The 55,903-nt window shown below is 48.1% G+C and overlaps 2 protein-coding genes across 5 annotated transcripts in view; one reads left to right on the top strand and one right to left on the bottom strand.

Annotated features, from left to right (window-relative positions):
* Positions 1 to 3,811: 3,811 nt before the first annotated feature.
* LOC146198989 (uncharacterized) lies at positions 3,812 to 28,637 on the bottom strand. Of its 2 annotated transcripts, none has more exons than XM_084594456.1 (5): positions 28,544 to 28,637; positions 21,603 to 21,754; positions 21,078 to 21,145; positions 8,983 to 9,069; positions 3,812 to 4,025 (listed from the first exon to the last, which is right to left on the bottom strand). In XM_084594456.1, exons 2-5 carry the CDS (start codon positions 21,722 to 21,724, stop codon positions 3,889 to 3,891), a joined length of 414 nt encoding a protein of 137 aa, XP_084450582.1. In that variant the 5' UTR covers positions 21,725 to 21,754; positions 28,544 to 28,637; the 3' UTR covers positions 3,812 to 3,888. The 2 variants fall into 2 exon arrangements, with proteins under 2 accessions (XP_084450582.1, XP_084450581.1); XM_084594455.1 differs by lacking the exon at positions 28,544 to 28,637 and adding an exon at positions 24,085 to 24,231.
* Positions 28,638 to 40,276: 11,639 nt separating this feature from the next.
* The window catches only part of LOC146198988 (steroid 17-alpha-hydroxylase/17,20 lyase-like), a 36,701-nt gene continuing 21,074 nt past the window's right edge, over positions 40,277 to 55,903 (top strand). Inside the window, exon 1 of one of the 3 annotated variants that reach the window (XM_084594453.1) lies at positions 40,277 to 40,387. The gene's annotated coding sequence lies outside the window, so the exon portion shown is untranslated. Of the gene's footprint in view, positions 40,432 to 55,903 lie in introns of all 3 variants that reach the window. The other 2 variants (XM_084594450.1, XM_084594454.1) reach the window with 2 other exon arrangements.

Genomic DNA, 55,903 nt, shown 5'->3' with positions numbered 1-55,903 from the left:
TACCCCGTTGTTCTGTAGAACAGAAATCACTAGTGTGTTACCGCAATGGCTGTTCAGGGTGGAACAATCGACATACCATGAAGAATTCTAAAACCTCTGTGCCGGCCCACTTTTATTTGTTGCTTCGCAGTGTATTTTTGCAATAACTGTTGTTAAAAATTTGGTAGTAAAGAAAGGCACCAAATTCCACGTAAACTTATTCCTTTCAGCACGAGTTCTTCTTGCGAGTTTTCTACTTGTATGGACAAAATTACAGAAAAATATTTGCGTACAATAGATGTGAAAACGTGGCAGCTAAATGTACCCCTGCATTAAAATGAAAATTGTACCGGGAGCAACCGCTAGTGGGCCATCTGTCGGCTTCTGACTGGACGAGCACCCTGTCCAATTTTGTTGTCTCTTGCCTTCCCTTGCATTTTAAAAAATTCAAAATGCTGTGCGACGAAAAAACGTTTATTATATAGGTTCTGCATTGCTATTTTTGGTTTTGTTGGGTTGTAGGGTTTAACGTCCCAAAGGAACTCAGGCTATGAGAGACCTCTTCGTACCTCGTCACCTCTTTGCCCATAGGAACAAAAAACCTGGGAAGACAGCGTCATCAAGGCGGTAGTTTTGGGGCGCTAATCCCCACTTACCAGCATAGTCTTGAAAGCAATGAGGAAACACAAGGTCGTATCCATTGGCACGTTTATTCAAACGCACTATTTAGTGCGGCATCACTTCTAGCGCACGAACTTTATTTGCAGCTCCATCCGCTGGCATCTGAATGACGCCATCATACAAGCGCCAGCAAAGGACTACAAATGGGTTATACTGCCGGAAAGATCAACGCGCATCAAACGAAAGCTTTTCAGCATGAGGTGCTTACTTGCCTGTTTAAGACAATAAGGGCCGGTTTGTGACGTGCGAGGGGTCTTGAAAATGACGTCATGAACCGGATGAGAGCAGCGCGTTGCTCGCGAGCATGCAAATCGTAACTCGGTCGCTATTACGCTCTTGGAACTTTCCGACACACCTGTAGGAGGAGATTTCGGAACGCTGCCTCGAACGCGCGCGTTGACTGCTTGAACATCCAAAGCTGCACTGTCTGAAAGCGGAAAGAAAACTTCAACTACAAGGGGATATCCTTGCCATGGACCTTGTAACAATAAGGATGTGAGATTACGGCGCCAGAGTACTGTACGCAGACGTTTTATTCTGCCTCACCAAAATTAGCAGGCAGCGTTTTAATAAATTAGATCTGCATTAGGGCCGCTAAGACTTGCGGCCTATGTATGGTTTTCTCGTTTTCCTAACACCTGAAACAAAGATGGGCAAGATTATAGCCCACCGGAAGAGCGGCACATGACAGAGAATCACCGGGATCGATTCGTGCGCCACCTACGAGCAGTCGACAAATGCAGCGAAGGCAAGTGTTTGTGAAACTGACGTTTCACAAAGAAGGGATGTACTTCATTTGTTTTGTGACGCAGTCGTGTCCCGTTAATACGAACAATTTATTCCTGAAAAAAAAAAAAATATATATATATATATATATATATATATATATATATATATATATATATATATATATATATATATATATATATATATATATATATATATATATATATATATATATATATTGTGAGCCCTCCACGGTTCTTCTTTAATTTGTACATACCATGATCATCTTCTTCCTCTTGTACATACCATCATCATCGTCCCGCGGCGCCGGCTCCGGCACGTGCTTGGGTTTTGTCCATCGGAATAAACGCCAGACACGGCATCCCTTGCCTTGCCGTCTCGACCTTGCCGTCTCAACCTTGCCGTCTCAACCTTGCCGTCTCAACCTTGCCGTCTCGACCTGGCCTTCTTCCACAATATATATAGCTTTTAAGCGAGTCGTTCATGGTAGTGAATAGTGTGTAAATAAAACTTTTCAGAGGGAAATCAATTAACGTATACATAATAAAGGTAATAAAGGTATAACTCTCAGAAGGAAAGCAATACATATTAAAGGTATAATTAAGGAATGCCATTTGTCATAGCCAAGAGGCCAGTTAGCCATGTTGCCATGGACCAGCTTGTCATGGTACGCTTCTGTTTGTACTGGCTACCGGTGAAGTCAAAATTGGACAATTTTGGCAGCTGCAAGGGTAATATCTTCGTCCCTATGGGGCTTCAAATATTCTGGTTGAGCTACATGAACCCACTGGTCTGTGATGCGCTTTTTGACTTCCCATGGGTAAATTGATAACACGTACTACGACTGGTCACATACCACAGACCACTCCGAAATATTAGCACACTCAGTCGGCTGACAGCTACAAAGGCGGCTTTCTATGGGGCACGAGCTGCACAAAGAGGTTTCTTAACAACCATTGATGCAATATGGAAAACGTTGAAGCCCGTCGGACGGGAAAATGGGGACTGTAAAGCGCGAAACCACAAAAGAAAACGGCCATCACTCTGTGATTCGTAGTTTTACTGCCTTGCTCCGATGACCCGCATTCAAATGCAGAAAAATAAAACGTCTGGTTGGAATCATAAAACTTTTGCTCTCATCACAGTCTGCGTTACTGCTGGGCGAATATATTTACAGGTATGTACAAACTAACAAGGATGGTGGCAGTCAACATAAACGAAAGCAATGTCGTCGCACGTTCATTCTGATGATGCCATACGTTGTCTGTCGTCTTTCCCTTGCATGACCCCAGGTGTTACGTTGACGAAGTAAGAATGACGTATCAGGGTTTAAGGCAACTTAGATGGACGATGTCGGTGAGTTTGATTGGACGGCAAGAGAAACGTAAGACAAGCAACTTCATGGTTGACGTCGGTCATTTTCAACATCGCAGAATACAGGCCACTGTACCGGGAACGAAGCTTCTTGAGAGACCGAGGTGGCGAATAGCGGAATACAAGAGGGTGAGCTAACCTGGTTCCTTGTATGCTTGGTGACGCCGGTGGTCGTAGGCGACCTTCTGAGTAGTCTGAGAAGTACTGAGCTCACTGCCGGCTATTTGGCGCTCCTGAGTGTCTTGCTTGACCGACGGCGTCACGGGCATAAGAAGCCATGTGGATTGCAGGTGAGGACATGTGTCGAAGGTGTGCCTGCCAAACAAAGTGTAAATAAGAAAATAGCCCGCTGTGTCACGTCGTGGAGAATTACTGCCGCCGTCGACAATATTCAGAACTTCAGCCGCCTCACCACTCCCGTGTGCCTCAAAGTTGTCTCTTCGTTGCAATACTAATGCGACAACAAAAAAAATTCGAGGACACTTTGGCGACAAAAGTGATGAAAGGCGAAAGCTTAAGTGCTGCAATCTGCCACGCGACTGTTGCGCATGTAGCGATGAATGCTGCTACTGTGGTGCGAGCATACTGTGGTGGTGCTCTGTGATTGGTCGAGACCTCCATGACACCATCCCGTCTCGACCAATCAGAGTCGCCGCAAAAGTGCGGCACTTTTGCTGACGACAATGATGAGGCAATAATTGCTTTCGCCTTGATACGTGGACTACAAATTAGCTTTGGTGAATCTTCTCCCGGCCCAATGTCCGGAAAGCCAGTTTTCATATTTTTGAGGCGTAAGTACATTCAAAATTTGTTTCGTAGAAAAAAAAAAGGGTGTTCGTAGTTCGCGTTGTCCTTGTTAGCGAGGGTCGTCACTGTTAGGAAAGGATATTAACTCTTCACGTACCTTACTTGAAGCAGTCGCTGTTGTCGAGCGCACCTCGCGTAGCCACCCACAGCCACGTGCCCTCAGGTGGCATTCGTGCAGGTGCTCTGGAAAATACCAAGCTTGGAAGCAAGGTTTTATCTGTGAGAAAAATTTATTCTTTCTTTCGTTTTCAAAGCTGGGCCCCTTAAGATTTTGTTTACAGAGGAGGGCATGTCATGGCTTCAGGAGGAGTCTAGCACCTGGCTGCACGTGTTTTTATCGTACGCAATTTTTTTGCCATCGCAGTTGTCTTCATACTGGTCGACGCAGTACTGCGGATAATTATCTTTCGCCTCGTTGGAAACCCACAGCATACATTCTGCAATAAAACGAATGCAAATACAATTCTATATCAAGCCCATCCTCCCCCCCCCCCCCCCCCCCCAAATCACAATCTTGAAAAAAAAAAGATGTAAGTGTACATGAAACTCACTTTTATCTAACATCTCATATATTCTGAATGTCGCTGAGAATAAGTTGTACAAAAATATATTTCCTGGTCTATTTTATTTTGAGATCGGTTTCAGTGAGGACCACTCATATCATATGGATGCATAGAAAGGAGCGAATGCATGTCGCCTCCAGAAGGGAAAATTGTTCAGCTAGCCAATGTCAGAGGGCAGTAAGTATTGAGAGAATATATATTCACGGAAATCGGCCACTGCTTCGGTAATGTGTCATTTGTTGGAGGATGTGAAAAGAAAGCGTTCTTCCTTCTCTTCAGTTCATCGTGAAACAGATGGACGTTTTGCTTCAGAAACGTGAACCTCAATACTACGATAAGGTGAATGTTGAAAATGTCTCGCGCAGGCTGCTCTGAATAAGTGTCGTACAGATTTTTTTTTCTTTATGCAATATGTAGCTTGCAAAAAAAGTTAAGCCAATTATCCTTTTTTTTTTTTTTTGCGCCAGTTTTGTAGTCGAGATTAAATATATTTCCAAAATGCAGACATACAATTCATTTAAAGATTTCTTGGACATAAATTGTAATTATAACGCGACTGTGGCATATTATAAGATGCTGATACGGTACTTATTTATGTGAATGGTCCAAACTTCCAGTGCACGGCGAAATCATTAGTTTGAAGTTCTTGCTTCGCTCGCATCGAGTAATTAAGTCTCTCATAGAAAACCAATAAAGAACGCTCATGACTACAGCATAATCATTAGTAACAAAAACTCTAAGAGCCTCCTGAAAGGACCTCTGCGGATATGTCGATTGTTATCATAAGCTGTACAATACGCGCAAAAATCCTGTTCAGAAGTAACTTTCCGGCGAAGAATTCGCTTGTATACAATTTATGCGTGTATGTGATTTCCGTCACTGCTCTCTTTTGGCATAAGCGCATATACAGGCTCTCCCAAGTAACTTGAAACGTGACTTCAAGAACAAAAACCATTTCAGACCCGACGTGAACCAGAGTCAACATGTTGGCACTTGTCTACTGATACTCAGGTTATATTTTTATTATCTTCCAAACTGCATCCTTTTGTTTATTTGTTCACATCTTTAAATATTATTCGCTCTTAACACTAAGTAAGTTCCAGAAAACCTTCGGAAACAACTTATTAAATTGTTTTCTAGACGATATGTGCACCGTAGTCCTTTTTCTTCGCTTTCAAAAGAAAATCCCCTGATACGTGCGAAAATTAAAAAAGCTAGATGGGGAGGAATGTTCGGTTGTGCGCTTCTACTGTGCTTTTTCCCGGGCGTGCGATGTATTCACAAGGTCGGCTGCAGTGTAACTGTGGCAACGAGGAAGCGGCGTCGTGTTAAGCCGGTTGTAGATATCTGGGCCTCCGGCTTACGTTGTATGAGGGGGAAACTGCATGCTGGTGGCCAAGCGTTCCCTATGCGATAAAGCGTCCAAGTGTACGAAACAAAAAATTAACTCTGGTTAACCGCTGTTAAAACGAAGTTGACAAGCGATATCTCTGTATTGCTTTGTTTTGCTAACATCATGTATCAGATGACGTCAGTGTGTGCCTGTCACGTGATCTCAAACATCATTGAGAGTCAATCCTTTTGCAAATACATTAGTCATAGTCAAGCAGTCAGTCATGCGGTCATTCAACAATTTACCATAGTGTTACACTATATGGTCGAGACTTGTCGCTAGAAAGGCTGTCCCAGTATGACCTTGGCTAGCTTCGAGATAACCGCGACGAAACTGAGCTGTCACCGGGTTTTTACCTGGAGGAGTAAAGCGTTCATTCCAAAAAGAGGCAGCTTTCTAATTCTGCTTCAAAGAAGGAACGTTTGGCCAAAGCATGCGTTTACGCCTTCATAACACATGTGAGCCGCAGGTCAACGCCTGCAACTGGCATAACTGCCTCCTGCTTCGCCGTGGCCGCAGTCATGATGCCGAACTTGGTTATTTATTGCACGTTTGAAAGCAGCACAATAGCAGTGCGCGGGCTCCCTGTCGCAAGGTTTTCTATTTTTACTGCAGCACCACTACTACCAGCACTCTGAGCACAACTTGATCTGTGTGTGAAGCCTCCAAGCTCGCTGAGCAATGGCGCTCGCATCTGTGCGTTGTCTGTGTCGGTTGTTTGTGCGGCGTCACGAGACCCCCCCGTAAGGGACGAATAAACAAGTTAAAAACTTCTCCATCTCTGAGTTTCGGACCGAGGCTAGGAAGAAAAGGTTAGCTTGGTTGGCCACTGTGTTAGATTGCTAAGACAGGAATGGGTGATGCCTTGAATGTGTCGTTGTATTGAGACACTTGGCCTAGCCCATGGAGGCTAACCCGGGCCGGTCCCGATTGTTTGGCGCAATTCATCAGCGTGGTCAATGAAGAGAGCAGTAGCGGGCACCACGGTGGAGACGACGGGAGTCAACAGATCGTAAGGTCGTGGATCAGCCGGCCAAAGCAGTGCAAGATCGGAGCAAGCGGTGCCACTATATGACACAAAAGGCTAAGCTATGACAAACAATCCGCCCCTTTTTTTTTTTGTACTTTGCTTTGCCTTTTTATGGAACTCGGAAAAAACGACTGTGCGACATATCGTGTAGAAAACGATATAAAGATGTTAGCCATGGTTTTACCTCAGTTAAACTGTCAAATATGTGCCAGTACGTGTGGGCTGAAGGTGAAATGCAAATACAAAGATTAAAGTTCATTTCCACCATAGTGGTTTTATTTATTTATCTATTTATTTATTTATTTAGAATACACCTCAAAGGCCCCATGAGTGGTTTAATACATGAGAGATAGCGGCATAAAATCAAAGTTATACATTAGTTATCAGACATAAATTATTTACTCTATAAAATTATTTATGTCAATGTCCACATGGGTGATCTTAGATGGGCAGGGGGTGTAACATGGATTACTTGGCTATGGGTAGACTCTTTGTATGTAAGTTTCACAAATGACGCTATCACAATCAGGTGTCGCTCAAGAGTCGTGATCAGCCTTGACCGTCTGTAGTGTTTCCGCATTAAAATCAGTCGACCTTGTCGCCCCCAGTAGGTGGCGTGAAATGAACAGATGAACAGCGGGAAAGGTGTACCGCATTCAAGAGAGTCTTATTTCTTATTCGGCACGCATCCATCTGACTCCGTGTTCCTCTGTCATCTCGAAGTCAGAGTACCGGCTAATGACGAAGCCCTCTTCGCTGTTTCCCAGCACATCCCCAAAGAGCTTATTATAAGCCTCTTCGCTGAGCATACAGCCAATCAGCGCCGCGTATAGTCCGTGTTAAGCTGCTCCACTGACAGTAGGGCTCGGACTCCGAAGCCACACCAGTGTAAATCTCATGCACCGGCATAGGTGCCACGGTTGCCGCCGTAAACTCCTCCTTTTCCCCATTTTCGTGCTCTCTATTCACCCCAACCTCGCCTCCGAAGATTCTAAGGAAGCTGACATAGCTCTCGCCATTACGTATACAAAAGCAAATTACATTTTCGTCAACTTCAAAACTGCCATTCAAAATCTTACGCGAGGCTGAGTCCGCGGTCCTGCCTTTGGCGTTCTAAGCTCATCTGCGCAAATCCCGCCTCCTGAAGTGGAGCTTATCTGGGAACCGACGCACTCTGAGAATCCTGGAAAAGAGGCTGCCAACTCTTAAGTCCGAGATACCACAAACTGGGTAGATTGCGAGGGAACACATGCAGCTTTCAGCGAGCTGATCACGGCCTGCAGGGACTCGGCAGTTATACCCCCCCCCCCCCGCCTAATCCATGCACCGGCAATGGATGATGCCACTTTTTGGAGATGTCTCCAAACTCATTTGCTCTGCCTTAAATAATGATATCTACAGCTTTGTGTTGACGGAGTGTTTGAGGTGTGCATCGACTCAAGACTGTTGACAGTTTTCTTACCCGGTGTAAGATGGCTGTAACAAGTTGTTTCCGAAGATGGTCTTCAACTGCGAATCACACTTAGGGTCCGCAGCAAATATTTAAAAGTTGCTTAATTAAGCATGAATAAACAATTCTTTAAGGAGAAAATGAAAGTAGGGTGAGTTATTGTAGTCTTGTGCCAAAATCATGCATCCTATTCAATCAGTGTCCAAAATTCGTTGGATTTCTTTAACTAATGACTCAAGTTATCTGAAACACTCTTCATAATGCTTCGCTTGTTGCCGCGTTCTGTTATTAGTTACTTTATACGCTCCAGAGGTTGCGGTACACACCCTGTTCTCTCGAACGTTGTCTGAATTTAGGTTTTCTTTCTTTATTTTTCCAAGCAAACAGCACGAACTTGAAGAAACAGATGGAAGTAAATTATTGCGGCAGCCGCCATAGACGGCGTCATTTTGTTTTTTACATTTTTCGTGCCGGTTCCTGTCTTAAGCCCCAGTCTTTAGGCCATCGTACATTTCATCACGTAATGATCGTATGTTCAAAGTCGATGCTCTATATGATTAACTTCCGCCTCACTACGAATGAAGCCACTTTCCTGCTTTAGTCGCTGCAATAATCGATTATGATGGCTTGAATCGCACACGAAACGCGCACGCCACACTATGTATTCTTTCTCGTTACTAAATTCTTACAAGCAGCCCATGCCTAACACATTCTGTACATAACAATAACAGTGAGTCGTATGTGAAACGTAACCACATTTTCCATGCTGACGCCAAAGCCCGCAAGTTTTCTGGAGTCAGATATACTAATACAAGCTATAACCTATCATCCGGAAAATACATGTGCTCCAATTATTAAAATTTATATTCGTGTGATATGGAGCATTTTAGTTCCGGTGCAGATCTTGTCTAGAAGCATTTTACTTTTGTTTTGTTACCAGATCAAATTATTTGTTTACCTTGCCCGCCTCCGTACGGTAGTTGAACAACCATGCACGACTGGTAGTCCGCAAAGACGAAGTTCGCGATTTCTCCAGGGCCTCCCTCTGCAACATAATCCAAACAACTCAATGAAGTGCGCCGCGATTTTTAGATGTTTGCCGCGACTTTTCTTCGGTAAAAAAAAAAAAAAAAATAAAATAAAATAAAAAAAAATAAACGCAGGATGAAATTCGACCACGCACCTGTGAACCTCGCACCCTCGCACGTGCGCCCACTGCGCATAGAAAACGGGCTCGTTTTGCATTTATTTTCGAGTAAAAAGTTAGCGAACGCTTAAACAATGGCCCCGCCGGGGTGGCGCAGTGGTTTTGGCGCTCGACGACTGTTCCCGAGGACGCGGGATCAAATCCCGGCCTCGGCGGCCGCTTTTCGATGGAGGGGAAAAGCAAGGCGCCCGCGTACTGTGCGATGTCAGTGCACGTTAAAGAACCCCAGGTGGTCGAAATTTCCGGAGACCTCCACTACGGCGTCTCTCATAGTCTGAGTCGCTTTGGGACGTTAAACCCCACAAACCAAACCAAATCTTAAACGATGCCTAGACAATGACTAAGGTGTTTTAAGGGCACTTGTCAGCGCTTACAGATAATGTGTAGTTATATCCGCTTTATGTAACCTCATTTCCGGTCTCGAGGCGCCACTCCCGGTGCGGTTACATTTGACTATGAATCATGCGCCATTACTGAATGACTCATTCACACTACTCTAATATCCCCGGGTTTTTACAGAGAGGTCACCACAAAATAAATTTGTCATTAGTCATGACACAACACGCTTTTCATTCCAAGCAACGGTGCCACACGTAGTCATGCTCCTCACCATACCACATACGCGTGCTCATCGCCGTAACCGACGCACATCACGCCGAGCATCGACTAAATGTGATAAGCATAGAGTATCCCTATAACTACAGCCTGAGCTGGCGCCGACGTCTATGAGAATGTCTTAAATAACTACATCCGCCGCGGCAATGGCTGGAAGACGAGGCTTTGTGTTAATTTTACTATATTGGGCCGAAAACATGAAGTCATATACATAATTACGGGGTATTCAGCCCAACACGGACACACATAAGAAAGAAGACACCATGGGCGCCGTGGTGTCTTCTTTTTTGTGTGTGTCCATGTTGCGCTGAATACTCTGTAATTATGTCTGACAACCAACTAGCTCAGCAGTTAACTCTCTTAAAGTACATGAAGTCCGCCTATACGCATCGCTATAGATTCGCCGTGCTCCTGTCATCCGAGCGTATTAAATTAACACTTTTTTTTCTTCACTTCTGCAACAAATTTAACGCAATCGTTATGCCGGTATAGAGAATTTCATGGCCAGTTAGTAGTGCTACGACTGAATTCACGTTTTATGCCTAACAATAGACAAGCCAAATACGAAACATGTTCCCGCCATTCGTGCACCCATCATGTATGACGAAGAGCAGCGGCGCCAGCTTTTACCCTCCAAGTAATACTAAGAAAAATATATGGTGACTGCGACGCATCAGCGCAGGGAAAACGCCTCAACGGGCTATTTATGATATCTCATAAGCCACAGCCGCCGCGATACGTGTTGCGTTGCATCGCCGCTGAGGGCACAAATTACCCCGACACATCTTCTTCTACCAGCAAGCGACCCCGGTCCGGCTATACAGGAAAACCACACCGACGTGCCTGAAATGCGGCCAGGTAGGCCATCGCCAAGACGTCTGTCCTCATCCGGACGCGTCATGCTGCCCCTCCTGTGGTGTTCAGAACCCACCTTCTGGCCATGAGTGCACAGTTACCTGTTTCACCTGCGGAGGCGATCACCTCACCAACTCAAACAAATGCAAACTTAAATATCGGACACCAACCCCCCGAGGTCAGCGATCTGGCACCGATCAAACCAGCACCCGCTCATCCAGGGACAGACAACGCTTGCAGCACCATGAGCCACATAAACATCAGCGCCTGCGGTCGTCCAGCGGAGGCTGTGCAAACTCCCGGCGTTCCAGCACTTCACCTGGGCGGCGAGGTGGCAGTCAAAAAGAAGACAAGCGAGACGGCTCCGCACAAAAGGTGAGCTGGGCTAAGGTAGCCATTACTTCCCCTCAGTTGTTGGCACAAACCAAAATGCAAGATAAGCTCAACACGCTCGAAGCCGAAAACCGCCGGTTGAAACAGCTCCTATCTCAACCCCAAAACAACACATCACCCACGCAAACCAACCCCCTACCCTCCACTGACACTAGCGCCTCTCCACTCGCACCCAACCCCCCTACCATCCGATCTGAAGCCACAGGGGAACCCGAGCAGTATACCGAAATTAAAACGTGGGTAACCCAGGCTATAGATAACCTAAGGACAGAACTTTTTCAAAGTATGCGGCAGATGATTCAGGAGGCTATGCGACCAGTCGTGCCACAGATGAGGGAAGAAATTAAGCTCTTACTAGAACCTATGTTTCAAAACCAACGAGTTCACGACGCAAAGATAGCGCGCCTACAACAACAGGTGGCGGAACTCATGCGGTCTGCCTCCCCACGATTGAAAGGCTTCCGTCGCCGACACGCTGTCGCGGACGAAGACTTGGAATCCTGCCTCGAACCCACCCTCGAACCTATGCGTTCCATTACCGAAGAATCTTCTCCACCTGTACCATGCCTACCGCCCGGACAGCAACCACCCACAACTTAAGCGTCCTACAGTGGAACTGCCGCAGCTTCCGCCGTAAGAGAGCCTCACTCCAACAATACATTGATTCTCTCCCAAACCAACCAGATGTCATCGCTTTACAGGAGGTTAACAACTCCGCAAAACTCATTAATTACTCCACACACCAACGCACTCAGGCAACTTGCATTATGGTTCACAAGGATTATACTGCACTTGCTTTAGATCTAGAAGAAGAAGATGATGTAGTGTACGACTTTGTACAAATCCTACCTAGACACCGCAACGATACGGGCACCTACATTCTCAACATTTACAGTAAACCCACCCAAATTGCCTTTCCTTGCGCCAGGGTGTTCACAAAGGCACTCACTGTCGCCCGAGGAGCTCCGCTCCTTATTTTGGGCGATTTCAATGCGCAACACCCATCCTGGGGCTACCCGAAAGTAAACAAGAAAGGCCGCATCCTAGCAGACACCATATCAAACCTCATGCTTACCATGCTGAACGACCCGACCCAACCTACTCGACTTGGCAACAGTGTCACGCGTGACACCGGCCCCGATCTCACACTAACCCACGGATGTAAAGCTTGCCTATGGGAAAACACACTGGAAACTTTAGGCAGTGACCATTTCATTCTGATCATCCATCTTGCAAGCAAAACGCATCGACATATGCGCGGTACTGCCAAAATCACTGATTGGACCGCGTTTCGAAAAGAGCAAGCTGACCTTGATCACCCAGATATCACTGATTACGCTTCCTGGGCATCGGACCTTAGGCACCTGTCCTCTAAGTACACCCGAACCCTGAAAACATCTTCAGACCGCCCTGCTATTGACTCCCATCTCCTGCACCTGTGGGACGCCCGCAGAGGCCTGGTGAAACGTTGGCGCCACCAGCGCCACAACAGAACGCTCAAACGCCGCATCGCAACCCTAACGCAAGCTGCAGAGGACTATGCATGGAACCTTGCTCAATCAAATTGGCTGACAAGATGTGATTCCCTGAGTGGTAACCTTAGCTCGAAACAAACTTGGAGCTTACTCAGATGCCTCATTGACCCAAACAACTCCAAAAGCGACCAACGCAAGAACCTTGCTAGGGCTCTACATGGTTACCGCGGCTCCAATAGAGATCTCGTACAAACCATCAAACAAAAGTACTTCTGCACCACAGTCGACACGGACCCCCTCCCTCCATATAATGGGCAGCCCAACGAGAAACTAGATGCAGAATTCGCCGTCAAAGAAATACAGGCCGCCATCCTAGCCATGCGCAGAGGCACAGCTCCTGGGAAAGACAAGATCACGGTGGGACTCCTCGCCAATCTCCACGACGCAGCCCTCACGCAGCTCGCGAATTACATTAACAACTGTTGGCGCATGGGCCGGTTGCCAAACGAGTGGAAGACTGCGGAGGTGCACTTCATCCCCAAACCGGGCAAACCCATAAATATTGTCACGGACAACAGGGCTAGACTTGACTAAAACGCCGGGACGAAGCTGTACCAGCAGGCGAAGTTCGGCACACAGCACGCGAGAGTCAACTTCAGTGTCCTCTTCTTCCAGGCGCATGCAAGAACATGGGGACACCAGGTGGCATTACTCCCCCTCTTAAAAAAACGAAATAAGGGACGGAGCGCGAGCGATGGCCAATGTAAGCGAAACGAAAGACCAGCACATGGACAGCATAGATAACGGAGGCGGGGTAAGGTGCCCTACGCGACAACGAAACAAGCGCATAGCGCACTACCGCGTGAAATAGGGCTTCATGCGGACAACGTGCACGACCTCGGAGCGTGGTTGCCGACGCGAGGGCTGCACAGTACCCACTGGACGAACTTCGTAAGTCACTTCCGTGACTCGGCGCAGAACTTCGTAAGGTCCGAAGTAACGAGAAATCAGTTTATCACACAAGCCGGGCCGACGCACCGGGGTCCACACCCAAACTTTCTCTCCAGGATGGTATGCGACGTGTCGGTGACGGAGGTTGTAGCGGCGTGCATCCGCGCCCTGCTGTTGTTGAATGTGAATGCGGGCAAGTTGACGTGCTTCCTCAGCGCGCTGAGCAAACTGCTCGGCGTCTGGCGTGAGTGGATGATCATCTGTGCAGCTCGGAAGCATGGCATCCAACATCGTCTGAACGTCACGTCCGTAGACTAGGCGAAATGGTGTAAAACGCGTCGTCTCTTGGGTGGCCGTGTTGTAGGCATATGTTATGTAGGGGAGAATTTCATCCCAGTTTTTGTGCTGCGAGTCTATGTACATTGCAATCATGTCGGCGATGGTTTTGTTGAGTCTCTCCGTGAGGCCATTCGTCTGCGGGTGATATGCAGTAGTTTTTCGGTGGCTGGTATGACTAAGCTCGAGCACGTCATGCATGAGCTGTGCCGTAAACGCGGTGCCTCGATCGGTTACGACTAGGGACGGTGCACCATGACGCAACACGATTTGCTGCATAAAGAATTGGGCGATCTCAATTGATGTGCCCCGCTGCACTGCCTTGGTTTCCGCATAACGTGTGAGATAGTCAGTCGCGACTATAATCCATTTGTTACCCATCGATGACAGCGGAAATGGGCCCAGTAGGTCGATGCCGACTTGGTCAAACGGCGACCGAGGTGGAATAATAGGTTGGAGCAAACCCGCGGGCTTGAGAGGAGGCACCTTTCGACGCTGACACTCGCGGCAGCCTCTGACGTAGCGATGGACAGCGTCAGAAAGTTTAGGCCAATAATAGGCTTGACGAACTCGAGCGAGTGTGCGTGCAAAGCCCAAGTGGCCGGATGTGGGCTCATCGTGGCAAGCAAAAAGGATATCGTCGCGAAGGTCGGCCGGCACGACAAGGAGGTGCGCTCGATCAACAGTGCTGGAGTTTTTCTTGAATAAAACGACATTCCGAAGACAGAATGCAGACAGGTGCCTTCCAAACTGACGGGGGACGTCAGCAGCGCGACCCTCCAGGTGGTCAATGACAGGTCGAAGTTCTGGGTCAGCTCGCTGTCGGGTCATTATGTCTGAGGCATTCACTAGTCCAAGAAACCCTCTGTCATCCGTGACGTTATCGACAAATCCGATGGGTGCCCGGGAGAGCGCGTCAGCATCTTCGTGCTTCTGACCAGATTTGTACACAATGGAGTAATCAAATTCTTGGAGGCGAAGGCTCCATCGTGCTAGGCGCCCCGATGGGTCACGGAGATTGGCCAGCCAACACAAAGAATGGTGGTCAGTAACGACTTTAAACGCACGGCCATAGAGGTAAGGCCTAAATTTCATAGTTGCCCACACAACCGCGAGGCATTCCTTTTCCGTAGTGGAATAATTTGTTTCAGCGCGGGAGAGCGTGCGGCTGGCATACGCAATGACCCTTTCCACGCCAGCTTGGTGTTGTACGAGTACAGCGCCAAGGCCGATGTTGCTGGCGTCGGTGTGGACTTCGGTGGCAGCGTCTTCATCAAAGTGCGCAAGAACAGGGGTAGTTTGCAGTCGTCTGCGCAGCTCCGCAAAAGCCTCCTGTTGCTCGGCAGCCCACACGAACTGTGTATCATCCCGCGTGAGGCGGGTCAGGGGTGCGGCTATCTTGGAAAAGTCGGCGATGAAGCGGCGGTAGTACGCACACAAACCCAGGAAACGTTTTAAACTCCTCTTCGTGGCAGGAACGGGAAATTTGGCGACAGCGGCAGTTTTGTCGGGGTCTGGCCTAACGCCTGCGGCACTCACAAGATGACCGAGAAACTTCAACTCTTTGTAGCCAAAGTGGCACTTCTCAGGCTTGAGCGTCAAGTCAGCTGACCGGAGGGCGTCTAATACTGCGCGAAGGCGTTCGAGGTGTTCTCCAAAGGTTTCAGAGAACACGACAACGTCGTCGAGATAAACTAAACAGATTTGCCATTTGAGGCCGGCGAGAACGGTGTTCATCATGCGCTGAAAAGTAGCCGGCGCTGAACATAGGCCGAATGGCAGCACTTTAAACTCATACAGTCCATCTGGGGTGACAAAAGCTGTTTTTTCGCGGTCCCGCTCATCGACCTCAATCTGCCAGTACCCGCTCTTCAAGTCAATGGAGGAGAAGTACTGGGCACGGCGAAGCTTGTCGAGCGAATCGTCGATACGAGGCAGCGGGTAGACGTCTTTTTTAGTGATGTCGTTCAATTTTCGATAATCAACACAGAAGCGAAGGGTACCATCCTTTTTTTTTCACCAGCACGACAGGGGACGACCACGGACTGTTGGAGGGTTGGATGACACCATCACGAAGCATCTCCTGAACCTGTGTCTGAATCGCTTCACGTTCCGTCGTTGAGATGCGGTACGGCTGCTGGCGTATAGGGCGGGCATCGTCGGGAGTAATTATGCGGTGCTTCGCAAGAGGCGTTTGCCGAATTTTCGATGACGTCGCGAAATAAGCACTGTATTTTAGAAGGAGAGAACGCAGATCGTGCTGCTGTGTTTCCGAGAGATCTGTACTAATATCCAGACGATCAAGGGATGGGCGCACATTTTCAACTTCTCCAAACGTAAAACATTCAGAAACGTCCGCTAAGGCGTCGGCGAATGCGATTGCAGTAGCACGGAAAAGATGGCGGGGTTCGTTCGTAAAGTTAGTCACCAGGAGTTTAGATCGGCCGTTACGCAGATGGATGAGACTCCGCGCCGAGGTGACGCCGTGGGTGAGCAAAAGGGACTGGTTGCCCTCAGCGACCGCCGTTCCGTCACGTAGTTCATCGCAGTTAACAGTCACAAAAACACTAGAACGTGGCGGAATAGAAACGCTCTCGGCAGAAATTCGAAGAGGGGCACGGCTTTGGCGGTCTGCGGTGTCAGTATCATCAGCTTTCTCGGTCGAAAAGGTCACGGTGCGCTTCCGGAGATCGATAATGGCCGCATACTCCCGGAGAAAATCGACACCAAGGATACAGTCGCGGGAGCAGTCAGGTATGACAAGGCAGCTGACAACAAACGTGGAGTTGCGAATTTGGACTCTCGCCGTGCACTGACCGCTCGGAGTTACGACATGTCCGCCAGCGGTTCGAATCTGCGTGCCAGACCATGGCGTCATCACTTTCTTTAGAAGCGCCGCTAGCTTCCCGCTTAAAATCGAAAAGTCAGCACCAGTGTCTACCAATGCGCTAACCTTATAGCCGTCGAGCAGCACGGGTATATCCAGCGAGAGTCTGTCTTCACGTGTACGAACTGTCGTCGGGGCCGTCAAGTCGCGGTCACTCACAGGTCGCGTTGTCGGGGGGTCTTCGTCGCGTCGATTTGAAGCGGCCTCGCCCCCTGAGGTCGCTGTCTTTAGTTTTCCCGGCTCGGACTAGGTGACCGTCGCTGCGCCATCCCGGATGAGCTGGGCTGCGAGGATAGTCGGCGTGGAGACGGAGATCGTGACTGTCGTCTAAAAGTTGGCGCCATGCGCTGCTGGGCTACGTAGTCTTCAATATCCCGGGGTCGTTGGCCTAAAGGAGGGTTACGCATGTCGATGGGGAAACCCTTCAGTCCCAGTTGTCGATATGGGCACTGTCGATACAGGTGACCAGCTTCCCCGCAGTGGAAGCACAGGCGCTGCCGATTTGGGGCACGCCACAGGTCTGCCTTTCGCTGGGGTGGTCGGCGGTTGTCGATGTACGGCTCGGGGTGGGCTGAATAAAGTGAGCCTTGGTCGGGTGGCAGTAATTGCGTGGAATCAGTCGGGGGACGTCGCAAGATGTCCGCATACGTTGGCCGACAGGACTCGGTGGAAAAGGATGGCGGGTTAGCAGCTGGTACCGAAGGCCGAAGTGCTTGCTGGAGTTCTTCTCGGACAATACTAGCGACAGAGCTGACCGTCGGCTGGGGAGCACCGAAAAGCTTCTGGAGCTCTTCACGCAAAATGGAGCGGATGATGTCGCGAAGAAGATCCGGACTAGCCCCGAAGGCCGAATGCGGCTCAGTGAGCGAAGCGGCGAGTACCGGCCTGTCGTAGGTCGCAGACCGCTGCTGGAGCATCCTTTCCATCGTGATTGCTTCCGAAACAAACTCGGCAACTGTGCTCGGCGGGTTGCGCACGAGCCCAGCGAACAGTTGTTCCTTAACGCCGTGCATGAGATGGCGCACCTTTTTCTCTTCGGGCATGGCCGGGTCAGATCGTCGGAACAACCTAGTCATGTCCTCCACGTACATGGTTATGGTCTCGTTCGGCATCTGTATTCGAGAGCGTAAGGCCCTTTCCGCTCGTTCTCGGCGATCCGGGCTGGTGTAGGTGTCCAGGATGCAGCGGCAGAACTCGCGCCACGATGTTAGCACGCCTTCACGATTCTCGTACCAAGTACGAGCGCCATCTTCCAGGCTAAAGAAGACGTTCCTGAGCTTTGCGGCGTCGTCCCACTGATTAAATGCGGCGACCCGTTCAAACTGGGTGAGCCAGTCTTCCGTCTGACAGCCGTGGAAAGTCTTAGGCAGTCGTGGGCTCTGTAGAGTGTAGTACGTTGGAGTTTGCATGACAGGTCGAGGGGCGGCTGCGGTGGTGAATTCCAACGGCCCGTGCTCAGGTGGTAGGCCTAGGTTCCTCCGGCTAGCGCGGTGAACAGGAGTGTCGATTGGCACAGGACCTGAATCCTGGGTATGCGGAGGAGTACGGGACATATACTGGGATCGATACCCTGCGCCGACACCAAAATATGTCACGGACAACAGGGCTAGACTTGACTAAAACGCCGGGACGAAGCTGTACCAGCAGGCGAAGTTCGGCACACAGCACGCGAGAGTCAACTTCAGTGTCCTCTTCTTCCAGGCGCATGCAAGAACATGGGGACACCAGGTGGCAATATTAACAATCTATGGCCCATCTCTCTCAACTCCTGCGTAGGGAAAGTTATGGAGAAGGCGGTACACATCAGGCTCACCCGATATCTTGAAGAAAACGACTTGTACCCACACACCATGTTCGGATTCAGGCCTGGCCTATCCACCCAAGATATACTCCTGTAGCTTAAAGAAGTCATAAACCCCCTTACAAGCCTTTCTTCAGGACAATTCTCGCTCTTGACCTCAAGGGGGCGTTTGATAACGTAAAGCACCACTCTATTTTGGAAAATATGAGCCACATCAATTGTGGTGCAAGGACCTATGCATATGTTAAAGATTTCCTTCACGGTCGTACCGTCTACGCCGACCTCGGTCTGGCAGAACCCAGCCAAATACAGCTAGGCACACGTGGCACGCCACAGGGTGCTGTTCTATCCCCCTTACTTTTCAATATAACTTTAATCAAACTCCCAGCACAGCTAAATCAGGTATCGCATCTACGGTACGCCTTCTACGCGGATGACATCACTATTTGGACCACGGCCTATTCTACCGCGGAAATCGAAGACCGCCTTCAAGACGCCGTAACCATCGTGTAAGCCTACGCCGCTAACTGCGGCCTTACTTGCTCCCCCGAAAAGTCGGAGTTGCTGGTACTACACAGCTCCCGCCAACGCAGACCCACTGTTGAAGTCAACCTCAATGGAAACCCAATACCACAGAAGAACACCATCAGGGTTCTAGGGCTTTACATCAACGACAAGGGCAGAAATGTGTACGCCCTCACTCGGCTCAAAAACACCAGTCTGCAGGTTGCGCGTATGATAGCCAGGGTCACTACCAACAACAGGGGTATGCTCGAACAAGACACCCTGCGCCTGGTTCAAGCATTCATCATTAATAGAATTGTGTATTCGACACCGTATCTGCACCTCAAAACGGGAGACTATAAGCAAATCGACGTCATTATACGAAACGCAGTTAAAAAGGCGCTGGGCCTGCACCAAAGCACTTCCACAGAACGTCTTTTGCAATTAGGGGTGCACAATACAGCCGAAGAACTCCTTGCCGCCCAACGCGCCACCCAGATAAATCGACTAGCAGCAACCCGCACGGGCCAGACCGTTCTTATGGACCTTAACCTGACTAGCCCGCAAGGTCTCGTACAAAAACAGGCTATACCGCCCGGGTGGTCAGACTCGTTCATAGCCAATCCCCTACCCCGCAATATGCATCCTCTGTTCCACCAAGGGCGCCGGAAGGCGCGGGCCAAATACATCCAGGAAAAGTACGGGACGGACACTGAATCCTACTACGTAGACGCAGCAAAGTCAGAAGCGGGGTACACGGTAGCGGTTGTGATTCACCAACAACTGGTTGATGCCCTCACCATCTGCGATGACAATATAGAAATGGCGGAGGAGGTGGCCATTGCTTTAGCCGCCACGCATACCACCTGCGCCTATATAATAACAGACTCTATGGCTGCCTACCGCAACTACATCAAAGGGCGAATATGTCCGCAGGCTGCCAGAGTATTGAAAAATTATGGACACCCCGAACAAGACAAATGCCTCGTCTGGACACCGGGACATCAAGGCGCGGAAGGGAACGAGTGCGCCCATGCCGCTGCCCGAGCTCTCCTCCCCCGGGACTCGACCCCTCCATCCTCCACACCGCCCTATCCCGGCCCTCTGGCGACGTATGCGGAGAGGTTACAGCACTGCAGACTCTCTCGCAGAAAATATCCACCCCCAGCCAAGGGGCTCTCCAAAGCGGAGGAAGTTAGATGGCGACGCCTACAGACAGGTACATATAACACACCAGCCCGTTTAAACACAATACACCCCGGGTTCTGCGACCCCAAATGCAAATATTGCGGGGAAAAGGCAGGCCTGCACCACATGGTGTGGACCTGCCCACACAATCCTCCAGATGATCCGAATGCAGTGCCAACAATTGAGGGGTGGGAGGCTGCCCTATCCAGCTCTGGACTAGAGGCCCAACGGGCCATCGTGACACGTGCGCGGGTAGCAGCGGCAGCCGCTGGAGTCCCGGACTAGGGACCCCACCTACACATCCCCCTCCCTTAAATATACTTAATAAAGTTTTTCACTCACTCACTCACTCATAGGCTGATGCACCTCGGCCTCACTAAGCCGCCGATCGGTTTCTTGCTCGACGTCCGCGTAGACAAAGCCAGGTTGCGCACGCAGCCGAGTTGTCTGCTCACGGCAGGAAATTAAAGGTTAAAATCTTCAAGCGGGTTTTGTGCCCGGAATTCTCACTCTGAAGCATAAGGCTGGCAATGGTTAAGCTCGGATAATTAAATAATGATGAGATTACGAACACCCCTTGCGTGCGGAATGTGCTGCTTATTTTGGAACAGTTGAGCTTGCACAAAAAGCAGATTTCGTTCCGTTCCTTGAGGCGAATGAGCGTTAAGAGAAAGCTGCTACGTGCAACAGGATGCGAAGGGTATGACGGCGGTCTCGCACGCACTCACTCACATACACACGCAAGTACACTCGCACGCACACTCGCACTCACTTGCACCAGTTAAAGTATGCGGCACGGCATTACAAAACAGCATTTTTCAATAAATATTTACATGTTTACCATTTCCGAGCGTGAACGTAGGCTTGTCAGGCGATGGTCCAGGTTTAAGATGAAAAGTTATATTATTTCTGGAAAGTACAATGGGGGGGGGGGGGGGGGTAGCACATTAAAACATGAATCGTTGTGAACGATTAAATGCATGCATATGTCGCCGCTAGGACTTGTGACCACACTAGTCATCTGCACATGCCTAAAAAATATTTAATGTCTCCAAAGCCTGTGGCTAACCTGGTTCCTTGACCTGACCTGCTACAAGTCAAAAGCGCATTATGGGTTTCACTGAACTCTTTGCCCATTCATTTGCGTCCAGAGTTGGAGTCGCTTTTCGAATGACAAAGCGACATAATCAATGCATTTACATAAGTTTTGGCACCGTGTACTGATGAATTAGATTAAGAAATTTCTCATTCAAGCGTTGGACGCAGTGTGCTCATTTGCCCCTTATACAGTAAATACGCTACACTATAAACCATGCCGCGGCGTCGCAACCAGTATACGCGCGTAGGGCTAGTGTGTGTCCCTTACTTCTCCTTGCCGTTGAGTCCACTCAGAATCCATACATAAGTTGCACTTGGGCCATTTTTGTCAAATTCCGTTCGCTTGGCCACCAGGCAATCGAGATCTCCGTCCAGGTCAACATCGAGCATGGCAACGCCGTAGTCGAAATTCTCAAAAATCTGTCGAGGAAAAGTTTCATTTCAGGGCCATAAAACATCAGATGCTTATTTTTGCTTTACCATTTGTATGAAAACGCTTTTGACTTCCCTCCTTCTCGAAACGTGCAAGGGATGGGGAGAGATATTCTTCTCTGAGATTAAGCTGTAGTACGGCCAAGAAAATGATACATGTCTTTACTTAACGCAGAGGGCACATAATATGAGTGTCGTTTAACCGAAGTTCACAATATAGACCGCTGCAAGAAGTGTAAGGAGCTCTGCTTCCACGTGTTCTTCAACCGATTAAATGGTAATGTACTAATACTGTAACCGAATTTGCCGCTCGTGCTGCGAGGGAAGGCGAGCGGATTGTCTTCGTTTTACCACTACGGGTTTTCGTTTTTACTCCGTAGCCGCTCCAGTTCTTTAAGCAGGGAAATGCAGGCGCAGTGTGCCATCACTGCAGTTTTTCGTGGTCGCCAGGTGAGAGTCCGTGCATATCCATATCCGCGTTGCTAATATTATATCCTCGTACTTCAGTTCAAATAAATTCGTCAGTACTTGGTAAATTTACAAGACCAATTTGGATTATTTCATGAAACCGTTTCTTTGTATTGAGTGCATACAAATCCATGTATTTACTATATATCTAAAGCAATTAGTGCGATCAAACATACATGGCGCCATTGCGCACTTGGCGGCGAAACAAAGTTTAGCGGTTGAAGGCGTTTAGCTTGAGCAGGCATCGACGATGCCTTGGTCGCCGTCCTGGTCGACGGCACGAAAGATGAACTCAAAGAAGCAGCGTTTTGATTTGTTCGCAGAAAGCATTCGTTGTCTATTCGTGGCAACGACAGACGGCGCAGTACTCATGCATTCGTGCAGTCGAGCATTCGAGGGGTAGCCCGGAGGTAACTGCGAGGTTTTTCATTAATACCGGTTTCCATTGGGCGAACAGGAGCAAGAGCAACGAGCAGCCAGAGCAGCGCACGAGAGCACTGGGGACGTGCGTTCTCATCTCCCCAACAGAACATTCACGCTGCTCAGAGCAGCGTACCGAGGCGGAGCGCGTGACGTCAGGCGTCATGTGATCAAACTTTTCCCGCGCTTGCGTTGCCCGTATCTGCCGGCCGAACGCCACCGCTGCCGTCTTTCGCCATATTTCTCGAGCGTCCTGCCCGGGCATGGAGGAAGGAAAGCTTATTAGGAGAGGCCCTGACGTCATTTTACTGAAGCCGGTGCGGCCGCGCCGCGACCGGACTTTGCAACGTCTCTCCTCCTCCTTTACCCCCCGCACTTTCTTTCTCCGCGACGCTCACGTACCTAGGGTTAGCAACACTGTTGCTAGTGGCCCTAGTTTTCATAGCAACAGCGTCGCCGTTGCTAATGACCCGACTTGGCTAACAATATAATTTTGACGTCACTTCCGCCACACTTTCTCCAGTGGATTGGGAACATAGAGTTCCTTAGAGTTAAGAGTAAGAAACTCTATGATTGGGAATGGCAAGGGCCTCTCTCCTTCCTCCATGTCCCCGGGCTCCGGGCGAATAACCAGAAGTGACGTCAGAGAGGTCACATGACTTCCTCCGTTCTCCCTGTACTCCGCCGCTGGCGACGGAGCACCGAGGACTGCTCTCGGCTGCTCCCGGGACCCCAAAAGCGCGCCTCCTCTGCCAACAGAACACAACGGTACCGCTCCTGTTCGACCACTGGTAGGCGCTGAAACTCGCGAGAGCACTTTTAGTGCAGCTAAAAGTGCTCCTGTTCGCCCAATGGAAACCGGTATAAGTGACAATGAGGACGACGTAAACCACAGTGGTGTGCGGCAAACGGTTTTTAGAGAAATATAACGCGTCTCATGAACCCTCAGTGCAACGTGTAAGAGGAGGTCAGTTCGGAAGAAACACAAGCACGACACTCTGGTAGCGTGTGGTGGAATATGTAATACAGATAATCTGGTAATACGAACATTGAACTTTTTTTTGCATCGACAGAAGCAGTGGGGACGTGCAAAGCATGACGAATTAAAGCGATGTGTCGTCATGATAAAAAGAAATATGTACAGTACGGCAAGTAAGCACTTCTCTATTTTATTTTATAGGGAAAATACGCAAGATTCGTTCACGGTTGTAATACTGACGAAATAGAGGATTTTTGTGCTACCATCTATGTACAAGCGCGAAGTCAAGGAATTCCGACAGCCGAACATGAGGCGCCGTGCCGTTGGCGTTTATTTTTATCACCAGTGTACAACGCATGCTGGACCAAAATCCGTTAGGTAAACCGAAATATCGACTAGACCACCACCAATACCATTGTCCATGATTTTTATAAAACAGATTTTCACGTACCTTAAATGCGTCTACGACATCATGCTTCAGCTGGTCCTGCGCCCCACACTGAGTTACGGAGGGCGCTAAAAGGAAAAGAGGAAGGCCTAACAAGGTTTTCGAAAGAAACGATTTCATCTTGGTCCCGGAGGAAAGGTCGGTGCTGCGGGCCTCACCCATTTTTTTTTTTTTTATGAAGAACAGCACGCCCAGGCTTTTTATAGCGATTACGATGCCGCAATGCTGGCCACATTAGTCCTCGGAAATGGAATCTAGGTCATTTAGTGATGTTTAGGCTGCCATACCATCACATTTTGAAAGCTGACACAAATGTGCCCTGACAGCGGACATATGCCTGCCTTCTTTTTTGATTCTCTATTTTTCTGCTTGTTCATTATTTCACAAAAGGGCAAATTGCTTTCCACGTGCGTCTCTATGAAACGCAATAGCTACGGAATGCTAAGTATTATGCATGATGCTAGCGAGGGCGAAATTACACGCCACCTGTTTTGTACAACGGGTACAGGCACAAAATGAAAAGTCCGTGCTTTTATCCTCTGTGTGAGGAAATTTCATTTCGCAATGAAGCGAGACACTAGTAATTCGAAAGTATGACTGGTCTCACTTCATGTCGCTCCAGTGTCTCAACTGACTGCCAGGTGAGACTCTAGAACGACATATTAACGCGAAAGGATTACGAGCCCCATTACGAGAAAAGCAATCGGCGTGAAAAAACAATTTAGGAAAAATACGGAAACATTTAAAAGGACTAAACCTAAGTAGATAAAGCGAAAGCGCGCAACTCCTCCATAGATGTATGCGAACCTCAAGGACAGCACATCCGGGCCTAGACGAAACGAAAGTGTTAAGGACACTTTGAAGGGGAAGGTTATGCGCAATTGCTAACCGTTCAGCGGCATGGTTCAAAATTGGTCCTTCAGGCAGTAACGGCGGATACTTATCGACTACAACGAAATAACCAAGGTGTTCCGCCTAGCTCGCAGAACTCTTCCACCCCCTTGCTCGGGGCTCAGTCGAGAGCAAGCCGTTTTATTCAGACAGCTACAGACGGGCTCACTCCCCAGCCCGTCGCTGATGCATAGAATGTATCCCGAGAAGCACCCGACAGACAAATGCAGAATCTGCCGAACGGAGGAGGCCGGCTTCGCGCACATGCTGTGGAATTGTACCAAGTACCAGCAAGAAGCAAAGTCTGGGAGGATCCCGCCGCGACTGGAAGCAGCCGCAGGCAGCGACAATCAAGAGCAACAACTCTGGGCCGTCCAACAGGTCATCAAGGCGCTAGCCAGGCAGGGAACCAGCGAGCCGGCCACGGCGAGCGGGGACCCAGGCCGCGCGGCCGGTGCCCAGAGGACGATGTAGGCCCCGTCCTGAGCGCGAGCTCGCGAGCGCGCGTTCGACTGCAGGCCCCGAATAAACGTTTTACCAATCCAATATAGCCATTGCTAAAGCTGTATAACGGGACTTTGAATAAAATGTTCTTACAGTTCTAGACGTGGTATCGGAGGCATTTTGAAGGAGGAGTTCCTAGGAGGCGAAACAGATGAGCCGCGGGGGCGGGAAATGTTAGGCACGGGACTGGAATGCTGCGTGGAATTATGTCAGGCAATGTTGTATTTTGTGGAGATACGTACTAGTACAAGTAAAGTTTACCAAGCTTGTGAAGAAGAAGTGAGCTCCGTCTTTAATGGTATGATGCGATAGCGTTTTTTTTTTTTTTTTTTGCTAAGGCCTTACCTCAATATTCGTACTAATCGTTCGCGATAGCGTAGGCAACCACACGGCAATAAAGTCCCACTTCAATCAAGCCGTATCAAGATGCCTGCGCGGCCGGTAAGGTGAATTAAAATGTCATGGCAGGCTGATTGTCATATCACGCTCCCAGGAGAGGCCCGAACTGGCCTGTCCTTCCAAACATAATATCAGGCAACTCTAGGGCCCGTCAGTACGGAGCCACGTCAGCTGCGCCAGTACCACTTGCCAGGGTCATGCTCGTGCATATGAAACACACGCCGACGAAGCTACGGAAGGGCTTACTAAATCTTTCGCTTTAAAATACGAGAATGCCTTTGGCAGGTTTTATTTGGCCGCTTACATGGTCCGACAGCTTGCACAGGACCGGATTAATTGGAGGAATAGGCGAGACGCATATGCCCTGCAGTTGGTATAGCCCGGCTGATGATAATGGTGATGGCAGGACAGTTATTGGTCGGCTGTTTTGTGACTTCGCTAGACACACACGTCCTGGCCGAATTTTCAAGAGCTGCAAACTTGTACAGTTCACTTGTGAAGGGAATGGAAACCCATCGGGATTCCCGGGTCCCGAGCCAAGAAAGGCTTGCAGTTGGCATATCCCGGCTGATGATAATTATGATGGCAGGACAGTGACTGGTCGGCTGTTTTCGCAAGACACACATGTCCTGGCCGAATTTTCAGGAGCTGCAATCTTGTGCAGTTAATTTGTGAAGGGAGTGGAACCCACCGAGACGCTCAAGTCCCGAGCCAAACATGCTAATCCGAGGCCATGGAAGCGCTTTCTTAAGTTAATTCTTTATAACTCAGTGTTTGCTCCCCATATTCACTACTGCAGTCTTGTATAGACCGACACAACTCAATCCAACCTTACCAAATAATGCTATTACAAAAGAAAGCAATTCGTCGGGTAGCAAATGCCTCATATGACGCCCATACAAGATAACTTTTTGCTTTGTTTAATGTACTCACCATACACCAGTTACATAAACTTTACCTTGTTATGAAGTACAAACACAGTGCTCAAACTAACAATGAAGCTTTCCTCAGCTTATGTAATTTACATCGACCTTTAGAAGTGCCCTACAGTTTCAGAAACAGAGAATACTGGTCTATACCCTCTTCCCGCACTAATCATGGTCGACACATGCTGCAATACCGCATGCCTACATATTTGAATTTCCTACAAAATAAAAATATAAATATAAATAACCTTAGCAAATACAAGTGGCAGAAATACCTTACTATTGAAGACTTATGGGTTTAATTATGTTCATTTCTCCGACACAAATTGCTTTTGTACTGCGGATGTATTGTAACTTTTTGCCATCGTCTATTTTCCTGCTTCTATTATTACATGCATGAACTCGTGTACACCCGATTGTATCTTGCCCTTTGGAGCTGCTGGCGTGATTATTTTGTTTTCCTGTTAGATATGTTTCTTTTTTTTTCTGTACGTTGAATTGTGAATTGGAATGAGTTGTAACAGTCTGTTGGCCTTGTCAATCAGGAGTGGGAGCCTCGTCAAGCTACTGCGTTTGTAGCTTTTTGCTCCTACCCTAGCATTTTTTTTCTGTTCCTCAGGACCAAAATGATGAATAAATTTGATTTGATTTGATTAAGGGGGCGCTTTGCATTGTCACAGACCAGATGAAGGGCAGTCGCAGACATAAAGCAGCAGCATAAAGAAGCCGAGTTTAAATGTCATTAACGAAGCCCAGCTCGAGCGCTCCTCTCGCGGACGTGACCGACTTGTCCTTGTCGCGGCTCAGTGCACAGGTAGCTTGAGTCAGGTACGTGGCATTACCTGTGTACGCTCCTGCCAACTTTGACAGCATACTTCAGGTCCTCCTGGCGAGCATGCTTATAGCAGGTGGTAGCTGGCAGGTGGCATGGACGGGCACTGAACTGGTGGCCCGGAAGCAGCGGCGGCGCCCGTGACAGGAAATTCGGATGACATTATCACGCCGGTGCGTGCATGGTACCACAGAGTATGTACGGGGATATATATAGTCATGAATGCTGAAACATAAGGATCTTTATATTCACGGCAACGGAGCATTACTGAGCGTATTAAAGGGCCCATGAAAAGCTATTTGCTAAGGTTACAAACCATGCATGATGCAATACGTATTAAAGCAATCCTCTCCGCAATGCAGAAACCTTTAAGCTAGCTTCATGGCACCCAGCTTATTGGTGATCGAAAATGTTGCCCCCCCCCCCCCCCCCGAAACCAGCAGCCCTATAGCCGGCGCGTAAGAATAAATGAAACCAAGTGATTTTTAAAGGTTATTTATAAACTATCGGCTCCACGCAAAGCTTCTAAATTTTGACTCGAATACTCACAAAGACCACTTCTATGGATTTCTTGTTTAGAATTTTGCGGCTCCAAGTGTTCGACGTTACTGTAGTATACAAGTCTGGCCAAAAACACATCGAAGCAGACTGTGTCTCTCGCGCCCCGCTACCACTCAACATATCTGACGCTGATCTGGATGATGACGCAAGGTTCCTTCGCGCAGTCACAACGTCAACCCTTGCTCAAATGCAGCGTGATGACCCACCCTGAGCTTTTACCGCTCCACTGGTTATCTTGACGGCCGCGCGCCACAACCATCTCGCATTTCTCGCGTGTGCTTGCTTCGTTTTCCCTACTGGGTCTTGTACAAAAGCACATTCTCTCAGCCCATGTATCTATTATTCGTACCTGTCACTCTTCGTGCCGAATTTCTGCGCTCCTGTCTCGGTGAACCATAGTCCGGAAATGTTGTATATAGCCGCTCATTGGCACGAATTCGTCAGAAGTATTACCGGAGCAAACTGCAGGCCACGGTGAGGCAGTATGTGAAATCATGTCGCGACTGTCATTGCGAAAGTTCCGCTTCACCATGTCGGTGTCGACTTATTGGGGCCGTTTCCTACGTCATCTCTAGTATACAGGTGGATTGTTATTGCCACCGATTATCTATCATGTTATTGCGAAACAAAAGCCCTCCAGCGCGGTACTACTGCTGAAATCACTGTTGTTGTTTTTTTTGTACAAAACATTGTGCTTCACCCTGTCGCTCCAGCTGGTGTTATCAAAAACCTCAGAAACGCATACAATGCGCAGCTAGTGCAGGTAGTAAAGCGGCTCAGTGGGTCAGTTGCACAGCTCACCGGAGGACTGCTGACTATCTACCCCAGACGAACGCACTGACGGAACGGTACAGTTGGTCGTCCAAGACCAACTGTGTCCGAAAGAATGCTAAAATAAATAAAATAAATAAATAAGAACCCAGACCGATATGATCTCCATGTACGTAGACGTCTACCACAAGAACTGGCATACTGTTCCGTCCTACGTCACGTTTGCATATAACACCGCAGTGCAAGAAGCTACCAGCTACGCGCCTTCCCTCCTTGTTCACGGACGCGAGATGACGACCGCGTTAGATGGTACTGCCTCTGTCTCCAACGCCGAATAATGCGCCCAGCTTGCCTAAAAAGCCCGCCGGCTGACCAGCCTTAGCACTCTTCAGCAAAAAAGCCGTGATGCCCAGCGATTCAAACCTCCGTCACCTGGACGTCAAATATCATCGCGGTGACCAGGTCTGAGTATGGACACCCATCCGTCCGAGTGTCATCCCGAAAAGCTCTTGCGTAATTTTTTCAGCTCTTATAGAGTCCTTCTCCGTGTTTGCCGTGGATTACGAGGTCCCTCCTGGAGGGACTGTCCGCTCTCTGTGTCGGTCGTGCTCCCGAGTCTTGCACTGTGCCTGTCAGCAGACTGAAACATTATCACTCGCGTTAAGTGCAATGTTTGTGAGCGTGCCGCTCTTTTGATACCGTGTACATTGTCTGTTCCTCCCCCAGCCTTAATTTATTTTCCTTCTATCCTTTTAGAATCGGGACGATTTTTCTCTTGAGGAGGGGGGTAATGCCACAAGTAAACACGTATCATTGGGGGGGGGGGGGGGGGGGGGGGAATTGTCTGAGTGGCTTAAGTTCTTGCCATTTGTGTGGCTTTTTCATAGAAAGATGAATCATAGTCATTAATCAGTAGCAATCGCAGCAGTGCATCTTTATCTGGCAAATATTCCACCGATTTGAGGCTTAAAGACGAAGTCAAACGTGTCACCTGTGGAGGCCTACACGCGAGATTACACATAGTGAAAGCGTGGGGCGGAGAATTCGAAACAAATTTGCAGTGAAGTGCTTCCAAAATAAATGCAACAATATTATTGAGGTTTATTTACAGAGGTGACACAACCAGACCATGGTGCGTTCACGGGAAGGGGGCGGGCTTCTTTTTTGTCAACAACTTCTTTTTTCTGATTTCAGCTCCGCGTGACATTTCCGCCTTCACAGACGGAGCCACCTTAGCCAGTCAGTCAGGGGGGCAAAGCTTCATCCCCTTGTCACATGCACAACTTGTGTTTTCCGGGAACGGCGGCCTTGCGAAGATTAGCGAGGCCCCACATAATTCAAGTCTTTGATACGAGGCGGCATAATAAACGGGCTCGTGTAGTGTGATAAGAGCTGGAACAAATCATACTTGCGTAGAGGCAAACTGGTTCGCCAGGTTCTTAGCAAACATCCTAGCGCCACAGTCGTAGCGCAGCTTAGAGCGGCCCTGCGAAGCCAGAGCAACCAGAAAAGCCTACGAGCCTCTTCAGCGCGGCAGACGGTGCTGGTAACAGTGTGGTCGGCGTCGAGAGAGAACCGTAAGATGATGTCGAGAGAACTTCGAGACGGACTGGCATGCAGAACGAAAATAGGCTATAGGCGAGAGTGAAAAGCTTATGGAATCAGGATTTCCGATGGAGGTACGATGTAGCATTGCAGAAAGCTTGGTGTTGCACAACAAACGAAAAAGGTCGGAATAGACAAGTGACGCAGATGAAAGAGTTTGGTGCCCTATCGTCATGGTTTTACCCACAACTGATGAAGATTGGTCAGAAACACGGCATTAAAATCCTTCCTGCGGCTTCCAACAAAGCAAAAAGTATGTGTGTGCAAGTGAATGCGAACGGGAACAAATTAGGTATTTCGAATGCATCCAAGACATAGTATATCAGATTCTCCTTTCTGTAAGAAGTACGTTGGCCAGACCAAGAGATGTATCCATGGCAGGATTAGAGAACACGCTAATGCAATATCGCAGAAGTCTGCTGCCAACATTGCGATGTACTGCAAAGACTAACTTATGCAAGAAACAAAAGTGTTCAGCAGACCTTCAAAACGTAGAGGTTTTGAGAAAGAATAAGGGCAAGCTGACAAAAGATATTTTGAATTGGTATGCCGGGCGAGAACAGTGGCTGATTAACGATGTGTTAGTGAGCCTTCCGCTTTCTTATCGAAGAAAGAGAAGAAATTCTAGATTGTTGTGAAGGACAAAGTTAGGTGTATACGGAAGAAGTGGAGAAAGAAGAAGGGGCGTGGGTATAAATAACTATTCGTCAGTGCAGCATCGTCCTTTGTGTGTGTGTGTGTGTGTGTGTGTGTGTGTGTGTGTGTGTGTGTGTGTGTGTGTGTGTGTGTGTGTGTGTGTGTGTGTGTGTGTGTGTGTCTGTGTGTGTGTGTGTGTGTGTGTGTGTGTGTGTGTGTGTGTGTGTGTGTGTGTGTGTGTGTGTGTGTGTGTGTGTGTGTGTGTGTGTGTGTGTGTGTGTGTGTGTGTGTGTGTGTGTGTGTGTGTGTGTGTGTGTGTGTGTGTGTGTGTGTGTGTGTGTGTGTGTGTGTGTGTGTGTGTGTGTGTGTGTGTGTGTGTGTGTGTGTGTGTGTGTGTGTGTGTGTGTGTGTGTGTGTGTGTGTGTGTGTGTGTGTGTGTGTGTGTGTGTGTGTGTGTGTGTGTGTGTGTGTGTGTGTGTGTGTGTGTGTGTGTGTGTGTGTGTGTGTGTGTGTGTGTGTGTGTGTGTGTGTGTGTGTGTGTGTGTGTGTGTGTGTGTGTGTGTGTGTGTGTGTGTGTGTGTGTGTGTGTGTGTGTGTGTGTGTGTGTGTGTGTGTGTGTGTGTGTGTGTGTGTGTGTGTGTGTGTGTGTGTGTGTGTGTGTGTGTGTGTGTGTGTGTGTGTGTGTGTGTGTGTGTGTGTGTGTGTGTGTGTGTGTGTGTGTGTGTGTGTGTGTGTGTGTGTGTGTGTGTGTGTGTGTGTGTGTGTGTGTGTGTGTGTGTGTGTGTGTGTGTGTGTGTGTGTGTGTGTGTGTGTGTGTGTGTGTGTGTGTGTGTGTGTGTGTGTGTGTGTGTGTGTGTGTGTGTGTGTGTGTGTGTGTGTGTGTGTGTGTGTGTGTGTGTGTGTGTGTGTGTTGTCTTTAAGCAATAACGCCCATACATCAAGTACTTAATTACAGGCACACTCTCAGAGTGCAGCTTGAAAAAGAAAGTCGTTGAGTACAGCGAAAGTGACATTTTAAGAACCCGTACTAGTACATTGTTCTGGCAATCCAGAATGCATAAAATGGTAAATTCTTAAAAGGAAAGATATTGAAATCAGGCCTTTCTGCGAGTATTTGTGCGACACCGAAATCAATTGAAAACAGACTGCCATTAAAAGCGTACAGCAAAACACACCTTTTACATAAGTCTCCATAAACAAGGGTGGTCAGAAAAGTCGGAAGAAACAAGCAGAAAGGGTTAGATCCAACTTAATTTGTTCGGAAGAGTGCACGAACTATCGGGTATGTATGTAATGTGTCTCGGAAAAGCATAAACCAGAAAACAATCTGCCACGCACTAAAACAACGCCGCCAACCCAAACAGGTAAAAAAAGATCACTTTTCATGGACTTGAAGGACGAACGCCAAACGAAAGTGGCGAACACCTTCAAAAACGTTGAATATGAAACCTAGCGAAATGAATGACTCCAAGAACGTAATACATTATTTTTGTCAGAAACTTATTACAAGTGACAGCCCTGCAGGGGCAACAGAAACCACAGATGCTAATTATTTTCTTCATCGTTGCCGCTGATATCATCGTGTTTCGGCGCACGAAAATGACTAAAATTAAGTGGAGAGAAAACGCGATAGCGAGTGCGCTCATTGCTTCACTTCTAATGCTCGTACCTCAGAATCCTGCCTTCGCTTCAGCCATCTAGTTGCGTCGTACCGAGCGCTTTCCGCCATCTCGGCATCCGCCTTACTTAGTCTCGTTCGTAGACTCAGATGGCACCACCATCACGAGAATACCCATACTCAAAAGAAGGCCTCGCAGTATTACACACACCTGATATAATGCCAGATGATGATGTCGAACTACAACCACAGGTTCCATCACACCTATTCAAACTCAGCGACACAACCACGATATTGTTCGTGTTCACCACGCAGGTTTCATTCCCTAATCAGCAATCGCTACCCACTACTCAGACACACTGTCAACCACCCTACAATCAATCAACCTACATTAAGTATATCAAATACACTCCCTAAACACTGCGCCCCGCCGGGGGGCGCAGTGGTTAGGCCCCGACGGCGCTCAACTACAATGCCCAAGGACGCGGGATCAAATCCCGGCCTCGGCGGCCGCTTTTCGATGGAGGCGAAAAGCTAGGAGCCCGTGTGGTGTGCGATGCCAGTGCCCGTTAAAGCACCCCAGGCGGTCAAATTTTCTGGATTCCTCCACTACGGCATCTCTCATAGCCTGAGTCGCTTTGGGACGATAAACCCCAAAATCAAATCAAATCATCCTTCTTCTGGCGCGCTTTTCGACTACTCCTTAAAGCTGATGCGCAGTTCGCGTTAGAACGCGGCGGCGCCATCTGTGTTGATAGACATATCAGGTCGGAGTTTCGGTGACCTCCGCATCAGCGCTACCCAAATGTTTACTCCAGCAAGGTTATAACTCCTCCTGCAAAGCTCCCTCTCAAACCAAAACATGGCGACGGCTGTCGACACACAGCAAGCAGTACGCCTCGCGTAATATGGCAGGGTCTTAAAGTGGTTCAATTAGCTTTACGTGCGTATAAGCTTGTGCACAACAGATGAAAGTTGATGGAGACGACAGCGTGCAATGCGCAGCGCAAGTGGTGTGTGCCTCGGGGCATAGTCACGTGGCCATCAAATGGCCCATGACCATAAAGGTCAAGGTCACGTGACCTGGCGGTCGCCATGCGACTAGGGCATAGTCATGTAGGCCATCAAGTGGCCTGTGGCCACTGTCAAGGCCAATGTTAAGGGAACGTGAGGTGATGTCAATGTTACGCGGAAGTAGAGGGCGCTAGAGGAGCAATACATGTCTATATAGGAGCGGGCTCCTGCTCGGTTACAACACTGCGCGAGATGGAGGAGGACGAGCACCCTGCTAGTGCAGCGCGTCGGAACACGAAGACACGTCGGAATAAGGCCTTGAAAGGGCGGCGTGCTGATGAGACCAGTGAAGAAGGGTTTTAAGTTTGGAGAAACGCACAATGTGTTTGAGCGTAGCCATGTACAAGAAGCTTTCGCTTCCCTCCAGGGTTAACCAACGTTAAATCATCAGCTAAATTTTGATTTCATTCCCGCTACACGCAGGATGTAGTGCGAAGAGAGGATAACAGATGGTCGCTTAGGGTAATAAACTGGATTCCAAGGGAAGGAAAGCGTAGCAGGGGGCAGCAGAAAGTTAGGTGGGTGGATGAGGTTAAGAAGTTCGCAGGGGTCAAGCGGATGCAGCTAGCACAGAACCGGGTTAAGTGGAGAAATATGGGAGAGGCCTTCGCCCTGCAGTGGGTATAGTCAGGCTGGTGATGATGACGATGATGATGATGACACGCAGGAAGTATCATCGATGGATGCAATGAAACAGTTCCCTCAAGGTTAAGAGTTGATAACCTAGATAAACGTGACAATGTATTTTACTACTTTTTAGAAAACAGCTCATTGTGGTCGTTGCCACACGTCCTCAACGGTGTCAATCTCCCTTAATTTTTAACTTTTGTTGCGTTTGGTAGATCCATTATCCATGCTTGTTGCTGTGTTCATAACGGCACGTCTAGCGCTTGCCGGGAGATTGCAGCAAAATTAGAACTTTTCAAACGTTTGCTGAAATCGTACACAGACGGGGAAATAACACAAAGCCAATATTGTGAGCCTTCCGTGGATGTTCTTTAATTTGTACATGCCATGATCTTCCTCTTTCATTTGTACATACCATCATCATCGTCCCGCGGCGCCGGCTCCGGCACGCGCCCTGGTTTTGTCATCGGATTAAAACGCTAGACAAGGCATCGCTGGCCTTGCCGTCACGACCTTGCCGTCTCAACCTAGCCTTCTTTCACAAGTGGTGGAGGTCGAATTCGATCCCCTTGCTGCTTCTCACTGGAGCTACGTTCCGGTCGTCGTTTGGCAACTACCACCATAATCGTGTCCACCGAGAGCAATCCCGACCCGGCCGGACCCTCTACCTCAGCTGCACCGACGCCTCCGACTCTGCCCACACGTCAACGCGACCCACCGCTGTTCGCTGGTCGTCGTGACGAAGACGTGGACGACTGGCTCGACACATATGAACGCTGCAGTGCCTATAACAGGTGGGACGATGCTTTAAAATTCCTCAACGTTTCGTTCTATCTAATTGAGGTCGCCAGAAACTGGTTCATTAATCGCGAACCCCACACTACTAACTGGACCACTTTCAAACAGCAATTCCGACAATACTTCGCCGACCCGGCAGTTCGGACTGAGATCGCGAGAAACAAGCTCGCTTCCCGCCTTCAAGGTCCCGACGAATCATATGCGTTATACATAGAGGCTGTTCTTGCACTTTGTCGGCGCATTAGTCCCACCATGACGGAACCTGAACATGTGCACCACGTCTTAAAAGGGATCAATGCTATGGCATATCACACCTTAGTTGCCCAGAATCCTTCAAGTGTTGATTCAATTATTACGACCTGTCAACGCCTCGACCAGCTGCGGTCCTCTCGACTACAGCCCGGCTTCGCAACTGGTCCGACCTCTGGTGACCTTGATCTGCGGCAATGATTCGAGCAATCATCCGCGAGGAGCTTCAAGCCCTCAATCCTTTCTGTCGACATGGGTGCGATCCTTCTTCCGCACCTCCTAATGACGCCGTTCTCCGCAACATGATTAAAGAAGAGTTAGCTACCATCAGCCGCCCTATGACATCCGAACCTTCTGCAATCCGCCCAGCGCCGACCTACGCGCACGTCGCTGCATCCCCCCCTTCTTTGGATCCCCCGATGGATCCCTGATGGTGCTCACCGCCCCTCCGCCTCAGCAACGTGTTTCGTCAGACGTCTCTCTGTTCTCGCAAAGACTATTAATCCTAAACTCACGCCGAACCAACGCCAAGAACTGCTGACATTGCTTCGACACCACCAAGCCATTTTTGATGCCACTTCCACACCACTGGGACGGACTAGTGTTGCGCACCATCGCATCATTACTGAAGGTAACTCTATCGTTCGACGACGGCCTTATCGGGTTTCCCTCTCTGAACGAAAAGTAATTGAAGAAAATGTAAATGACATGCTTCATCGCAATATAATTCGTCCTTCAACAAGCCCATGGTCCTCCCCAGTAGTGCTAGTTAAAAAAAAGGACGGCTCGGTACGCTTTTGTGTTGATTACCGCGCACTCAACAAAATTACCCGCAAAAATGTATATCCGATGCCGCGAATTGATGACGCCCTTGACTCCCTCCAAGGCTCCGAATATTTCTCGACCTTGGACCTTCGCTCAGGGTATTGGCAAATACCTATGCACGAGGACGACAAAGAAAAAACCGCTTTCGCAGCACCCGATGGCCTTTACGAATTTAATGTTATGCCTTTCGGACTTTGTAACGCACCAGCGACATTTGAAAGAATGATCGACACTGTACTTCGTGGTCTCAAATGGAGAACCTGTTTGTGTTACTTGGACGACATTGTTATCTTTTCGGCAACCTTTAATGACCATCTCACGCGCCTGAAGTCCTCACCTGTCTCGCTTCGGCAGGCCTTCAGCTCAACACCAAGAAGTGCCACTTTGCACAGAAGGAAATTAGAATATTGGGACATCTGGTCAGCCATGACGGCATTCGCCCAGATCCTGAAAAAATAATCGCGGTCTTGAACTTTGCTCGTCCACAACGGATTAAAGATTTGCGCAGTTTCCTCGGCCTCGCGTCCTACTTCCGGCGTTTTATAAGACATTTTGCAACTATTGCTGCACCACTTCATGAGCTACTTAAAGCACGCAGCCCTTTCGTGTGGACTGAGCAGTGCGAAACTGCTTTTAATGACCTCAAGCACGCCCTCACATCAGATCCTGTTCTTGGCCACTTCAGTGACAGCGCTCCAACTATCCTGCACACCGATGCCAGTGGTCACGGTCTTGGCGCTGTACTTCTGCAGCGTGATGCAACATCGCGTGAGAAAGTGATTGCCTTTGCCAGTCGGACTCTCACTCCAGCTGAGAAAAACTACACCATTACCGAGCAGGAGTGTCTTGCTGTCCTCTGGGCTGTCCAAAAATTTCGCCCTTACCTATACGGTCGGCACTTCACAGTTGTGACCGACCACCATGCTCTTTGCTGGTTGTCTTCACTCAAAAATTTGACAGGCCGACTTGGCCGATGGATTCTACGCCTGCAAGAATACCATTTCAACGTCACTTATAAATCTGGTCGCCAACACCAAGACGCCGACGCTCTCTCTCGCTGTCCCCTTTCGGAATCCGCTTGCTGCTTTTCTTCACAATTCATTTCCACCTCTGACCAGAGCCGACCATCTCTTTGCCCGACGTATATCACAACCGTTTGTTTTGACGACTCTGAGAACAAGCACGCTCTCCACTCACAGCAATTAGCCGATGCCTACTGCCGTCCTATCATCGACCGCCTTATCGGCGCTTCGGACCCGCCCAATGCTAGGCTTCGCCGACAGCTTCGCAATTTCAAGCTCGAAGATGGCATCCTACTCCGCTACGTGTATTGCCCTGATGGAACTCGCTGGATCCCAGTCGCGCCGCGTGTGCTTCGCCCACGTATACTGGCGGCTCTCCACGATGACGCTACTGCAGGTCACCTTGGTTTTGACAAAACCTACGACCGCGTGAGAAAACGATTCTTTTGGCCTGGCTTATCTTCCACCGTTGCCAAATACGTCGCATCCTGCCCTCTGTGCCAACGTCGCAAACGGCTGACTTCTTCGCCCGCTGGCCTTCTACAACCTCTTCCTTGTCCCACCACGCCATTCGACGTAGTCGGCATCGACTTATATGGTCCCCTACCTCTCTCCTATGGGGGTAACCATTGGATTATAACAGCTGTCGACCACCTCACACGTTACGCTGAGACAGCACCTGTACCGACTGGTTCCGCTGAAGAAGTAGCAAATTTCTTTTTGCGATCAATTGTATTACGACATGGCGCTCCTCGGGTGCTCCTAAGTGACCGCGGTACAGCCTTCTTATCGAAAGTCGTTGCCGAAGTTCTTCACGCCTCATCCGCCCTTCATAAGACAACCTCAAGCTCCCATCCCCAGACTAACGGTCTGACTGAGCGATTTCATCGCACCTTGTCGGATATGATATCAATGTACATCACATCAGATCATCAAAATTGGGACACTATTCTACCATTCGTCACATTCGCCTATAATACAGCAGTACAGCGAACTACCAGTTACTCTCCATTTTTCCTTGTTTATGGCCGTCCTCCCACTACAATTTTCGACGCTTCCTTCTTCTCTACGCCCGACTACTCCACATCAGTACCTACCCATTTTTTATCTCGTGTGGCCAGATGCCGTCATCTTGCCCGACTCAACACGGCAGCGTGCCAGGAAGTCCGCAAGACTCGCTATGATTCTACACATCGAGTGGTCTCTTTTCGTCCTGGTGACGAAGTACTGCTTTACACACCATTGTGCACCTCTGGCCTTAGTGACAAATTCCACCACCGCTACGTAGGTCCCTATGAGATCATCAGCCAAACTTCCCCAGTGAACTATAAAGTGACGCCTGTTGATCCCCCAGCTGATCGACGCCACCGTGGAACTGAAATTGTTCATGTGTCTCGCCTGAAACCGTTTGTGCGCCGCGATGCATCACTTAGTTAGGAGCGGCCAGGCTGGCCGCTTCCGACCCCCCGGGCAGATTGTGTGAGCCTTCCGTGGATGTTCTTTAATTTGTACATGCCATGATCTTCCTCTTTCATTTGTACATACCATAATCATCGTCCCGCGGCGCCGGCTCCGGCACGCGCCTGGGTTTTGTCATCGGATTAAAACGCTAGACAAGGCATCGCTGGCCTTGCCGTCACGACCTTGCCGTCTCGACCTAGCCTTCTTTCACAATATGTCTGTTTAATGTGTTTTCCCACGAAAAGGTATATTTATAAGTTTTTGGTTTGCCTTTTACATGCGCCAGTTCCGGTTTGTACACGTGGCAGCTGAGCGTGAAGTCAGGTGTTTCTGTAAACAACATGGCCGCCGCGCAAGGCAGTGCGTACCTTACCTGCCCGTTTTGGCGCTCTAAATGCAGAAAGAATAGGCAGCTCGTGCCTTTAAAGTAGTCATGAAAGCGGCTATTACGATGCAGATGCAGTAAGAAAAGACGCCGCGCCACACAGCCGCCCGACTGTGTACATACATCATTGCGTATGTGAACCATTAGCCTCGGGTGCAACAATAGATCAGTGAGGAGTGCTGGGTCAACAGGGTGGTAGGAGTGTATACTGCAGCAAAGCACTTCGTTGAGGCACCGATAGCCTTAACGACTCTTAGCCGCTTAAAGCGGGGACTCCAAAGCACTCTCCCCGCGCTGCGACGCCAACGCCGGCGTCACAGCAGGCGTCGCAAAAGGAGAATGCACCTCCATGTTCCTGTTACTGGCTAGCTCGCCCTCTCGCGCGGATTGAGAAAATTGACAACCGTGAAGTAAAAAGCAGGGAAGAGCTGAAAGGAGCAGCTTGTGAAGAAGAGGAGCAGGGGGAGCTAATAGCCTTGAAAACGAGAAGAAAGGAGTAGGGGACAGCTGCGCGATTCCGACGCTTATAGCGCACGCGCTCACGCGCCAAATATTTGGTAGGGACAGATCCAAGCGTCATCGCTCGCGATGCTCGCGTCAGGTGCCGCGCGCATGCGCAATCCGGCTTTGGATGACGCTCGCGATGACGTTTACGCGGCATCGCATTACGCGTGCATGTTTGCAGTCGGGGTTGCAAGGAACAGTTGCCCTTGGTGACACTTGTGTGACCATGAAGGTCTGCCTCATTGGCTCAATACCACGACGGCGCTGCATGCCGTTTCCGCCTTTGATGTAGCTCACTCCTGCGGGGGGATCGCGCGGCGGCCCCCTTGTCTGGGTAGGGTCCTCACCTCGGGCAAAAAAACGCTCTCCCAGACCCCACTTGGCTTTGGATTGGGAAAGGAAAGGGGGGGGGGGGGGGGGGGGGGGGGGGCAATCTTCTGCGCATCCCACGCCGGCCGGAGAGGGTAGCACGTTGTGCCGCCACATCAGCCCACCGGATAATAGATAAGTGGCGAGCAATCGCCGCTGGGGGCTTTTTGGCCGGCCGTTGTGTCGGCCTGCGGACTGTGTTTTTGCTTCGTAGTCATGCGTCCTTCCCCGACTGAGGCGAAAACCTACGTGAGTGCATTTGCCAGCGGGGCGTTGTTTTCTTGTTATCCGAGGTGAGTACGCTCCCTTGCCTAGCCTAGTGTGTTCAGTGACGCATTGATTTTCTTATTTTCTTTAGCTCATATGCTTCGTTGATTTGCCGGCGCGGTGTCTGCCTTAGCCTTCGGCTCCCCCTTTTCAAGCAGCCTATCTTTTGATTCATTCTTTTCTTGTTGATTTCTTTCCTAATTTTCCTATTCTAATAGTGGTTTATTCCTGAGGCAGTGTTCCTTCGTCGCTCGGTGAGCGGCTCCCGAGAATGCACCCGTAAGCTGCCACATTGTATGATAGACAAATGCAACACGGACATAAAGTCCCGCATTAATCATTCAAGCCTTAATATCGTGCCTACGTAGCCTAGCTGTAACGTGTCTGACTCGGGATGCAAGGATCCCGGGGGTTTATTCCCATCTCACCCTCTCATGGAGCTACCAAAGCAGCTCCTGCTAACCCGATCCTGCCTTTTTTCACTCTGCCCGCACAGAAAACCGCCGTCCAAGCTGAGCCTAACTGCAGAGGCACGGTGGGAAAACGCTGGGCTTTTGTGCGCAGTTCAAGCCTTTTTGTTGCTCAGCCAGACATGCATTCGGGAAAAAAACTTCGAATAGCGTTTGCGCACTTTTTCCTGGATATGGCCTCGCTGAGTAAATTGCAAACAACCTTGCAAGAGAATACCCTGCTGCTGACTTGTATCCGGCTGTGGAAGAAACCATATTATGTCATTGTAATCGTTTTCGCAGCGTAAGCATTGTGTTGTACCTTCGGTAGGTGTCAATTTAAATAGTGAGTTGTATGCCTACCAGAACAAAGCTGGGGGGACACTTAAGCTCCGCCTTAAAGGCGGAGCTTAAGTGTTTCTCTTAAGTGTATCTTCAGTGGAGCTTAAAGGGCAACTCCGGTGGTTTTTTCATCATTTTGCGTTTTTGGTTGAATTACATTCCTCGGTACGTCCTGACTCCAACACAAAAAAAAAACGTTTTTCGAAATTCCAATTACAAGTATTTTTAAAAAGGAAAAACAGCAAATCGAAACCGAAACCATTTTCACAGCCAGAAATGAAGTCCCAGTTGACGAATTGGTGACGTCACACTCAGTATTAGAAAAACACTCGTACGTGCGTTGGATGGTGAAAATAAAGTATGGAAATCATGACGCACTGCATAAAATGTCTGAGGTAATTCAATATAAGCCTCACAATTTGATAGTTACGTGGGAAGTGGACAGTAACGCCGGTATACTGTTTGTGACGTCTGAAACTCAGTGTTGTCCGCAGAACTATAGTCTCAACTTAGGCCATGAAAACGGCATATTTTATAGTCCTGTTGCGCATGAACAGATTATTGTACAGCGCCCAAATTTTGTAGAATGCGTCAGGACGGAAAGGAGAACCTACAGTAAAATTTTTAGTAGAATATTCGAATGTCAAAAAACCTCCGGAGTTGCCCTTTAAACGTATGGCTCCCGTTTGTCGCCTCCACTTGTGGATTCTCGGTCGCGTGCGTGGTCCTTGATACTTAACCACTAAGCGTTTATTTTTTGTTTCTGTTATCTCGCAGCTTCTTAGCATACAGCTATATGCGCTGCCCTATTATATAAAATATTACCCAGCATCGATATAACGTTCCGCTTTAAACTGATCTGCTACTTGCTCATAATTATCATCTCTGCGTTTCCCTGTTAGAATTTTAGCCCTATGGGTCTCAGATAGCTTTCCGTTTCCCAGATTGTCCTTTGGAGGGTGTCTCCTATATGGCCATCGCTTCCCCCTTTGTCGGCCCAAAGGGTGAGGTCGTCAGCGTAGAGAGTGTGGCACAGGCCATCTATCTTTCTGAGTCGTTCTGGCAGCCCGATCACTGCAATGTTAAAAAGGGTAAGGGACAGCCCTGATCCCTGCGATGTTCATTTGTTGCCTAGTTTAGTGTTATCTCTTGTTGTGCCGCCTATTTTTATATTCACGGTTCGGTCCGTGAGGAAACTTTTGATATAGTTGTATACCTTGCTTCCTACATTTAGACGATTGAGGTGTGACAGGATCGCTTGGTGTTTGACGTCGTCAAACGCTTTGCTGACGTCCAATCCCACTATGACTCTCGAGTCGCTAGTCTTCCTTTCCAATACTTGTTCTTTGAGTTGTAGCATGACGTCGTTTGTGAATAGTTGTCTGAATCCAAGCATGCTGTCAGGGTGGAGTTCCTTACTTTCCAAGTACCCGCTGGGCATATTCTGTATGACGTGCTCCATGAGCTTGCCATACACAGGAAGTTAACGATATTGGCCTAAGGTTTTCTAGTTTGAGTTCTTTTCCTGGTTTGGGAATGAGGACTAGATTTGCTTTCTACCACTCCCCGGGTATCTCCCCCCGTCCCCAACTCTTTTGAATGAATGCTGTTAGTTGCTATATGGAGTTGTCATCAAGGTTTCTAAGCATTTTATTGTTAACCCCATCTGGGCCAGCCGCGGTTTTTCCGTTGAGCTTGTTTAAGGCAGCTTGAACCGCTCTTAATGGTGATTGGTTGGTCTAGCTCTTCGTTGTTTTCGCCGCTGTAGTCGGGGAATGTTTCAGTGTTTGTTTCCCCTATGTACCTCTTTTTTATCTGGTTGACCATATCCTCCTCCGACTCTTGGAAATTTTGTGTTAGTCTGCATTTTTCTCCTGGTCTCAGCTTCCGTCTTGTCTGGGTCCAGGAGGTGTCTCAATAGTTTCCAGGTGGGGACGGAGCTTGATTGATCGTCTAGTCTATCGCAGATGTTGTTCCAGCGTTGTCTATTTAGTATTTGGGCATGGCTCTGAATTTCCTTGTTAAGGGCTGCTTTTCTCCTTCTCAGGTTGCGATTGCCCCCTTTTTTTGGGCGAGCTCAGTTTCTGCCTCTTTTTTCTTTTTCCACAGTTGTCTCATGTGGCTACCAATACAGTTTTGTCCGTCAACTAATTCTATTTCCTCCTCAGCCTATTTGCACGGCTGCTTGATGCCATTGGTCCATTTAGCTATGTCGGTGATCTCCCCGCAATCCCCTCCGTTGTTGCGGAAGGACTGCCAATTGATGGATTTGAGGGTTTTACTCTCACGTTTGTTTTTGACCTCGTTTTGGACTACGATCTCTATGATCGTTTAACGTTCCTATTGAGTTGTTATAGAATTTGCCAGAATTGCGGTGACAAGAAAACAACCTACTTTAGATAAGCTATGTCCACTAAATAGTTATATACTTAATTATTTATTTTCAAGAGCTGCGACGTGTAGACAAAGTAAAAGAGCGAAACATTTTGTAATTTTAAATAATTTGAATATTTAATGTCATTAAAAAGACAATGCCGAGTTGAAATGGTTTGGCTACTTTTGGCTACTTGTAGCTTCAGTTCTGGCTCTTTTTTAAATCCGCCCAACGGCAACCGTAGTACAAGCCTCGAAGAAGCGTAAGCATGCTGGTCAACCATGAGCGGCAAATGAAAGTGTCTGGCTATCAACGAAAACCGGGACATTTTGCGTAGGCTGGACTCTGGGTAGCGTCAAGTTGACATTGCAAAGGCATTTCGGATCCCTCCATCGTCGTTGTCTACGAATAAAAGCCAGCGCCAAGGAATTGCGGCCACGCCGGAAAGTGCGCAGCTCGGCCTCTCCCTCAAAAGACTGTGCCCTGGATATTTCACGAACGTCAACGACGCTGTTGCCTCATGGGTAAAGGGTTTACGATCAAGAACGTTCCGGTTTTAGGCCCATGATTCAAGAGAAGGCCGTGGAATTCACCGCGCTTTTAGACATCAGTGGATTTGAAGCAAGCAGTGGATGGCTGCATCGCTTTCGGGCGCGCTGCGGAATCGTATGAGTGCTTAGACACAAAGACTGAGTTCACAACTGCGGCAGTCTTATGTGTAAACGTGCAGCAGAAGATCACAGCGTTCTTTGCAAGGTGCTAGTTAGAGGAACTTGAGCAGAGTGACAAAAAAATGGGTTGATATACAATTTGACCACCCGTATTTTTTACCTTATAGAAACAAGCTGTCACACACTTATTTGGGTTGAGTAAACTTTCACTTTAACAAACTTTTTCCTAAGGTCCCTTGAAGTTCGCTCAAGTGAAGTTTCGCTGTAAAAGAATTTTTTTTTTTTCGTATGAGAGTAAAGCAATACGTAACTTCTATTGCGAAGCTTTCTCCATGGTATTATTTAGTGACGCGTTTATTAAGCAGACACTACCCCCATTTGCACCACTCGTTTCATATTTGCGTTTGTCAGTCGTTTGCCTTTTTTGGCCTGTTTGACAACTTGCAGGGCTGATCGGCTATCATAAAAGTCATTTCGACGCTGTTCAATTTCCATTACCCGGCTTGGAGAGTTAATTTGCGGCTTTAGTTTAACCCATCAGTTATTAGCTCTTGCCATGTTGCCGTCCATGAACGTTACGTAAGCTACTTAATGGTGACCTTCTTTGAAAAGGATTTTTTCATTGCGGACCCCAAGCGGTGCTACGGTCGAAAAGTCAACATGAGAGCTGTGAGATCTTCTCGAGGCGCATTTATACCCCAACTGTACTGAGACACTTCCATTTTCGGTGTTGAACAAATCTGCAGCTTTTTTGAACGACACGTTTAGTTGCGAAATAAATTATCGTGAGCATATAAATCGGAATGGTTTAATTTTCCGATGCGTATAAAATTCTTGCTTTTAAATTTTGTCCTGTTCTTGCAACGAATAGTTAAGACTACCATGGAAAAAAAAAACAATATGGGCTGCGTTTAAGACAATACACATCCGAAAACTAAAAGCATTTGATAGAAGATCTGCAGATATTTATTTGATGTACAGTACAATAGTGCAGTGTGCGAAGAAACTGCATCTGTACATTACTTCCCGTTGAAGAATGCTGATGTCCAGAATACCTGGGTACGACTCAGTTTCAAAGAGCAGGCAAAACATTGCCTTCTAGGAAAGGGGGTCCGGATGTACGCCTTATCCTAAAAACTATTCATTAACAGGAAACCACACGCCGGGAAGGAATGTAACACTATAAAGAATGGGGAAAACAATGCACATTCATAAATGAACCAAAATAAAGCATCGTTTGTTCTTCTAATTCTTTGTTTGCTCTGTCCACTAAAAGCAGTAATACACAAAACAAGGCTGCGGCGCGCAAGAGAGCAAGAGGAAGGATTGACGACACTGGAACTTACAAGAAGAGGAGAGAATAGGCGGCAACGACAATACCCTTGCACGCAGGTTTCCAAGGAAAGTGAGGTGACAGGACGCCTCTTCTTATACTAAAAAAAAAATTATTTGCGTTCCTAGTGCGATCGGAACTGCGCCCATGCTCTCAGCGGAAGTGATATGTCAACAGATGAGGTTTAATAATTCGACAGCCAACAAGCGTATGTTTTGAAGACCTGAAATGGGACTCGGATTTGATGCCGTGGCAGCAAAGAAGCATCCAACTTCTCGGCAACGTTATCATACTGGAGTCAATGCCCTCACGAAAAGGGGACGAAATGCCTTTCTAATGCTTGAAAACAAAAACGGTAAAATGATATTTTGAACACCTGGTAGCCGTAGATCGATTGAAGTGCGATCGCAGCATTTACTGGTCGTGAACGTGAAGCGAAAGCCATTCGAAAATTATAGATCGTCAAAAGATTTCCCTGTGCTCCCAATTAAAATCCCTTTACATATCACGGTGCGGCTGAAAGTTGCAAAACGGCTCACTTTAGGTGAATATGCAAGGCTGTTACGGTCTGTGCGAGGGTAGTAATACGTGATAATACGTGGGTCATGGTGCGTGACTCAAGAGTGCGCTTGCACTGTGTCGTTTTACTTTGTGCAGAGCACGACCTACTGAGTATATTTATACCACAGTATGTAGTATTGAAACTTGGTAAACGTCGCTGCGAACGTGAGCGCAAGCTACGAGTACAGGGGGGTCCGGAATTCAGTGCCCGTGATGCTGATCGAAATTGGCATCAACAGAGAGGTGGCCTCGACGTGCAAGCTCTCTGTGCTGCTGCTGATGATGATGATGAAAAAGTTTATTTAGAGCCAGAAGAGTTCGGCTCTCTAGTCCGGGACACCGTTGGTGAAACCCGCTGTTCGTGCTCTTTCGACGAGGCCTACTTGTTCCTCGAGGTCCGAGCTGGACAGGGCCGCCTCCCAGTTCTCCCACGTTTGCTTTTAATACGTCAATACCGCTATTTTCTGACAAGCCCATAACATGTGGTATAAGTTTGCCTTCTCGCCACAAAATATGCATTGCACCGAAAAGTAACCGGGCTGAACGGCGCTTGTAAATTTCGAAGGTGGCGCTCTTCTGATTTATTAAGACCCTTAGTAAGCCTCTGGGATGTCTTCCTTTCAAGGCGCAAATGCTGTAATATCTAAGTATATATTGTCAGCGAAAGGGGGAAGCCTAAATCAGTAAGGGAGGACATAAACGGATTCCGAGAAAGAAAAGCTCGTGCCGAAGCATATGCGCGCTCGTTTCCTTCAACTCCCTGGTGACCTGGCACACATGTCAGCTCTTTCCGTGCAGCTGAAGTACTGCATTTATTCAAAATCCAGCAGGCCAGCGGTGTGATTCTGCAACGTATATAGTTCCTATAAGCCGCCTGGGTATCTGTCGCAGTGTATTTCGAGGTGGAGAGCGTCGCGGCTAGCGCATTGGCCACTTCTTCCATAGCCAGTATTTATCCATTACGAATTGAAGCCCGTACAAGACCTGCATTTGTTGCACCACTGAGATTGTTGATATTCCTTCGACAGGACCCGCAGCATCCATCATGAAGGCTCCTTCTTCTTTATGACGACAAAACAAAACAATACAGCCAGTGTCAGGAAATTACAGGCTTGCGAAGCCGAAGGTGCCACAGCAAGATGCAGGAAAAACGTGACGATGCCGCTAGCTCAGATATTAAAACACCGTTTAAAAGCTCCATCACTTTTGTATTTTCATGTTCGGTCTGTAACACATTCTCAAAGATGCCGCGAATTTCAGAAGGCTGCTGTACGCTTAGCTGCCGTCTTCGTCAACAAAATATATAGCTGGTTTGGCTTGGTTTTGTTCATGGGGCTTAACGTCCCAAAGCGACTCAGCCTACGAGAGACATTATAGTGGAAGGATCCGGAAATTTCGACCACCTGGGGTTCTTTTACGTGCACTGACACCGCACAGCACACGGACGCCTTGCTTTTCGCGGAGCATAATGAAGTATAGCTCCTTCTGTGATCGTGGTGCACATTGCCAACATGAATGAGCTTCACCCACAGTGATGCAATTATTTTAAAGCTTTGAAGAACCCCGCACAGGCAGTTCATGCGTGAACCTCAGTCCCCCTCTCATTTCCTTAAATGTGTTTAACACAGTGCTCACAGCATTTGTATACGGCAACTCCTCCTGTTTCTTAAAAACAACCGGGAAATTATCAAAATACCTAAAAACTTTCAGTGCCCCCTTCCCCGTTAAACTTATTTCAAGGGCGCGGTCAATGGATGTTAGAAGAATATTAGTAAGTACAGGCGCTACGCAGGATCCAATACAGATCCCTTGTATTTGGTTATAAACGTTACACTGGGGTAAAACTCAAGTACCCTCATAAAATTATTTACTGAGGCCCTTGAGGAGTTCTGGAATTCAACAGCACCGCTCCCTTCTGTACCATCTCTTACTATTGCAAACAACTCACTGTGGAGTACAAAATAAATCTTCAACATCGACAGAAAACACATAACCAATGGAAACATTTCCTTCGAGAAAACTAATACCATTTGAACTTTTGTCATGAAAAGGATCGAGTAGAGGGAGATGACTAAGGTGCTTTTGTAGGTATCTGTTTAGAACAAGCTGCCAAGTCTGCGTCTTGCTAACCACCGCTCTAATTCCAGAACTTTTGGGGTTTCAATAGAGCTTACCAGAATCAAAAAGTTAATTTGTCCAGTCACTTCTCTCCTCGGCGAGCAGCCCGTTGTCCGTCAGATGGGACTGATCAATACAGAGAGCAAAAGCATAAGTGCGGTACATAAAAAAAAGTTCAGCGCAGTTCGATAAGAAAAATGAAGCGTGTCACTGATTTCTTTTTAAATTGGGTACAGTACTTTAGAATGTGATTTTGGTGCACAGCTTGTGGTCAGTCTTATTGACCCAATCGATTTAATCGAGTACAAATTTCTGTCTATATAGCAACTGAAAGAAAGTAAAATGGAAAGAAAAATACGTTGTGCCACCTTCTATAGAAAAAGTAAAGCATAGACCTCAGTGGCGGCAAAGGTAGAACGTGCACTTGGCGGTGCTTTGGACAGCCGAGTGCACGTCTCTCCGTTCTCAGCGCATATAATTTTATTCTGGCCCCAAGGTCTTGAGATAAGGCGCTTCATATGGAAAAAAAAAAAAAGCTATTCAATATGGTAGAACCTGGTTCACGAATTCATAACAGTTCTAGACCGATCTGGTCATGTCTCTTTTACTAGACACTGATAAGGCCCCGTAAAGGAGGCGATCAAAACGGAACATGGAAAGCATAATATTAAAGCTTTGGTACAGTACAACGCTCATGTTTTTGTGCCGCGTAATGTTATAAGGAATCGTAGTGCCATGCTCAGTGGTTAGCTTTTACTTGCAATGAAGGGCAGTCGCCGAAGGTGGAGCGTCCGTAACTGTGTCGATCAGGCTGATAGTTGAACCGCATGATGGTGCGAGGGTGTGCATGACAGCCTGGCGTATTGATGTTTTTGCGATAGATTAACAGAAGGCGGTTTGTCTGGGTAGAAGACGAGACTCGGAAGCGGTCTATAACAAAGTTTCAGCGGCATTACTTAGCGGCAGTGGAACTGAAACCCCAAAATGAGTGGAGCTTGCAAACGCTACAATGCAACAATTTATTTTGGCATGTATTTGTAATCATAACATAGAACATTTGCTACTCGGATATTGCTTTAGTCCTGTTCTTTCCCTTGGAACCAATAACAATTTTCATATCATAAAAATGATCATTCTGTTCATGCACTTTCAAAGCAGCCAACGTTCTACCGTCAGCTGCAGGCTTAAGCCGGTCTGTGTATAGATCATTTCACCTCGTGACTTTGTTATTTCCGTCATCCACGCTTCGTTGCATGCGATTTCTCGTGTTTCATGAGCGTTATTGCCAAATGCTCACTCACTTTTTCCTCGTGCTGCGTTCTCTCCGACTGCACGTGAGCGCTTGTTTTTGTCATACCAGCCACAGTTCCACTCTATGTTTATTGGGCTGCCGCCTTCGTACAGACTGCTAGGAATAAAAGTGGGTAGCACGAGAAAAACTGGCACGCCGTGGTAAAATGTTGATCAACATGAATACTGCTCCACTGGCAACACACTACGACGGTAAGATTTTACAGTCACGTTGGTACTGCGATATAGCTACTGCGGGAGCCATAAGACGCTACTTTAGGATGATCATTTGATAGCTTGGGGAAAAACGCATGCTAAATTGTGACTTCGGTTCATGTATATAGATGGATGCCTGCGATAAGTGAAACTTCTGGGTCTTTTCCTCCTTTTCGTCAAGCGCGCCGTTTTCCACGAAGAGAAGAGAAGGGGCTGATTCTGCAGCGATAGTGAAGCCAACATTTGTAGCCATGCCGAGTCCGCATCCACCGCTGCCGGTAGTTTCTGGTGACAATCGCAGCAGGAGTATGATCATAAATTCCTGACGAGGGTTTTTTGTTCTTGCTTATATGAATGCAATGTTTTCTACATATCAGGAAGTCACACTGTAGCTATCAATATATCCGCAGACCCTCCCGTCAGATGTATTGCACTTTTCTGTCATCTGTTATCGAAAACTGCCCATGGGTCTACGGCAGTCTTAACTGATCGATGCAAGCGCAGTAAAAACTTTAACACCAAACTTTTTCTACGTGTCGGAAACTTACACCATTCCCATCAATATCCATCCGTGCTCAGTGAATCCAGAATGCATCGCTATCACGCTTAAGATTCGATAAGCGGCACACACACACAAAAAAAGGCACGAGACAGGCTGGCGCGCCTAATTCGAATTTGGCATAGCGACGCCAAGTAGTCAATCACTGCGCGCGCGCGCGCGCGTGTGTGTGTGTGTGTGTGTGTGTGTGTGTGTGTGTGTGTGTGTGTGTGTGTGTGTGTGTGTGTGTGTGTGTGTGTGTGTGTGTGTGTGTGTGTGTGTGTGTGTGTGTGTGTGTGTGTGTGTGTGTGTGTGTGTGTGTGTGTGTGTGTGTGTGTGTGTGTGTGTGTGTGTGTGTGTGTGTGTGTGTGCGCGCGCGCTTATTGCTTATTGCTTATTCGAGGATGCAGAACAATCTTCAACAAGATTTGGCAAAGCTACCACGCGGACCGACGCCATTTTGTATTTGCCAATGCCTGGATGCCAACTCAACGAGCTTACAGACACGTAAATTTGACATTCGATGTTTCTAGCAGTGCGAAAATTTAGGAAGGAGACTTTTTTTATGTTTACGACGTCAGTATCGCGGTACAATTTTGGCGCTTAAAATCAAAATAGAAAAGTTGACTAGTTTTGGTAGTAAATAATCATATATAATGATTAAGGTTTATATAACGCAATAATGTCCACTTTGCACTGTGACCCACGTGCACAAACCGCATTTCGGTATATTAAAGTTTTAAAATGTAAATATGTAAACAGTCAAAAATCACCCGGTAAGATTTTTTACATGGTGATAAGAGCTCGAAATGTATAGCGTAAATAATCATAGATTCAGTACCATATAGCAAAACCTAGAAGAAATGGTAACCACATGCATTTGCATGTGCGGTCGGTACTCGTAATCACCGCATATAGACTCTGCCGACTTAGGAGGTGGATGTCCAAAGTTTTTCGCGAGTACGTACTGTTATGACCGTGCATCATCCGCACTTGCGCGCTCTATTGTTCGCCTGTGGGCATGGATAAGTGCTGTGGATATGTGCTGTTGGTACAAGGGCTCTAAGTGAGCCTGTTTCCATGAATCCTTTTGTGTAAGCCTGTTTTGCTTTGTGGAGACCCTGCAAATGCCAAATTGCCACTGTCAAGGGAACGTCTAAAAAAATACAAAGAAATGTCCCCCTGCGGGAAATAGCCGGTAGTGCTTTCGTTCAGTTGTTCACCATTCCCGTCGAGAAGCGCTATCGTCCAGTGAGGAATGCCTACTGTCCAAAGGAGACGACAGAGTGACACGTCCGCTGACTTACAGGACAAGAAAGGAGCAAGGTGATTACGGCCATTAGAGGATTTCCCGGGAATGCAGGAATGATTTGCAATTGCTGGAAAGGGACAATGCTGGGAGCAGTATGCGGCGCGCACGTGCACTTGGGTTTCTGAGAAGGAAATCCACTTACCGGAACCAGCATATCGAATCTTTGCTGAAGAATAGAAATGTACCTCCTCGCCGTTCCCAAGCTCTTCCCGCCAACAAGTGACCACGCCCAACGAATCAATGCCGGACCAGTCAGTGCATCAGACCATCAGTGCAGTGATGTGTTCGATTGGATGCCGATATCTGAGGGGCGTGCCCTGGAACTGGTTGGTCAGCATCTTCAGAGAGGGGCTGGACATAGGGGGTTTTAAGGACATTGCAGAGCACGAAAAGACGCTCTGAGCCCTGGGTAAATGGCTCATCCAGACGCTTCTCGCCATGAACTCTTTACGCTTGCCATTTTGTTAATATACCCTTCTTTTTCATGTAAATACGTTTTCTCAAAGTGCCATTAAACCTGCTTGTATATATTTTACCAATTTCGAAGATTCAATCCTACTTAAACCCGGAGTCTTTGCACGCTACCAAGTGAAGGCTGGGTCGAATTAGCCCCAGCGTCACGACAATTGGTGACCAGCGTTGAGATCTGAATCTACAAGCCACAACATCTGGTGATTGGTGGTGGATCAGAATCTACAAGCCACAACATCTGGTGATCGGAGGTGGCATCTCAAGGAACAAGCAGGAGCAACAATCGGCCAACAAGAGAGCAGCTCGGAACATCGATCGCATGTGTGGGTGAGTGCTTGGCTTTTCTTCTGATGTGGACCAGGTTCTAGAACATGGTTAGATTTTAGAACTGGTAAAAAGAGTGTAGAAACGCCTTTAGATTTGGTAGTTTGCACAGTTGTTTTGGAAGTAGCCGACACTCGGAGCGATCATGAACCTACAAAAGCTGCAGAAACCGGAACTGTTGCTATTGTGTGAGGAATTGGGAATTGATGCAAGTGGTTTGGCACGAAAACCCTCGATTTTAAAGGCAATCACTGATTTGGGAACCGATGATGAGGAGCTCAGTGAAGCATGGAACCTCATCGGACAAAAAAAAAAAGGAGGAGCAACTCAGACAGCAGAAAGAGCGGGAAAAAGCGGAAAAGAGGCGTGAACTTGAGAGAGAAGCAAAAAGGCTGGAGCAAGAAATTGAGCTCCGGAAATTAGAACTAGAGTTGAGCAAGAGGTCGGGCAATTGTCCCCAGCTAGCGGTACCTCTTCTCAACCAGGAGGCAGATTTCAAGATGTCAAAGTACATGCAGCCATATGTGATATCAGGGGATATCGGTCTGTATCTGGCTAACTTTGAGCGAACCTGCGAAAAACTCTCCTTCCAGCAAGACACTTGGTCTCAGGGATTATTGACGGTTCTGCCCTGCGAGGCAGCGGAGGTTGTCGCGCGGCTAAGCAAGGAGGACGCGGACAACTACGAGAAGGTCAAAGCTTGCTTTCTGAGAAAGTATAGGCTTAGCGCCGAGGCGCTCAGACAACGTTTTCGGAACGCTACTAAGTCCAGGGACGAGAGTTACCCTGAATTCCTATACAATTTAAGAGTCAATTTGGGCGAGTGGCTAAAGAGCACAGATTCCTACAGTGATATGGACGCTGTAGTCGAGCGAATTCTTTTGGAGCAGTTTTATAACTGCCTCCCAGAAAAAGAAAGAAATTGGTTACAGGATCGAGGCGACATTAAGTCGGCAACTGAAGCTGCCGAACTCATTGAGGAGTATGCTTCGCGCCGACAATTCAGCAACCCAGCAGTGGATAGGCCCCGCAATCCCAAGTTCAGTGTGAATAACCGTCAGAAAAGGCACTTTGCTAGAGTTGGAAACGAAGAAAGGAAGGCTTCTTCAGGCAAACTCCCTAGAAAGGACGGCAGTGAGAAAAGTGGGGAAGTGACCAACGCGCAGAACACAAAGAACAAGCTTGGGGCTAGGAAGCCGCTCACATGCTTTAGGTGTAATGAGCAGGGTCACATTGCCGTCAACTGCCGGAAAGAAAAGATTGCTTTCTCGTATGTCAGTGACTGCGATGAAAATATGCAGCTTTTGGAACCCTACCTGCATGACCTAGTAGTCAACGGGAAGCCTTGCAAGGTACTGCGCGATTCGGCCGCAACGATGGATGTTGTCCATCCGGCGTATGTGTCGCCTTCCGACTATACAGGACAGTGTGCATGGATCCGCCAGGTAGTGGAGGAACCGAGTGTGTGCTTGCCAATCGCGAACGTGGTCATCGAGGGCCCTTTCGGCGAGTTAACAACCAAGGCTGCCGTTTCAGGAAAGCTTCCTAAGTGCTATCCGTATTTGTTTTCCAACAAATCGGACATGCTGCTGCGAAAGAGGGGCATCCTTTTCGGAGACAGGGTTGTGCAAGCCTTAACACGTTCAAAGGCGCGAGAACTAGCTACACTGCTCATTCCAGAAAAAGCCACAGCGGAGGAAACGGCAGTTAAAACAGTGGTCGATGCGGAAGATAGCGGGTCAGAAAACTTTGAGAGCGAGGCATCTCAGATAAGTCAACTTGAAAGTGAGCTTGATGAGACGCGGAATGAGGACGTTCTTGAGAATAACCTCTTGCCGCCAGTGTCTAGTAATCTCACGAGACTTTTAAATGGAACACGAGAGGACTTAGCTATGGAGCAAGCCAATGATCCTAAGATACAGGAGCTTCTCAAAGGGACGGAGCAGATAGGAGAACTAAAGAAATCTCAGCTGTCCGATCTGGGCGAGATAATAACACAGTTTGAGGCCTGATTCGTGGACAGGCCAGGCAGGACTGATTTGACTGAGCACTATATTGAGCTGACTTCAGACGTGCCAGTGCGATCAAGGTGCTACCGATTCTCTCCAAGGCAAAGAGAAATTCTGGATAGGGAAGTAACTCGCATGCTGGAATTGGGAGTAATAAAACCCTCGGAAAGCGATTATGCTTCGCCTATGATCTTAGTAGAAGCTCCAGGTAAAGACCCTAGGCCTGTGGTAGACTACCGAAAGCTAAATTCTCTCACCAGGGATCAAGTGTATCCTATTCCGAATATTGAGGAGAGAATAGAACAGGTCAGTAGAGCGGCATATGTGACTACGCTGGACCTTACTCGAAGATACTGGCAAGTACCGCTCACTGAACGCGCCAGCAGATACGCGGCTTTCGTCACTCCAACGGGCAGCTACCAGCCAACAATGATGAGTTTCGGGCTCAAAAATGCTCCATTTTGTTTTTCCCGACTCATGGATAGGGCTTTAAAGGGGTGTGAAACACTCGCGGTGCCTTATTTAGATGACATTGCGGTTTTTTCCGACTCATGGGCGGACCATATGGTACATCTAAGAGCTGTACTGAGCCTTTTGCGTCAAGCTGGACTAACCGTAAAGGCCGAGAAATGTTCCTGGCAAGGGCGACCGCGGACTACTTGGGTCACAATGTAGGTCAAGGTTTCTGGAAACCCAGCGAGATTAAGATTTCAGCAGTAGCAGACTACCAGCGGCCGAGCACGAAGACGGAAATTCGAGCATTCCTGGGTCTGACTGGATACTACAATCACAACATTCCTAACTTATTGCGCGTCAGAGAAAGAGTGCGCTTGCATTGTATGGGCCATTCAAAAATTGCAGTGCTAACTTGGAGGGGCCAAATTCACCGTAGAGACGGACCATTGTCCCCTGGCTTGGCTGCAAACTGCGACATCGAAGAACAGTCGCCTTCTGAGGTGGAGCTTGATTTTACAGCAGTACAATTTTGAAATAAGATACAAAAAGGGGAAGTTAAATGGGAATGCGGACGCGCTTAGCCGCTGTTTCTAAGCGGTCCGAGGTGTTCCTCACCATGTATCCAAATTGATAATCAAGTCTTTTTTTTTCGTGCGCTTGTATATGTGGGACTATGTAAAGCAGCACGTTTGGTTTTCTAGGCATACGTGGGTCCTGAGCGTCTTGAGTGTGGGCTTTTCTCGAACAACGATGGCAGTTTTCTTTTAACCTGGTCTCTTCAGACGGGAGCCGAGTGCTTGTTTAGACATGTGGTTGAGTTTCAGAGACAGCTCAAGCAATTTAGCCTATGACAATCAAGACAACGCGACAAGCAACAGCGAGCTTCAAGCGTTCATGTGCAGGCCATTAAGTCGTCTCTTCATGCAGCAGCTGCGACTGCTGCCCTCCGAGACTCTTCTGGCGGGGGAGGAGGCTGTTATGACCGTGCATCATCTGCACTTGCGCGCTCTATTGTTCGCCTGTGGGCATGGATA

This window comes from Amblyomma maculatum, chromosome 2 (assembly GCF_055883805.1).
Source record: "Amblyomma maculatum isolate TAMU_Amacu chromosome 2, ASM5588380v1, whole genome shotgun sequence".
NCBI lineage: Eukaryota > Metazoa > Arthropoda > Arachnida > Ixodida > Ixodidae > Amblyomma > Amblyomma maculatum.
Note: the sequence above shows the minus strand (reverse complement) of the source record. Positions and strands in the feature narration are given on the sequence as shown.

Coding starts and splice junctions, on each gene's coding strand:
- LOC146198989 (XM_084594455.1), bottom strand. CDS start 24,201: ATGAAATCGTTTCTTTCGAAAACCTTGTTAGGCCTTCCTCTTTTCCTT. Junction 21,755..24,084: donor ATGTCGTAGACGCATTTAAG/GTACGTGAAAAT, acceptor TTTCCTCGACAG/ATTTTTGAGAATTTCGACTA. Junction 21,146..21,602: donor GGACTCAACGGCAAGGAGAA/GTAAGGGACACA, acceptor TGTACTTTCCAG/AAATAATATAACTTTTCATC.